Consider the following 72,089-nt stretch of genomic DNA (forward strand, 5'->3'; position numbering starts at 1 on the left):
CTTGGTGAGGGTGAAGAGAAAAGGAATCCCGCGCACGCATAGTGTCTATAAGAGTTTGTCTGTCAGCTGTAAGTTAACCCCCGAATAATAAAGTTCCGTCTTTTGAAATTGTTGGGAATAATAAAATCTTTGTTTTGTGTTCACCGAGTATCTGCAGCCAAACTTTGAGCTGTCACTATGGTAGTCCAAACTCGCTACCTGTATATATATGAGGAGCTCGGGTAATGCAGACAGAAAGAAGGGTAGGAAGACAAGGAAGCCAAGGAAATCACAGGGTAAATATGGTAGGCCATTTATTTTATTCAAACATACATTTTTGAAAGGTAGAAACAAAGAGGGCAAAAACATGCGCGCCGGTGGCATTCGAATTTGCGATGTCCAGAATACGCGTCTGGTGCGATGAATCATCATGAGATGATCATGCTGTTGGAGGGTCCGTTGTCTCCTCCACTTTATTGGGTATTTATATCAAGATAATTATTTCCTGTCCTTGGTGTAGTAACCAGCGCCACTCCGCCTACGCGAGGTGAAGGGGGCTTCTTTTTAATCCACGATCCGTGAGTCGAGCGTCTACGAAATGTCGGGAGCGGTCGTCCAGCGTTGAACCCTCTTAAGCTACCTATGGCACCAAGACTGCCAGAACAAAGACCTTCGCTATGCCTGTAGCGAATGATCATGGGAAATGAGGGGTTCGTTGAACAAAGAGAGACATAAGAATAGCCAGTCAAGAAAGCCAAGGAAATCATAGGGTAAAATGTGTTACGCGATTTATTCTTTTTGAAACGGAGATATTATTTTGAAAGACAGAAAGAAAGTGAAGAAAAAACAGTACCGCCGGCTGGGATCCTAATCCACGACCTCCACGTGTCTGGTGTGATCACCACTCCACTAGGGGCGGGGCATTGCAAGGGAAGAAAAACCTGCCGAGAAAAGCAAAAAGCAAGGAAAAACCACAATGCTTTGGCGGCACTCTATTATCTAAAAAAATATGTCCCGCCGTACCCCACCCGAAAAACAATGAGTGGACAATTCAGAAATGCCGCACAAGTAGCGGTAACCAAAATGTGAAATTTCGACTTCGAACAATATTAAATGAACTGGATCGGCATTCTAACATACATATATAGCCAATATCATTTACATACCTGCGTGAAATCCTCTTATAGACTTGACAGTTTGTTGCACTTTCGCCTGGTTCATTCTTTTCTTTGTGCGTGTGTTTTATTCTTACTTGCTGTTACTTCTTTTTTGTTTTATTTCGATTGCATCTTCTTTATACTTCTCACTCCTACACTACAGTTGTACTTTGACATGTGTTTACGCACTGCATGTATGTAGATATACTGGTATTGCAATTGGTGGAGACAGACCGTGCTATCATGATTGTTATAAGCGCAGAGCACTTCAGGGGCTCGCCTTTTGGTCGTGGCTTGTTCGCTGGACCGAAGTGGAGCCGGGTGGCGTTCTGTCGTCGCGGCGTAACCCAGAGGCTTCGAAAGCCAAGCGCTTTATATAGTCATAAGCGTTGAAACTCGTGAACCACTGCCGCTTGTCACGCATCTCCATGTTGCTTATCCCAAAGAAAGCTGTAGGTACATTTGAGGAAAAATATGCGTAAATAACCGGCCCCGCCTGCGTTCATTTAGGTAAAAATTCTCGTGGGGTTGGTTTTTACGATAGTAAGCCAGTCGAAAAACGCAACAGGAATTTCTGTCGCACAACAGAAATTTCTGTCGCACGACAGAAATTTCTGTTGCACGACAGGGATTTCTGTTGGGACTACAGGATGGTCTGTCGTGCGACAGGAAGTTCTGTAGTACAACTACAGAAAATCTGTCGTACGACAGGCATTTCTGTCGCACGACAGGAATTTCTGTTGGGACTACAGGGTGACCTGAATTGCGACAGAAATTTCTGTAGTACAACTACACAAAATCTGTCGTACGACCGGCATTTCTCTCGCACAACAGGAATTTCTGTTGGGAATGCAGGATGGTCTGTTGTGAGACAGGAATCTCTGCAGAATAATGACAGAATGTCTGTCGTACGACAGACATTTATGTAGTACAACAGACATATCTATCATGCGACCGACATTCTGCAGTCCCCACTACAAAAACCTTTGTAATAGAACTACAAAATTTCTGTCGCACGAGACATTTCTGTTGTACTACAGTTATTGTGCAACACCCTGTAGGCACTACACAAACTTCTGTTGGCCCACAGGCTGTCTTTCAGCCACTACATTCAGCATTCCGTAATTACCATTATTATCTGCCATGCGACAGATCATTTTGTAGTCCCTGCAGATTTTTATAGTGTGAAAGAGAAGTTTAGATCCATTGCGAAAGTGCCACATGACAGACCGTTCAGTATTGCTACAAAATATCTTGCTTACCCTGTCGGAAAACCCCGCGTTTTCCGGCATTAGGAGAGCGATGGAATAGCCCGGAAAGAACGGAATACACAGGAAAACGCCGCGCTGAACGACAGCAACGCGGGGAGGTTGCTTGAGAGCATCGAATAACATGGGGACAGGGGGGGGGGGGGCCTTTGGGGACAGGGCTTCAGCCAATGCGAAGGGGATAGCACGAACGGGATAGTACGGGATGGTATGGTGCCGCTGTTTGGCTGGACACGGGAATGCCGCGCGCCGGTTAAGGGGTGGACTGGTTGTATTCCAGCGCCGCGATCGACGCAGATGCTCCGAAACTCGGTGTTTGCGGCACGTGCGGTGCCGCAAAATCCCACTTTTTTAGCGTGCGCTGCACGGAAACAATGCTGCGTGCGAGTGACGGTCATCTCGTTCAATTGCATTGCAAGCGTCTGTTGTAATGAACGTTTGTTGCATTGCGGCCATTAGCATTCCGGCCGTGTTGGAAAAAACCATCGCTACAAATTTGCAATCAACAAAGCAACTTAGCACAAATCACACTAATGTTGGAGCATCTAAGCGTAGCCCCATAATAAAAAAAATTCCTTGGGTTCTTTGAGTGAATGGCAATTGCATATATTGTACTGTGTACAATGTTTGATAAAAGAATCAGGCAACAAGGGTAGCCCCTCGGCAAAACGGACGCTTAAAAAACAAGCAAGATGCGCTTTTTGAAGACGTGGTGTAATAATTGCAGTACACATTCTGACATGTATTTCTGGGTGTCTTTGAGAGCCCAAGTGTTTCAATCTGCATGCTGTTGTTTTATTTTTTTAGCGAGCAATTTGTTTATTTTAACGCGAAACATGTGTCCAATCAAGCCGAAATAGTTAAAATAAGATTTCAAAAACAGCGAACCAGTTGCCGCTACCTGTGTGAAAAAAAAAAGAAACGGCGCCAGTGAACTCGCTGCATTACCGAGATGTGTTAAAAAAATAAATGTAGAAAGAAAGAAAACGCGCGCCTTCCCTCTATCCCGGCCCTTCGGAAAAAGTTCGGGGAAGCATCGTCACCACTGAAGGCATGTCGCGGCGCGACAGAACTCGCGGGACGGGAAGACCACAATACGAAGAATCGAGAGGGGTGAGAAGGGGTCGCGAAACAACTTCTCGTGATCGGCCGGTTCCCTCCTTACCCTTCCTTTGTTCCCTCCTGCTTTTTGTCTCCCGGTCAAAATTTGCGGTGGCTGCGTAGCCCAGTGGCTCGTTCACATTTCACATCGGCGCTTTGCCTAGTTGAAGTTAGGCTTAAATTTTTTGTAAAAACGTGCATCGTATGTCTCCGCGGAGTGTCAGCAGCAACATTTGAAGCTTCGGAAGCTGTGGTAAAAGCAAGATCAGTGGTCCGGATTTCAAGCATCTCGATGTGAGCACTCCTCCAGCGACGACTAACCGGGGTGCTTGGGATAATTGGCACTTTAATGTGAGTGAATGCGACGAATCTCGCAGGCAGCGTGATTTGGAATACGTGCGATGTGCTTCTACAATCGACTGAACTTGCAACGATCCATGCGTGACTTCGGCAGGTATCGTGCGTGCGTACTCTTCAAGATAGTGCAGCACCACAGAGACGTGCGCTTTTCGCCACAGGATACCCTTCCACGCCTTGCTGTGCGAATGCAACGGAACAAGGTTCACAAAGGCAAGCATTCCAGCTAAAGATTGACTTTCCATTTTAATTTTCTCGCGTTCTCTCACGTTTTGCAGTGTAAAAGAAATATTTGTTCACTTGTGTTTTAGTGGCCCTAACTAATATAAGGAACGAATTTTCGAACGGTTATTGTCGATGCTCGTTTAATATTTTTTTTCTATCGGGGAGAATAAATTTGCTTTTATGAGCAGGTTGAGCGTCATTGACGGAACGCGATGATGGGACGCGATTTGGCCCTGCTTCCGAAGCACGGCCAAATCAGCTGAAAAGTGCCCAAATGAGTCTGGCTAAATTTTGTAGCGCTACTGAGGTTTCCCTGAAGGAATGACTTCTGTATTTCTTGTTAACAGCTGCGCGGGTTTGCAATTACACGGCTATTAAAGAAAAAAAGGCCGAGCGCGAGCACCGGCCAGGCTATTCGCTGGAGACGGCGTGGTCTCGGGCGTGTTCCAGCGTTACGTTCCAGCGGCTGCTAGATCCACGAGTTTCCGCGTCCGGCGTGTACCAGCGTCCAGGTTCCCGTGAATTTGCAGCAGGCGCAGTTTCGCATGACGTGCGGATGAAAGCTGTTTTGTAATAAAAGAAATTATAGTTCTAACCGTTTCCAAGTCAGCACGATCATGGAGCATACAAATAACGCGCCATATTTTGTTTTTATATTTGGCAATGAAATAAAAATTATTTGTTTGGTGTAACAGCAACATAAGAGGGCAGTAAAACCCGCTCCATGACAAAAAGTGAAGCCACGGTGGTGCCCAGGAACAGTGGTGTAAAAAGAGGAAAATAAAATGGATAAGCACCGCAAACTGCTTTTTTTTCGGACTGTGATCAGGCATGTGCAGTCTGCGTAACATCAAACTTTTGTGTTGCATGCATGAATGTACCACTAGTTGCATTGCTTAAATGCCTTTTGGTACAGCTTTCTGAAATCAGTTATTCACTGAAAACAGTTTCAAGCTTGTACCAGAAAGGCAAGAATGACCCCAAATGTTTATGTTTGTTGGCCATATTTTTATTGAAATTGTTACGCATATCCTGCATACTTCAGGTACTTAATAGAAAAAACATCACGGGAAGTAAATTTCTTATGCCAAACAAGTTGAAATTGGAGACATGACAGGATTTACTACAGACTACAGAACAGGATTTACTACAGGCTACCGGGCATAATTTACTACAGACTACAGGACATGATTTACGACAGACTACAGGACAGGATTTACTACAGACTACAGGACAGGGTTTACTACAGACTACAGGATGTCCCATTCCCTCACAGGATCATTCTGTCGTATTTTTCTGTTGTGTTTTTCGACTGGGAAGCAAAAAAATTGGCCGCGTATCTACTTATTTTGTTGCAAATGTCGTCAAAAGACGATAGACTCTGTAGACATTTGCCAAGGAAATGCCCCCATTTGCTTTTCCGCTTACCTCTCATGCTGTTCCTGTACCGTCGCGCTCATTCCAAGGTAAACACACTAAAGGTTTGCGCAAGGCGATTTGAATTTTCCGTGATCCACAGCTACAGGCCGGGTTCCTCGGTGCCAGAGCTGCAGTACGGCGGAGACGCGCGTGCATGGAGATGGCCGACTAGAAGGTTTATAGAGCTGCGTTGCCGTGCTTCACGTGCTTTCCAAGCAGAACGTAGAACTTAGCTAGTGGAACCTTTCGTTGCTGTTGGCGCGTGATTTTTCATCTTCCGCCAGGAGGCGGCGGTTTTCTGCAGTAGCTATAGAATATCATTTGCTATCGAAAAATTAAGCATCCAAGAATTTTTAAATAAAGGAACACAGTAAATATCCCTTGTGTACTAATTTCCTGTCTTATATTTGCGTAATGTCTTGTTCTTGTTCAACAAAGTTGACAAGTATGAACATATAAACCGGGCTTCGACGTTTACATGTGGCTGTGAGTATATAAGACTATTGCGCAATGTCAACTTTACTTTGGCCGGGTGGCTGAATCGAGTCGCAGAGAGACAGACGGACAGACAGACTTACACACAGACAGACATACAGACATACCAAAATTTCTGGGTTCAAGTAGCCCCAGAAAGACTACCGTCTTTTAAAAAGTGGCAGTGCGACGCCGGCACGTGCGGGAGAAAAAGCAAGCACAAATATAAAGGCATTCTACTCAATGTGAATGCTGTGAAAAGTTCAGAGCAGTGATTTGTCATTATGTGGGCGGCGCCATTATCCGCTCACTGCTAAAACCCATCAGGCTCTTCGGCGCCCTGTCACTCTCGTTTATTGATGAATATGCCACTCGAATTTCCCGCATTCGCAGTGCAGAGCGCGTCCTGCCTGAAACGGCCCCAGCGGAAGTTCTGTTCTTTTTGTGCTTGCTTTAATTTCGTATGCTGAAGCTGTTTTGCGTCATTTTGAACGGGTATTTTTTTTTTGCGTGGCTGGAGCCTTTCGGCGGCATTTCGAACGCGCCTTTTTCTTTTCTTGCGCGGCTGAATCCTCTCTGCGACATTTCGAAGACGCCATTTTTTAGCGTGGCTGGGGCCTTTCTGCGTAATTTCGAACGCGCCATTTTTTTCTTGCGGGGCCGCTTTTTTCGCCTAATATGGTAAAAACAACCCAAAAAGCGGTTCTAATTAAATGAACGTGGTGGTTGCCGGTTATATACACAGTTTTTGCCTGAAATGTACCTGCAGTTTTCTTTGCGCTAAACAACGGGGAGATGTATGAGAAGCGCCAGTGGTTCACGAGGTTCGAGCGGTTATGGCTATTGACACCGCGTGGTTGTCAAAACCTCAGCGCGACTCCCTCACGACGGCACACCAGGCTCTACTTTGGTCCGTTATCTCGCTGCGCTGCCAGATTCCGGCAGTTGCTTGACATCGACCGTTAGCGTGCCACGGCGACAAGGCGAGTCGTAAATGCTCTGAACTTAAAAAAACAGAATTTCCCATGGCACAGTATCAGGTAGGGGGCGCGCGAGCACTGTGAAGGCGGGAAATATGAAATGCGTTCAGTGGTAGCCGTGAGCGGATAACGGCGCTACAGCCCATTAGGGTGAACCACTGCTCTGCGCTTCCTACAGCTTTCACATTGAGTGGAACGGCTTTAATTTTTTGGAGCACAGTTCAGTGTCGTTCTTTTGACCATGCTGTTTGCCATTCATTTAGGCACAGGCCCTTTCAACACCTTATTGGCTTTTTGTCTGTGCTACAAACATCGTGCAAATGTTGAATAAATGGAATTGAATTGAATGGAATTGCATTAACCATTTCAGTATAGAAAGAAGGCACGCAAAAGGCACTAACCATCGTTATTTTCTATTCACATGTGGCCAGTTACCAACCGCTACGAGCTTTCGAGCACAGCTACTAAGTGGAGGCTGCAACGTGAAGAGGTATTTGATTTGTCTAGCTATTTTGGCGCCACTTTTTCATCAGGGCTGATGAGGCATTCGAACAGGGAGAACTAGAGCTAGAATGAAACATGACTGCAAATTTTGCGTACGCTACCCCGAAAGCCAGGCTCGGTATGTGAGACCCCAATGACATTTCGGCAGGGAACAATAGATTTCAGGTGCGGAGTACCTTAGGACCGCACAACGTCATTCCGCGTCCGTGCGCATAGCTTTTACAATCGCACAAATCATACAGCCACAGCCAGGATTCTAGCCTGTGCCTTGTAGACCACACAGAGTTCGTGTCTCTTGTCTTACCGATTGGGCTACGACCGTGAGTTAGTACCCGAGAGTCAAACGGCTTACTCCTTCGCCTGTAACGGTGCGGAGTACCTTAGGACCTCCCGATGTCCGCCTTTGTTCATCCGTGCGTACACCACCATCAAGTGAAAATCGAGCAAAATTCGATTTGAGCCGTGAGTTGCAGTTTCATTTAGGAAAGAATCAAGGTGCTACGCACGGCTCAAACCAAATGACGGTCGGGGAGCAAATCGGATGTCACTCTGGGTGCAACTTGGATGTCATTTCGAGTCCCTGTACTCCGCACCCTCGCCATCATCGACGGAGTGGAGATGCTGCTATATTTTTATTATCTTCCCTACGAGCACGGTAAGGCACGTTGTATCAGCTCTGACTTCTCATCCGTGCGCAGCTTGGTGGAGAGGTCCTGGGTTTTCAGAGTAGGCTAGAGTATGCGGTTCTAGATAGATTACCCCACCAAACTGGGCCCCACACATCAGACGATAAGGCTCGTCTTAGTACGGTTTACTCCACCCACTCTTCCCTACCCCATTGCGACGCGAACCTGTCGAAAAATGTTACGCTGACCGAAGCTCTGAGAACAATAAAGGTTTCGCAATTTTCGGCCTCTACTCCAAAGTATGTCTGCAGGAAGATCCCAGGGGAACAGAATTGCCAAAAAATATTTAATAACATATTGGCAAAGTGCGCATACAGAGCGACTACGTTGTTCTCGAGATTGTACGTGGCTAAAGGCTTGAGGCACGTCCGTCTCGGGACATTTTCTTCAGGATATCTTAGAACCAGAAATAAGTCACCCTGAGTTGGCGCTTATTCCACTACCCTGGGCGTCGTGTAGCTCAGTTAATCCAAAAAATGCTGCTGCACAAGGCTCTAATTACTGTTTTTTTTTTCTAGAGATGCTGGAGAGTTACAACCTGCCAATCCCCGATATGTGTCTCAGGCCCTAGCGGTGAGCCCCGCGAAACAAAGAATTCATAGAAGCTTGCACTCACGCACCTCAGTTGAATGGCGAAGCTGTTGTAGATGAGTATTGCGGGGGACAAATTGTTAAGTTTTGGTATGATTGTTTATTTCCATAGTTTCGACGCCGGTAATCGTTGTGATATGCATAGAAACGGTCGTCGTCTACTCCTCGCCGAGTGTTGGATGCAAAATTATCCTCAGCATTGCGGACTTCCACAAGCTCGACTAGCGAAGCTATCACTAACTAGCGCAAGGCTTCAACCATAGCGAACCCTGTAGGATTTCTTTATACGTGAACGCTTAGGTACACATCACCAGACGTTTCTGCAAGTTTTGAATTGTTTATTTCGCATGTTCCGGCGTTCATTTCCACTGTGCCAGTACTAGCCATCGTTATATGATCCTGATGCCAAGTATTACATGTTTGGCAAAAGCACTGAAGATTTTTTCCCCTAAAGCCACTACGCCAGCCGCGCAGCACGCGCTGACGAGCAGTCGGCATTTTTTATCTCCTCGTCGTTTTCGTTAGTTTTCATTTTTTTATTTTGCTAAAGCCACTGCGCGCACCGGGAACGCCTGGCGGTCGCTGCGTGAGGCGCCCTGGCAAGCGCTCCACATTTTCTCAGAATTGTTTTCTGCAACACCGACCATACGGCTTGTACAACAGCTCCGCAGTTAAAACTTGTGTACTTTGAAGTGAACAACGCATAGGCTCCCAGTCTGGCTCCGTTATAACATGCATTGTTTTTAAATAATGCTTAATTTAGTGGAAACTCTTTCCGCGTGATGCCTACAAAGAGCATTCAAGACAAAGGACCGGACGAGCAGACTCGCCGTGACCAGCGTGCACAAACTAGACAGGCAGAACGGCCGCCCGCACTACGCGACCGCTGAGTGCGAGGGTACGTTTTCCCTCGCCCGATGGAACGGTGTATAGGGCCTCCGTAATGTTGTGATTGCTCTGAAGGCGGAAATTAAGTGAGCGTTTGCGAAATTCATGTTGCTTGAAAGAGAAAGTCCCAAATGAGATTGACTGCGCCTTCGCGACAACAGGTGGTCGAACCATTTCTTCGTGAACCAGTATTCATAAATTATTTCTTAGCGCAGTTCTGGTTCCGGCTCACCGGTGTCAAGAAATAAAGATTTGGATTGACTTCCGGCAAGAATACAGGTTCCGTGGCGGTTTTCGGTTCGTTTCGGTTCCGGTTTGACACCATACTTAACAACAGATGGCGCGCCCGCCGTGCGAACGCGGAAGAATTTATGTGAACTCAGAAAGCCCCGTCTCCCTTATCATGGCTGAGCCGGTGCGAAATGGCGACAGCGTTAGAGGGCGGGGGGAGAGAGGACCGGCAGATGTGCGGTATCGGCAGCAGAAGACTTTGGTCTATCGATTGTGTTCACTGGCGAGGCGCGCATGCAGGGAACCGTGTGAGTGCGCCGTCACTGGTTACGTCGGGCTCCGCGGGATGGCGGTACTTGTCCGTTCTAAGCACATGACTGTATTGCACGTTAACAAACTCTACCTCTCCGAAAGCAAAGTACTGCCTCGAGTCCAACGCGAGTGCGTTTAATAACATTCCTGTTGACACCACCGGTGAGAATCTGGTTGAAATGCAGCAGACGATGCAGGCCTTTTTTTTTCTTCGGCGTGCGGGAGCAGTGGCCCATGCCGCGCCATGTCCGTGGCGCATTGGCCAGGTTCGTGTCTATTTCCAGTGTTGCCAAGCAAAGAAATTGGACGCTAAACTTTTCAATGAATACCACCAAAACACGACACTTGCGACAAAATGGGAAGTACAAAGTCAATTCTTTTGCGCACTTACCGTCAACAATACAAAACTTATACATCTTCATTGTCTGTAACAAGGTTGCAACAGCTAGAAAAAGGTCTAAACATGGTCCAGTAAGCCACATTGCTTCAATCAAAGCCCATTCTGTGGCACGCTATCACCTTTCAATGCGTTGTTGAAAAAAAATGCGGTTCTGTTTCTATGAACTGAAATTTTTCACGCGTTCTGTAGATTTTTTTTTATTTAGATTTTAACATTTCAGAGTATTTCTTGGTCGAACTACCGAGGAAAGGTATGTCCAACCGTTTGGCTCTTCCTCGATTCAGCCACTCGGACAAACCCTTTGGAATTTTTGAACGAGACGTTTGTATAGCCAAACAATTCCGAAATACTAAATCTGTTAATACATTTCAAAATTGTCGATATTGTTCAGTAAAAAAGGCATAGTTCAAGAAAAACAAACGCATGACTGGTGGCACTGTTTCATTCGTACAAATAGTAGGCGGTGTATTTTTTGGGACAGCGAACGTACCGTGTGAAAAAAAATATTTTTGTCACAGAATACAAAAATGCTCGCGCTGAAACCTGGGACAAGTAACTCTAGCGACAACCACAACATTAACACAGTTTCCAACTGATGATGCACCAGCAGAGCGAACCGGGAAGATTGAATTGAATAGCAGTCTCCATTGCAATTACATTGGGAGGACCCTAACAGAAAAGGAGCAGTGTGAGAGGTTGACGACGACGAGGACAGTGGTCCACTAGAGTACAAGTTAAACTGCAACGAAACTTGCCTCTGTGCCCCATCACCGCAGCCGGAAGTTACTCCGAAGGGCGCAAGTAGTGCGTTATTGGAACTATCTTGATCATGGCGCGAGCCATTTTCGTGATTTTTTGCGCCTTATGTGCTTGTAAACTACTCCTGCGACGACAGGCAGACTACGCAGAAAAGGCAGACGATGTCACGCATTCGAAGGATCTCCTTTCAAAACGCGCGCGCCCCTTAACATCCGGGTTCGTCGCTTAGGCAGAGTGATACCGTGCGTGAACTATTACCGCTCTTAAGTAGTTCCCGAGCATAGGTGGCAGAAGTCTCGTCTTTCGACGTCCTTTGCAGCAAAACGAGCGGATAATTGTCCGATTTTTTTTTCACAAGGTAGGTTTTTGCAGCCTCCGCGATATTGAAATTGGGGTGAGTGACAGAGAAAACTTCTTTCTACAAATATCGAGACGCTCGAGCGCAGCATCAAGAACGTTTGGTGTGGAATGACCTAAAGCAAGAAATGTGGAGTTTTTGGTCCTCGTGCAAAGGCGAAAACTAAGGGTAAATAAAACCTTCGAACTGCGGTACGCCTGCGGAAAAGTTCATGGGGGCCGTTATAGGTGCTCTAACAGGTCATTTTGTGCTAGATCGCCTAAATGTGAAGCTAGGTTTTATGCTGGGTTGCGCGGTAACGTGTGGCATTCACCGGGTTTCGCACAAAGGCCGAGGTTTTTAGGGTTTGCGCCCACACTTAGCTTCATCTAGGGCCTGCAAAGTGAAACCTGCGGCATCGCCTAGTGCAGGAAAGCTCTGAAAGGAGGCAGCTCTGAAACGAGGACCATCGCGGTGATCGCGGGGCTGCATTGGAAACCAAGCGCCATACCGCGTCCGAGAAGTCAAACTACCGGTCGATAGCACATGGTGCAAACAAAAGAGGGCAGCACCCCTCAGTCGTGGTGAAAACACACGCCTGGCCGGCGACTTTCGCTAGGTTCGTTTTCGGATACCTCGATCCTAGCGGCAAGGTTCTGTGGCATGGATTTCGTTTCAACTACCCTTAGCATTTATCTCTTTCAACAGCGCCCGTGCTTACGCGCCTCCTCATGCATGCCCAAAGCACACCGTTGCCCTTTTAATCAGTTGTATTCATGCCGAGTACCCCACTAGCTACGACCGTGTAACGCCCTGCAGTATCACAATAATGCACATTTCGTGAAAGCTCAGCGTGTAATCGTTAAAATAGCGTAAATGGAAATGATTGGTAGAAAAGAATTTTGGAAAACTAAAAATAAGAAAAATATAGCACATCACTTAAAATGGCAACCTGCATAACTAACTGCATTTTAATCATAATGCAAATTTCGTGGAAATTCTACCTGTAGTCCTTAAAACAGCAGAAATAGAGATGACTGTCTTAACAAAATTTTGAAAACATAAAACAACAGCAGAAATATAAAAAATACGGAAAAAGGCGAACCCTGTAACGCCCTCGATTTCCACAATATTACAGATATCGCGACAGTTACAACGGAAATGGTTATATTAGCATAAATTGAGATGACTGGTGGAACGAAATCTTTAAAAACTAAGAAATATTCATATTACCACAAAATAAAATTTAATATTGTTATAGACTTAGCGCAAGGTAATTGTTTAGAGTAAAAAAAAGGGCTTCAAGGTTAAGTTAGAGAAAAAGCTTTTGGCAGAATCATTGAAAAAACCAGTAACGCGGTTGCGCGTTTCCTAAATCTGCAGCCTTATTTATTGATTGATTGTATGGTTTAACGCGCCGACGCAACGCAGGCGATGAGGCGCGCCGTAGTGGAGGGCTCCGGATTAATTTTGACCACCTGGAGATCTTTAACGTGCGCCGAAATCTCGTACACACGGGCATTTTTGCTTTTAGCCTCCATCAGAAAAGCGACCGCCGCGGCCGGGAATCGAACCCGCGACCTCGTGCTCAGCAGCGCAACGCCTTAGCCACTGAGCCACCGCGGCGGGTAGCCTTATTTATTGCCGTTATATCTGTTTTCATTGCCTTTCTCATTTCCGCCGCATTAAGATAAATATTAATTACTGTTTCCCCATGTTTCTTCAATGAAAAGGCCTCACATGAACCGTCTGATCGCCTATTTTGCCCGATCAGTGCAGTATTTATTTATTTATTTATTTATTTATTTATTTATTTATTTATTGCCCACAGCACCCCGATGGCATTACATTGGGCGGGAGAAACAAAGTAGCAAACAATTGAAATACAGAAGGTTTCCATTTGTAACAACCGTACGCAATCACTCAACTGGAAGCAAGAAAAATACAGCACTGTCACAGTTTACAAGAGTATAGGTACGTATGATTTAATACTTCAGGAGTTTAAATCGGTCCAACAGCGCATTTCTCTGCCTGGGCACTTTTCCAGTCCAAGGCAGCATAAAAAAACTCATTCTGACATGCACGGAAACCACAGAAACACAATGCAAAAAAAAACATACCACCTCACAATCACCCTGTCACACTCAACATTTATTTCATGTTCATAGCGCAGTTTTGGTCAATGCATCGAAAACGAATCTCTTCCTATGCTTAAAACAGCTGCCGACGATCACCAATTCCCCTGCCTGAATGTTTTGAGAAAAAGAACTTGCAATGTCAGCAGTGTTTCATCGGTTATTTTGTACTTGTAGGCGTGCTCCACACGTGCTGACAGGTAATGTGGTGCTTCTATGTAAACTTGCCGTGGCACATCTGTTCGGGAAAAGTACATTTCATGGAATATTTTAAACAAAGTTTTCTTCGGCCGTGTTATGATATATCTCAGTAATGTTTGCTATAAAATTGTTTTCCTGAATTCTCTGCTTCTCACATGTTTCCCTAACACAAACAGAGTCGCAAGGTTCTGAACTCTTTCTACTTTTTGATGGTCAATCACATTACAAGGGTCCCACACCGTACATGCATATCCTAACAAAGAGCGCGCATTTGATTTGTGCAGTGGTGTGCCCGCTTAGGGTGAACACGGGAGCGCGTAACCGTCGGTAGTATCAGAAGAGCCTACCGTGTGATGCGTGAAGCAGCACGCATGCGCTGTGCGTGTCCAGCGAGGCCACGCTTTCAGCGCCCGCATCGCGTCATCGGAGCGTCTGAGCATCGTCTGTAAATTCATCTTGCACGTAGCGGTGGAGCAATCGGCCGCTGTATAAATGTCTGTAAACTGGAATCCGCAAGAAATGTGTTTCTGAGTCCGCGGTTATTCGTTCATTAGCTTGATTTCCACGCAATCGGTTGGTCACATCGCAAGTCGACATCTTGCTTCAAGAATATTCGATAAAAAGATGATTGCCATTATATTAGCACTTTATTTCATAAGTGGTTGCCACTGAAACCGAAGGGGCACATAAGCACAGTGTTTATCAGAAACAAATTGAGAGCAGGAAGTTACCTCGGGCTCTACAACCTCGATTGAATTTATGGCGAAAAGCAGCTTTGTGATTTTTATTAGGCATGTTCATACAATGATCGCGGATTCTCGGTTCAAAGCAAGACACCATTCGGAGATGACGCGCCACATAGCAGAAGATGAGAAGGCGATCCGCTGACGCGATGCGTGGGCTGAAAGGAAAATCTGGCTCGATATGCACAGCGCATGCGTGAGGCGTCGCGCAGCCTGCGGTGGGCTGCTCTGAAAGTACCTTCGGCCACCCGCTTCCCTAAGCGAGCTCACCGCTGTACCACAATTCTTTTTCAGCCAGCGGAAAATAATGGGTATTCCGACGCAGGAATCCTACGGCATCCATAGCCTTAGCTACTGTGTAGTCCACCTGCTGATGCCAACTCAATGACGGTGCGAAGCACACGCGTAAGTACTTGTACTCTCTAACCGGTGAAAAGGTAGCAACGTTGAGTGCCTACGAAAGACGGGTTGCTTCTTTTTTAGTAAACGTCATACACTCAGTTTTGTCAAGGTTCAACTTCATTTCCCACTTTTCGCACCATGCATGAATAGTTTGTAATTCACTCTGAATATGAAAAACATCCTTTTTACAGGTTATTCCTCTACACAATATGCAATCATCTGCAAACATTTTCATACACGACTTAAACCATTCAGTGATACTGTTTACATATAGCGAAAAAAGTAAACGCCACGACACGGACCCATTACGAACACCCGACGACACCTTCACAAAATTCATCTCTTTACCGCTTAAAAGAACATACTGCTTTCTTGGCCTTACATACTGGGAAGCCCATTTGATGATTTCAACATTATTTTTGTAACGTGACAGTTTTTGTACCGATAAACCGTGTAGGTCAAAATCGAAGGCTTTTCTTTTACCCAACCAAATACAATCAATATATCCGCGGTTTCTAATGCCTTCGCAGCATCATGAGGAAACTGTGTTAACTGCGTAACGGTGGATAGTCGTACGCGGAAATTATGTTGGTTTAGATTCAACTCGGAATGGTCTTTTATATGTTCAAATGAGGCTGTGTACTAATTGTGCCCGAGGGTTTTACAACAGACGCTGGTGAAGGAAACTGTCTGATAATTTGAGACGACGCTTCGGGGTTCTGATTTGTGAATTGGGGCTGCAGGTGCTAATTTCGAATCCCCGGGTAGCAAGAATTTGGATAATATATGCGCGCTAGGTTTTCATAAAATCTTCGGAAATGCATCCGGTCCAGCAGCTTTAGCAGTGCGTTGACCCTAAAGTAAGGCTTCTCTGCCATTTCCTTCGAAGATAATGTCGTTCATTTCAAACACGTTGCCCACTAAACACCACTCCCCTGCATCTATTTGTGTTTTTACAGCCGAAAACACCGACGTAAAATAAAAGTTGAAACATTCGGCCTTTCTGTTATCTCTATAAAACGGTAGTTGTTCCTACAAGGGGAGGTATTGACGACGTGTACTTTAGGTTCCTCCTGGAATTTTGGCACATGTCTTTACGATTTTACTTAATTTTACTTTTTAAAAAGCAACGTAGTTCGATTTAGCAAACACTATTGCACTTTTCACACCAGTTGTTACATTTCTTAGGTTGTCACCTCTCGCTGCTGTAGGATTCCGCTACAACGTTCGTGAAACTATATATTTGTTTGTTTTGCGTAATTAAGCGCATTTGTTTAGTATACCATGGTCTCGTCCTACTTATTCTATTGGTTAGCCATCAACGTGGAATGTAACGGTCGCGAAGTTTCAAAATGTTTCTTTAAAAATTGGCCCAGGCTCTTCTAGAGACCAACATTCAGAATGTGCATGGAGAACAACAAAGCACACCTGAAAGGCGCAATTTCTTTAAGAAATATTTGGTTTTTCATAATTGTAGACACGTCGATTTCCATTACTTGTACTTCTAAAGAATGTAGGTTCATTTCATAATTAACCGATCCATGATCGCTAATTCCCAGTATTACTCGAGGGGACTGCATCAGATCTTGTTAAGTTGTCAACATAGGTTAAGTTCATGGTTTCCTCTAGATGGTACAATAACTGTGTGAGCGCAAACAAAATTACCTACATTCATTATTCAAACGTTTATTCCACTGGTTGCTCCATGAAAAAGGGGCTAGTTGCTCCAGCTTATATTGGGTAGGTTAAAATCACCAGCTATAGCAGTGCAGTTTGTTTTAATGGCTTCAATCTTGTGGGCTGCTTCTTGAAATACATCGGCAGGGTCTGAAGGGGGTCGGTAAAAAGAACACACAGGTAAGGATTTGGAGTTGGCACCACACCGCCTCCAAGTAATTGTTCTGGGTATCCATTTCGCGTGATGTAGTATTTTCGTCCACTAAGATGGGCACGCCCGTTCTCGTTTGCTCCTATCTTTTTGCTGGCCTGAAAAGTGTTCTGGAAACACTTTCGTGCTTGCAATATTTTCGTATAGCCAGCACTGCGTACCCATAGCAACTGATGGCTGCGTCGCATCTGCAAAGCCGTTAGATTTGCAATTTCATTATTGATACGCCTATAATTTATAATAAAGACGGCTACGACAGCAGGTGGCTTGCAGTATGTGACGTGATTTACACTACTCAGGTTAAGCTGTTATCATAGGTATATGCGACATTGTGTAAGCAACGAGTGTCACACCTTGAGTTCCCCTTAGTGTCATAATTTTTTCAGGTGTTGTAGTTGCTTAGTTTTGGGCAGCAGGAATCACAGTGTCGTGCAAACCGTGTCCTACCCAAAGTAACAAGCTCTTATGTTATGCATCGCAGTGAACTTCTCTACCTCGAAATAAATGTATCATCTTGTAAACCAGCAGACACGAAAGTCGGACAAGGCGTCCAACTCAATCGAAAAATCTTAATCCGAGACACACATGATTTAGTGGCCTCTTTGTTTTCGCTTTTGTGGCGTTTGCGCGTCTAAGCTATGCTTGGATGTGAGGCGTGCCGTGCGGAGGGATCCCGAATACGCCGTAACACGTTTCACCGCCTGGGATTCTTTAACGTGCGCCCAAATCTTGACACGGGTGCACCTTTGCTTTTCGCCTCCATCTACAAAACAGCCGCCGTGGCCGGTATAGAACCCGCCCCCGGGGGCTCTGCAGCCGAGAGCCTTTGCCATTAGGCCCGCGAGGTGGTTAAAGTTAGTCTAATATTCTGATACCAGATTTAGTGGCCAGAAGACGCACTCTGCCTATATGCGTCACGGCTGCGTCGCGTGTCAGTGGTTCACCGGTTCTCGGGCACGACTCAAGACGACCGTCTTGATGACTGCGATAAGATTCGCGGCCTGGCGGCTGCGGTTTTTCAAGAACCCTTGAGAAACGGAAGCCGCCACCTGAGACCACCCAAACGCTCACATTATCAACTCGTCTGAGCTCTGCAGTCCTACATCATCACGTGGTTTGAGTCACAGCGAGATTGTGGCAGAGGCCGCACTGTTTCGGAGGGGTATTTCCTGCGTCGTCGGTCGTAGGTTAGCTCACATATCCTTCTTCAACGGCTCCTAGGAGCCGGGGGTGGTGAAGCTCTTGCAGCAGGCAACGGGGCTACCCGTACACACGACAGCCATGAAGCTCACGGTAAGCTATATGCCAGGGTTTTACACCCAAAATGTATAGCCTGAATTTTTGACTTGAGGAAAAAATGGACTCACCTCATTAGCCTTCGGCTTGTTTCACTGCGTTTGAAATTTGTACGTGCAAAATTGAGGGGCTTGAAAACATTTTCGATCTAACTACTTCTTGAAGCAATTACTTCCACAATAGTATTGTGGCAAGGCACGTCATCGACAGAGAGGCGAAAACCCACACTGACGAACGACGCCCGGGATTGTTTATTTCAAATTGGATTAATTTGCTTGGTTTGCTGTTTCCACCTTTGTCGTTGGAAATGCAATTTTCAGGATCCAAAATGGAGTACAAAATGTTCTCACATTATAGCGTTTGCTGTAACTGCTGCACGCGTGTAGCGGCGTGTTCGCGTCATGTAGCTTTCTTGATTTTCTTAATTGAGAACTATAAAACGCCACATCGCTCGAACCGAATGGCAACACCTGTGAAAAAAAAGGGAATGTACGTTCGCGACATATGAAGAGTGCTGTTGGTTATTCGAGTACTTTTCGCATGTGTCAGTGTTGGCTCTTTTAGTAGTAGAAGGTGATGCAAATATATATAAAAAAATGTTTTTCTTCAGTACATTAACGCTTGCTTGTCAGTACCACAACTATAGTCCCCCATTTTGAGCCGCCACTCACTTAAGTGATGTATACACCAAGCATTCAAAGCGAAGCTTTTTGCGTCTCCCTGGTGTCAGCTGTAGCCCACAGAAAACGTATTGCAGTAAAGCCAACTTTCTCTGTCGTTTAGGGTGACCGTGAGTTTAGCGAAGAATAATTAGACCGCTTGTCATGATCGGAACCGAACCTGGGTGCCTCGCGCTATGAAGCCGAATTCTTTCCGATTGCGCTATTTCTGCATGTTCGAACAAGTTTGGATTTATATCCGGATGCATGGACGTGCAAAATTAGACATAAAATTCACCTCTTTGTCTGACAACGATAATTGAAGGCTAGAGAAAGCCATGGAATGCCCATATCAGTAAAGCAATGTACGGCGCAAGCGCAGGGCAGTAAACAGTCCCAATCAGAAACAGGTATTAGCACAACAGCGCCAACTGTGTGACGTCATACTTTTTTGCTGTTGGACTTGATTTCGTAAAGCTTCGCGTTCACACATAGTTGTCATTTCTACCGAGCGGTAGTTCACTTTACATTCTAATCCAAAAAAAGGTGTGGTACAGCTCGGTTGAGAGTGGAGGGAGGGCCTTACGCGAAACTTCTTTAGTTTCCTACGCCATCATGCAAATACATAAATGAATTGTATTTAGTTTTTGTAGCGAGGAGACTGGTTACCGAGTTCCCAACTTCTATTCGGTTTTTTGAGGGTATTGGAAGCATGTGAAAGGGCTATTCAGTCGCCAATTTATTAAGGGAATGTATGAAATTAGAGCCGAAATAAGGTACAACCCACCGACCCACCAACTCATGGAAATGTTTAATGGCGCTACCATTACCGCGAATTTTCTTGTGTACACAAAATATTTTGTTTTCTGAATATTTTGCAATATCAGGGGCATTGTTTACGCATCTGAAGAGATTCGCGGAGAAAAGTGTGCCTTTGTAATACGTTCTGCACCCTGGTGAATGCCTTTTACCCGCATCAAAAAGTATTCGGTGTGTTAAGTAGTCTAAAAAAGGTACATTTTCTTGAGTCACACGACTTTTTCTTTAACCAGGGACGTTCCTTACGCTGCCACGCCGTAGCTCCAGACTCACCTTATGGTGCAAAAATCGCACATAATGATTTCCGGCATGTACAGAACCATCTCAGAAATTGACATAAACAAATTGGCGTGCTTTATGCGTTCGCAAAGGATTTGATGTACTAAACTAAGCTCCGTCGGTGAGCTATAGTTTCCGCAATTGTATTGTAACCACTTTATGTTCCATTTCGTTTCGCTGCAGTTTTAAATTACCAAGAGGATACCTTTTTACAACTACGGTTACCAGCTATTTAGTCATGACCGCTCAGCAGACAAAGCCCCCGTTTTCTTCTGTTTAATTGTTTTTAGTTGCTTTGGTGGGAGAGGTGAAGGGTCGACTTAAAGTGATCGTAAACTTTATAAATACAGCACGGGAAAATTCCAATTAATCACCATGCGGTGGCACTCATGTAGAGATTAAAATTTTAGTCCCTCTATACGTGCTTTCTTCCTTCGAGCCATGCAGTTTGAAATTGTTGCTTAGGTTATAATTTCTTACCAGGACTTTCAATAGGGCTTGACGATCACTAGCAATTACCCCCACTTTGGAGAATTAAGGCTGACGTCGATGCAGCAAAATGTCAGGGAATAGGCGGCGAACGACGCCGGGCGGTGGCCGCTCCGCCGCCGGCGTCATGAAGACGGCCGTTCACCGGCCATATACGCGGGCTAGATATCAGACGCGCGGCGGTGAACACGACCGGAAGCGTCGAAGTGTATTTTGAAGCTGCAGCCAACCATATCTTTCTACTTCCTGTCTGCGCAGAGCGCCTGCCCACTCAGAAGCCAAAAACTCCTTTCGCGACTTTTTTTTCGTGTACGGCTCTTTGCTCATGGACACGGCGTCCAGGAAACTGTCAGAAAAGTGTCACAGCAGCGCGGTGGGTAAAAGTGTAGCCGAAATGGAACAATTCCTGGTCATTGCAGTGAAATTCAGCCCACAAAACTTGATTGTAGTGTTTAACGCGCCAACGCAACGCAGGCGATGAGGCGCGCCGTAGTGGAGGGCTCCGGATTGATTTTGACCAACTGGAGATCTTTAACGTGTGCCAAATCTCGTACACTAAGGCGTTTTTGCTTTTCGCCTCCAAGCCCACAAAACTTAAAGGTAGGTGGAAAGATACCAAGCTAACGCAAAACACGAACATTTTAACTCATCGTTGCCATTTGGTAATGTCTTTGTGCTAACTATGACGCCAATTTAAAAAAACACCGCCCTCACAATTAACAAATAAATAAATATTAGTTACGTCATATATCAAGTTTTATTAGTTAATAGTTACTTTTTATTGAAGACAACTTGAAATCAGGGATATGGTCCCGCGCAACTTGTTTTGACTTGACATCTCGCAACCTTGATGCAAGAAGCACGCTCTGCCGGTGGCGTTCGCTGCTTCATTGGCTTTACGTTGCATGGAGGTTTTGTCGATGGAAATTGCGTGGTGCGTGGCGGCCCCTGCGAGAACATCGACGTCGAATTTCGCTGCATGGAGGTTAGCTTTTAGACTGTCTGAAACTATCTATTTCTCCACGTATATGTTATCAAACCATACGCATTAGCAATAAATCCACTGCTAATAGTCTTATTACGCTAATATGAGCCAATGCATCACATGTTTCTCTTAGAGGCCTGTGTCGTATCCCAACGGTGTGGGTTTAAAATACTGCGGCTCAAAAAACTATGACCTATTTTTAGAAATCAGGATTTGAAACGCCGCAAATTCGTGGCTCGGAATAAACAGGAGATGAGGATAAAGCATGCTGGTGGGATTAAAAGTATCGGCTGACCGATTTGTCGATCAAAGTCATGAAGCCCGTGAAGTTCGACAAGACACGTTGCTTGACCTGGTTCTCGTGGCGGCCTAAGTTGAAGCGAAGGGACAAGACAGATTGCCAATGTACGCATTACCGGAATAGAAGGTTCTAAATGTGCCTCTGTTGCAGAACGAGATATACCCAGAAGCATAATATAAAAGTTCGCGTCCCATTCTTATCGAATAATAAAGGCCAGAGAGCGGGTGGGTACGGTTGGAGGGAAATTTGTGGGTTGGAACTCTTACGGCTGTTCGGTGTAATTAAGAAACAAAGGATTATTGGCGATCTTGTATTAGGTTCCATGAGATTTATACAAGCGAGAAACCAGGAAATAGAACAAGGAATCGAGCAAAACGGAAAGAAAGGGAGGAGGGTGTTAACTCCAATACCGGCCCACGTTTGGACAAGTCAGCGGGAAACGACAGAGCTCCACAACGAAAGCTTGTTCCTTGGGGCTAATGAGCGGATAATCGATCTATCTTGTGAGTAAGCTAGTCTGGAAGCTCGAGTAGGCGCAGTGTTGTAATCTACGAATGAATGGCGAACAAGAAAACCAGAAATATAGCATAATGAAGCTGACGTTGTGGTTCGCACATACCAAATAACTGCCCTGTACGGATACTCGAAGGTTGTGTATTAAAGGGCCCCTGAAAGAGTTTTTGCGGATGCCTAGGTGTTCACGTTTCCCGGTAAACATATTTCCTAGAATCACCTCCTTCAGGAATTTTTCAAGCCGGCTAGTATTAGTGGAGTTATTGCAAATCAAAACATCGCATTTTAGCCCGCCCTGCGATTCCGCCTCGTTTCTTCCACCTCCTCGCATCAAGCGAGTGTGACTGTCCATGATGCCCCACTTCTCGGTGACGTCTGGAAGAACATCCGGTTACAGATGTCGTCTGCTAGATATTCTGCACTGCAGCAGCGCTCTGAAACGGGGCCGTATGACTCTGTGCTTTCAGTTTCGGCCCTTTCTTTTAGTTTTTGTCAGGCGCGTGCTCAGGCACTTGTAGAATTCCATTACGTTATTCCTACCGGTTCCAAACATTCACACTCGTAACAAAAATGCAGGCGAACGGTTACACGGCACGGCCCAAGGACATTTTTTAGAGAGCGTCGTGCATTACTTCCCCCCGACCGCATTTTTTACGGAAAACTTCTACACCCCTGTGTTTATCAATTACAAGACAAGTACCCCGAAACGGATACAGTGAAACCTCGATATATCGAACAGCGCGGTGCCCGCGAAATAGTTCGATATAACCAGAATTCGATATATATAATCACTTAGAAAACGCGTCATAAACTGGTAGAAATCAATAAATGAACGAATTGTGCAGTAAATACTCACTTGGTGCTTCAAAGTATTTATTCTTTTGGCTTAAAGTACTGCAGCAGGGTAGCCTGGCGTGTTATACACGACTTCCTCAACGTAGTCCAAACGTTCCACAAGCGACATGCCGGTGCCTCTTATACAGCTGCAGTAGCGGCGCGGTTGGGCCACAACCGCTGAAGCCTGGGTCGAAGTCGGGAGCGGGGCACTATCAGCGCTTGCGGGTACAACCTCAGCAGCGCCTTCGTTTGTGCGCTCAGTAGTAACCTCCGCTAGGATCTCCACACCCGTCAACTCCGCCGTCGTACCGGTGCTGTCGTCACCGCCAACTAAGTCATCAATGCACATGCTTCGTGGCTCAGCCCCAACAAAGCGCTCCAGCTGGCTCAGGTTTCTTCAAGCTCGCTTTCTTCTTTTGCACCGTCTAATTCAGCTTCGGTGCAACCGATGAGCAGCAGTCGGGAACGCCCATCGCGCCACTGCTATCATCGAGGGTACTGCGGGATAGCCCGCCGCCTGTCAACAGAGCGCGAGCGGCCTGGGCAGTCTGGGGTGGCGGAGTTCGATATACCCATTTCATGTCCGTCCCAGTTCGAAATAAAAAATTAAAAATGCATGTGATTTCCCGCGTGATATAGAAAGTGTTCGATATAGGCAATAATTCGATATAGCCGTGTTCGATATATCGAGGTTTGACTGTATTACGAACGGTAGCGGAGGAGTGGTGTAAGTTTTGTGGCCGTCCGCGCCCGTCTGTGTGTTCGATAGTTATGATTCCAAAAAACAATTATTCTACCCTCGCTTTTCCTCTGATGGTCTGGAACCCGTTTTCTCTCTATAAAGGCTGTTCGTTCATTTTAACGTGCTCGGTGCTGCCAATTGCACTATGTGAAGGGTTTCATTGCCGGCCTCCGCCCTATATTTCCCCCTCCCGCCCATGCCTACCTCGTGTCTCGTTTCAGTGGTTGGGAGGAAACTACGTTTACTCTATATAAAAATACACCACTTTTTCAAAATACCCACATCAGTATTCCGTCTTCTGAAAGTACAATTTCCCTTTCATATATACAAAGCACGAGTGACAACTGAACAGATCGTGCATATGACTTAACCGACGCATTGACGTTCGGTATGGCAGTTACGGAGTTCAACCAAAATATTTAGTTCTGAATTCGCGAATACGGTTCGTAAACCATGCCATTTAAAAGACACCCTGCCGCGATTTGAACCCGCGACGTAGGTTGTGCGGGTTCATGGCTTCAGTCCACTGCGCAACGTATAGACCGGAGGTTTCGTGGAAATAATGTTTAGGCTACATTGAGACCCATCATTTTAGATGCGAAGCATCTTATGCTTGGGGCTGTGTCCTTCCCTTCGTTGTTGTTGTCCGCCGCCCGCACTCTACTGCCCATGCGCGTCTCTTCAGCCCCGTCAGCGTTTGGCCTGATGTCAGCGCAGTCCACTATAAATAAAAGAAATACTTACGCGGCGCACGGTTTCGAACCCACGACACTCTGGCCGCAACGAGAGGTACCTGGCGCTCTTCCCACTTCGCTACAAACCAAGACGGGAGCATGTGCTACGAACGAGCCTTATGTCCTTCACTCATTCAAACTGCGTCAAGAAACTACGGATACAACGAAGGAACGCGAAGCTGAACGTGAACCGAAACGACGAAATGCAAACTTTAGAGGAGGACGGTGAATTCCCGGGGGAAAGCGGAGGGGTGGGGGGAGGGAAAGCGCTACGCGCCTCGCAACTCAACCAGAGAAGAGGACGAAGAGGGCGGGCAGCGGGGTAGGAGCGCGACCACGCAATAAATAAAGACGAGAACCACGAGGTGTTCGTTCAGGTAACGCGGGTGTCGGTTTCTTTGCTGCCTCTACATTTCTTTGCATTTTTCTGTCTCTACATTGGGGTTCACACTACGTTCCCATTCGTGTTCTGATAACTGAAATAACATAACGGCAACACAATGGAACCTACACGGAACCAACATGATGCTTCGCATCCTCCTCATGGTGCCCAACGGGAAGATGGTGTAATTTTTTTATCGCATCACTGTTTCCTGCCTGATTTTAAGGATTCATGACTTGTTACCTGAATATTTCTTGAACAACAAATGCGCAGTAAGGTTTTAAAAGCCCCCACAATAGTTGATTTCCAGCTGCAGCCCTTTTTACGCTGCGACTGCGATGTCGCCAGGCGATAACAGAGCACACCGTACTTGTTTTGCCATTCACGCTAAAAATTTGGTAGATATTGATAATTATTAACTAATAAACATTCCGTAACTCCTCTTCTGCCATTAACTGCGCTTCTATTTTCTACAAGCGTTGCTGGTTGCACACCAGTGTGCCGTTTGGAACTCCGGGAAACGAGTTGTCACTAAAGCGAGCGGCCCAAACGTCGGAAAAGCCGAAATACAGATCGCATTAGCGCTAGTGTTCAGTTGTATGAACCTCGTGGGCCTTACTATATGTTTCTTACACTCTAAAAACTAACAGAACAGAGCGGCATTTCTTACGTAACGAATGCTGTCGGTGCGCAGTTTTCGCTTCTCGATCGATTATTGGCGACCGTTAGGCCGAATATTATTGTCGGCATTTTCGATCGGCGAGCGAGTAACAACAAGCGGGCTTTCTTTCTCCGACGTGTTCGTGTTGCCGTCATCGTCGTGGGACAAGGCGTTCTTTTAACTCGGAAGTCGGTATCGCCATCGTGTCGTCCTCGTGTCGGCATAGCCAACGCGCCTTAACGAGGAGCGTGGTAATACAGTTAGAAAAATCAACATGGACGAAAACGATAGCGTTAAGCCGGCTGCAGGAAGCGCTAATTAACCAAAAGTGCCGCCGCAAGATGTCGACGCTGAGCACAAGGCGCATCTCTTCGCCGGAAGTGAGAGAAAAAAGCCGTCCAATTGCAAGATTTTTGCTTCGTGACGCACATGTAGGTATAGATGACGTGTACGCGGGAAGATGGCGGAGCCCAGAAAGACGCAGGAAAGGGTGGAAATGCGGCAGCAAACTTTGCAACGAAAGTGCGTGCGTTCCGCTAAACGTAAAAATGCCATACTTCGCAAATATCCCATCTATCGGTGAACCTAACAATTGTGCTAGTTAATTTAGTGTACTCAAAACGCCTTCTAGGGAATTTTTAGGCGCATTTCCTTTTGGATAGAAAAATGTCGATGAGGGTAGTTTACGTAGAAAGAAGGCCTGGGATTTTTTTATTTTTTTTATTTTTTGTGTGTCATTGGTGAACGGTTTTTACGCACACGCAAAGGCCCGCGTGTGTTTAAGCATCGCAAGTGGAAATGTAACTTGATAAAGGTATATATTTTTGGGGGGGACAAAGTGAGACACGGAAAAGGCGAGAGATATTTCGATGCCGGCGATCCAGAACACGCGATCCAAACCACGACATTGTGCTTGATTGATTGTAGGGTTTTAACGCGCCGACGCAACACAGGCGATGAAGCGCGCCGTAGTGGATGCCTCCGGATTAATTTTGACCACCTGGGGATCTTTAACGCGCTCCGAAATCTCGAACACACGGGCGTTTTTGCTTTTCGCCTTCATCAGAAAAGCGGCCGCCGCGGCCGGGAATCGAACCCGCGACCTCGTGCTCAGCAGCGCAACCCCTTAGCCAATGAGCCACCGCGGCGGAAAAAAAATTTTAAATCTACTTAGCCGCTCCGCATCGTAGGCCGTACAATACAAGCCGACGGTAAAATGACTCCCTGCCTCCGCACCTAAAAAAGACCACGGACCAAGTCATGCACATGTTTCGCCGGGTTTCAAATAGGCACAGTGGGAGGAAAGAACGCGATACGGTGAAGGTGGTGCAAGAATTTGTCCTGTGACGTATTACTTACGCATCCCAATATGTGTCTAAATAACACAGGACGTGACCAAATAGACGTATCAATCCGTAAGGCCCTCAAGCAAGCGTTGAGGTTGCCGATGAGCACCTCAACCGAAAAAACTCAAGATGATACTGCACAATATCGCTGACGAGCTCGTGGAAGTACACCGGTCGAACCAACGAGTGACATTAGAGCTGACCCATGGCAGCCCAAAGCTCCCCCAGAAGCTTCAATAGACTTTACAGAACAAAAACCCACCTGAGGAGCCCATTAAAGAAGTGCTGGAGCTGATACGGATACGCCCTGTACCACGAAACATGCATCGGGAGCACCATAACGACAGACGGGCGGTGAGAACAAAAGCGCTCAACAAATTGTACGGCGGCAAACCCGCAGTCGTGCAAACCGATGCAGCCAACCATAGCCCCAAGAGAGCCTTGGTGGCGGTTGTGAGTGGCGAAAGCAAGCACGTAGTTAACGTTACAGCCCCACGCACCACAACGCGAGAGGCTGAGGAGCTAGCTGGCTATAGCTCTAGCGCTGACTCAGACAGATGCCTCCAATGTGGTTGCTGACTTTCAAGGGGTTTGCTGAAGTGTCACGTCCGGTATAGTCGCCCCAGCAGCAGTTCGTATCCTGCAAAGCAAACCCCGAAGCGTAAGGTCGAGAGTTTCTGGACCCTGGCCCACTCCTTCATGAAAGCCAAGGAGTTTGCCCTTCTTATGGTCCCAGCCCAAGCCCACCGTTCCACAGAGAAAGAACCGGAGCAGAGCCACCCAACAACCTACCGTTAAATCAGAGGAGACTACTGGCTATGCAGGGTAAACTCTGCGAGCCCCACACATACAGCTGACAAAAACGGGGAACCACCCTTAGGCGGCTTCTAACAAATACTTTCCCACAACCCATTAGAATGAATCTACCACTTCCCACCCAGTACGGTCCACTAAACAAATTCTTCGGGCAACCAGGCACAGTCCCTGACATCGTCTCCAAGTGCAAGGACACGCCAGATCTACTCCCCTCCGTGCTCTTCTTCCGAGCCGTGGGAGATCATGCTGTCTAGCTCAGCACCTGCGTGGCCAGACTTTTCTGGTAGAGAGAGCTGCGCTGACGAAGACGGCGCTTGGTCTCCTGAACCGAGGAGCCACTCCTGCCTTGAACACGTTCAAAAAAAGTTTTTTCCTCCTGCTTCTCCTCCTCGCCCTCTAGTGTAGAAAACATGTTTGTTTAAAAAGCTGACGAAAGCAAATACACATAATAGAACCCGCATTTTCAAAATATCAGAGACGTGTATGTCTGGCTATCTCCTCCACAAATACATTTAAAATTTCTTCACACCACGCTAATTTGAATGTATTCACTGTTGGCATTCTCACTCCGAAGGAGTAATGCTCGGCCTACAATTTTTACCGTACAATTTGTCCCGCCTGCACTGCAACGGTAAAAAGCCGAACGGATTGTGAGCACAATTTTCGCAAAAAAGGTAAATTACGAAACGAATAAATATATGTAATATCATTCGTGTCTAAGGTGTGAAAGCAAGCCACTAGTAACTTTGCATCGGCAATAACCTGAACACCACATGTTTTTCAATGATTTCCAAATGACAAACCGGGATGCCATTGCGATACACCTATGTCTCGAAATTTCATATCTTCCATCGCAGGCTCAGTGCGCTCATCATTTCTCAGAAATCAATAGGCTTCTCCTGTTGCAGTACCGCGGCTGTGTCCTCGGTTTACAAGCACTTAGTACAGCTCAGCAGGCCGCCTTCCTCTTTTTTTATTAGACTAGCGTAAAGAAAAGTAACCATACATACGGAAAGAAGAAAATGAGTCCTTTATGCGCTTTTCAAATATTTTATGTTCACTTATCTGTACGTTGTTCGTATCGCGAAGCGCAAATACCTGTTTTTTTCTCTCTTTTTCTCAAAAAAGAATATAACAATGAGCATTGCAATATTGTGAAAGGTTTTCAGTTTCAGGCATTGCTAAAACAAAAGTTAACTTTCCTTTTCAAGGTACTTTATCAGCCTAAATAAAAAAAATGTTTGTTAACATATGCCTAAATATTCACGAAGAGTGAAAAGGCAGCTGTTGGTAACTTGATTAAAGCCCGAATTCCGCAACATGTATCATCACTTTAGCTTCGCAATTGCTTGAGAAAGTTGAAATACCATAAGAGAATCATTCAAGCGTCTTTGGTGGTCGTGAAAAAAGTTATAATGAATTTTGTTGTATTTAAAACAAATCTAACAAAATATAGCTCCACTTTTTTATCGTTCACTCTTGAGGCGCCTGGTCTTAAAACCACTTTATTGCAGCATCTCCACAGCACTTCGGATAGTGTGCGAGAAAAGCGTTCGCGTTTGCGTGGCAAGTAATATTCTGGCTTGCGCTCGAACGTCGAAATTTTGATATTGTTTCGCCTCAACTATGTTTCGCCAATTTAAACCCAGTCCCTCAAAACTTCGGCTGCTTCGCTTACTTGCCCTTTATAGGTTGTGCTCGATGCGTACAACAACGTTGCAGGTATATAAATTAGTTTGTGGTTGCTGCATATGCGTATCAAAGTGCATTACTAGTTCGGCTTCTACCCCTTTTTACATTGCCGCACTACCTCATTATATGGCAAGAATTTCCACGAAGAGACGGGCTTCTCGAGCGCATGATTCGTCGTCTTTGTCGTGGAGTGTGTTTCTGTGTGGCTTGGCGAAGGACTTATTATTTTCGTGACTAGAAGACTCCCCTTATCAAGATATCGTGTTGGTTTCCGTACCAGCGAATTGCCTCAAGGGTGCTGACTGCAAGGGTTCACGAAGGCTAGGCTTTTTTATCAGTATGTTTAGGTTGGAGAGTTCCCGAGGGAAAATGCCTGCGGTAACACTTCTGAGCAATTTGCGTAAGGAAAGGGCGCAGTCTTTGGTCATAATGATGAGTTAGCTGCAGAAATACAGCCCCAGATGCGGCTTTGCGGTACCCCGCAGTTCTTTAACGAGGTATTATTCTGATGGTATCGGGCGCCGTGCCAAGTTTTTTCGTATAGCTTAAAAAAGGCGAAAGCATGCATTTTGCGGAGCATCGTGTTCAGCACTTTGCTCTACCGTGTTCCAGGGATAGGGCAACGATTATCTTTAAATTCATGCGGAGAAACTATGTACGGAAAAATAAACAAAACCTGTCAGGATTTCTGCGATGCCTCCTCACAGTTTTCATATCGAAGTCAAATCATTGCATGCGCTTTCTGAAATATTACTTTTCTGCTTTATTCTTCCCACGGTCTTACATGTCATCGTCTTTATTAGGAAGTATGGGAATTCCAGTGTACAATCTCATATTCGCAAGGATCGGCAATTAACCGTGGGTGTAATATTTCTCTGCTACATGCACAGCCCGTCCAATACCATGTCTTATCCCTTGCATCCAGCCTCTTCCAGTCAGCGCGTAGTCGCTTACTCTTTCCATTGGAAATATTTGGCCTGGTCATTTTCCGAAGCCGAATTCTTCAGCACGATCAAACGTTAGATATCTGCGAACGTTGCAAATGCTACATATATTTCGTCGGTCTTGTCAATTTTGCAATTTATTAGATACTGCTTAGAATCAACAAATAATAAAAAAGCACGACAGACAACCTGCAACGACGTTGCATGAGTTTGGAGAAAGACGTCGAGGAAAGATTTCCCACACGTGTGACTGCCGATAAGCTCCAGTTGCAGAGGACAGGGTCGAGTGATAAGAACCCTTGAAGGCTGTAGCAGCCAAGCCGGCGAAAAATAAACAACAAAAACTGGACTTCCTCAGCAGCTCTTTAACATACGACCACCTCTCCATGGCAGGCTGCACACGCAAAAGACGGAAAAGCAACTGGAGGTTATATCACAAAACAATTTTCTCTCATTTTCTTCCCTCGGGTAACTGGCGGAGGGGAGACGGAAAGTAGTGGCAAAAACCATCGAACATTAGTCATTTTGCCACCGCGTACGTCGCAATTGATTCGGTGCTCAGTCAGTGAAGTTGCATGATTTCTTATGAATTTATATTCCACGGCTGTTGCAGAATCTTTTGAGGCGAAATATCTGCGTTATTCTTTCATCAAAATCATGCGCCCCTTCATTTCCTTATTTTCCATTCGGAAACTATTAAGCCACCGAAAAATGTTTTTTGGCTCACTTTTCTACAGCGCCGACATCATTCGAGTAGAAAATTAGGTATTAACGCGCACGTTGCGTCAAATGAGTAAACCATGCTGATGAAAAACTGACGACGCAAAAAGGGGCTAAACGATTCACCATAGTGAATCTTAACGTGGAGCATGCGCATTTCACGTTGTGGCTGCAGGTTGGCAACTAAAGGTGCCGATGAGGACGTCCGGATACACTACAGGGTCCTAACTCCTAATTACTGGCTAATTTCTACTACAGAGTTTTTAAAAGGACGATACACGTTCAGTAACTTTTCTTCGGTCCTCCGTGGGTGCAGCGCCAAGGACGGCGACGCAGTTAAAATGAGATTGAGAGGCCTCTTCTGAGATCGCCCATTTCTTTTTCTAGAACCAAGTAGGGTGGGGTCTTTGTTTAGGCTGTGGCCGGCGAGTGGCTACTCGAAACATTTAAAATCCCGTATATGTTCGGAATATCATGATGTAAAGAGTGCGAAAAACAAGAGACAAGTCGAAGCCTACGAGATGGACGTTAACAACCACCTTGGGTTTATTTGATGACACCACCGAGTGCACGACGTCTACTTTTGTTTGTACTTGAGCACAATTCTAACAACGCAGCTTGAGAATCAATCTGTCAATTTATGTAAATTTTGCTAACCCCTGAACTCCGCGCTAAATTCCAGACGTTCGCTTTTGAAATAAACATAGTACGCGCCATTTTTCTGTTGCGGCGATGAAACGGAAGTTCGTTGCTTCTTCTGTTATTACAAGCGAATAGAATTGCTAAATGTGTAAAATTTTCGGTCTGCAGGTGATTTCTACCGAATGCTGTAAACAACATCCTCATAAAATATAGAAATTACACCTGGCATTTACAAAACGCTGAAGGGAGAGGCACATGTAATATCATTCAGCTGATCCCTCTTCGCCCTTAGAAGACGGGCGATTTCCCTGTAATATACTTGAGTTGTGCTTCACAGATATTTGCTGCGGCAACGATTGAAGTCTGTGCGCCTATAAAACCAGCGACATGCAGTAAATGACATCACCTCTGGGCTGAAGCCAAACTCGAGAATTCGAATGGAGCCTAACGTAGAACTAATCGACAAAAGTGAGGCTTATCAGCTATGAATACCTGAAGTCTAGTAAGTTGGAGTGATGCTTGATACTGCAGCAGGGAGGACACTGCAAGAAATGAGCTCGTTGTACGCTTCCCACTTCGCACTCCTGTGGTTCAATGACTAGGTGCCGGGTATAGGGTTTGCAAAGTTCCTGTAGTGTGATCTCGATGCTCAGGGGCGGACTTGTTTTCTTATGAGTACATAAGTTTGGCCACGGTGATGTAGTTTTTCATCATGGATCTTATTGAAGCGTATTATATGAGCCCTTACAGTTGCCGCCGCGCTTCGTACGGTGCCTCTTCTGCTACCGTTGGCTTGGGTGCCGGGCTGCACAAAAAGAGGCCTTTTGTTCTGCTGTTACCGTTTCTTTATTATTCCTCCTAAAACGCTGCAGTTTTATAGGACATAGAACAAATCTGGAGTTATTGATTTAGCAGGAGTTGACTACGCGCCGTAGGCGGCCAACTGCATGGCAGCCTAGTTGTTCAGTAGATGGTGGCAGAATCGGCACCCTTTTGTTAGTAACTCAAATAGTATCCGAGACCCGTTTTCCTATCTGACAAGACACTACCATAATTACTGTATTCTCGAGTTCAATATATATTTAATGAAAATTACACGCAAACGAAAAAAATAGATATTTTGAAACAATTGCCAGAACCTTAAATAAGACCAACCAAAGGCATTGCATCATATTATCAAGACCCTACTAAAATGTTTTAGGTGAGCACTCACGAAAACGAACAGTCCTGAATTCGACTGGACTTCCGAAATCAAAATACTGTTTTCCTCCGTAAAAGTTGTCATAACGATTGAAAGGAATAGTCCTCAGTTTTTGTTATAACAACGTAAATAAATATCGCTCTTCTTCGCTAGAGTATCGTCAATGACGGATTTTGTAAAAACAAGCAGTCGATAATCTACATTTACATCTACGGAGCAGTTAAAGAAACGGGCTATTAACAACAAAATTTTCCGTTCTTTGCGCTTTACAGACTTTTCGCGGAAACGACTTCACTGAATAAAAATATTTTTTTATACCATGTATACTCGTTTATGTGTGTTTCTCATTTCCGGACGAAAACTATAAAAGTGATATTCCAGATCGCATTCCGAAACTGTAGGCCTAGATGCTCTTATTATGCACGAGATGCTTTTAGCAATACCCACTTTTTCTAGGAGTCTTCGCGCTTGCATGTGTGCACAAAATTTACAGGACTTTCAAAACGAAGGCGCACTGGCGGTATTTATCGGAGTACCATCGATTGCCAAGAATAAATCATACCTGCTCAGTCACCACCCGCTTGCTGTTAGGAGAAGATAAACTTGATTCCCCAAAGATAACTTTGTTGACGGTATTAACTTCAGTGGTGTGTAGCTGTAAAATTTTAATATACTTTCTAGCTCAGTATGTGAAAAAAAACCACGTGCTTGGATTTGTGTGATCCAGAATATTCGTCGTAGCTCGTGGTTAGCCCAAAACTACTCTAGCAGTATACATGCTTAGGACGAAAAATGGTACAGCTTTGGATCAGTTATATGCAGTGCAAAATTACGAATATAAGGACCTAACATCAAAGCGCTGGTGCGGTCGATCTCCTAAGAAGAAAGCCTTCGGAGCACAATTCTGCGAAAAGTAGTTCTTGTCATTGTTTTTGTTGTATTTGTTGCGCGGGCAACGCACTATCCCCAGCTTTAAAGAGTATATAAAAACGTTGTGTGGTCCCATTGGTTTCAACCTCAGGGTTACGCAACAGCCCAAAGTGCTCTCGCAGGGCTACCAAATCACGTTTTGAGCGGGTAACCAAAATTGTTTATGCCGTTTTTTTTTCTACGTACTACATACCCGCAAGACATATTGTCTAAGAATAAAAAGCTTCGAAGGGCTAATGTGCCCGATTAATAAAATTCACTTAACTGTAAATTCACTGCGCAAAATTTGAAGAATAATGCGCTTCGTGTGAAACCTGAATGTGATGGCACGTGTGTAGAGCAGGTGTAAACCAACCGAGCAGATCTCTGATTTTGCGGACGCTGCTCCGTGTGCCCCTTTTCTTGTTGACGTTGTTCGTTACGTAAAACAAAGAAACAATGACGAAGATGATGATGACGAACAGCCTTAATTCTTTCCACAACTCTGAAAGGCAGGAGAAGGAGTAGGGGGTCCCAGAAACGTCTCCCCTCTTCAGACGGCTGCCCGTAGACCTTGAGGACAGGCTACGGGCCAGGCTAGCTGGACGAGAGCTTTGTTTATGTCGACATATGAACCTAGCAGCCATGTCTCCTACTGCTAAAGTGAAGGTGAAGGAAGAGACGGTAACATGCTTTAGCCGAAAAGAGGCCCTCTGAAGTATCCCGCCGAGGTCGCGTGTTCGATTCCCGGCCGCGGCGGCCGCTTTTCTGATGGAGGCGAAAAGCAAAAACGCCCGTGTGTACGAGATTTCGGCGCACGATAAAGATCCCCAGGTGGTCAAAATTAATCCGGAGCCCTCCACTACGGCGCGCCTCATCGCCTGCATTGCGTCGGCGCGTTAAACCCCACAATCATCATCATCATCATCTAAAGTATCCCGCGCCAAACAAATGAAATGCAAAATCGAATAAAGAGATGCAAATACATCACAGCGCTCGAGAAGGTAAACATCACCAGTATCTTCTGATCAATTCTAAGAGGCTTAGTCATCGTTGCAGGTCTTTAAGTTCCAATCAATTCAAAGGACTTTTGAACGATCATATTGGAGACTTCACCGAGCTTATCTAACGTAATATGTCAGTTTTGCCCCAAAGAAGTAGAATCATGGCTTCTTTTCATCGTTTTAATAGCAGAGAGGTACGTGACACTGAAAAAGGGTGATTATTTTATAGTCTTTGTAGGGCAGTCTTCGCTGGGTGACCAGTTTTGCCCTTGATGGCTATGGGTAAAAGCACACACCCTTTCGCAAGCGTCCGGCACGAAGCTCCAGCTCGATAACGGGTGGCAGGGGAGCGATAGCTCCAGTTAGGCGGCAGGGGAGAGATAGTCAAGGAGGCAAAGGAGACGTGCGCGGGACGCGTGCGCGGGCCGTGGCAGAGGAAGGCCAGGAGGCCGCCGCCGCAGAGATAATCACGCGCCACGAAGGAATGTCACGGGGCCACATGCGGCGCAGAATCGTGTGCGATAGTCCATCGTTCAGCGGCGAGTCTTATAAGACTCGCCGCTGAACGAATGGCGCCGTGAAGCGGAAAAGAGGGAAAACGCTACTTTTGCGTACAGCTTCGCTACCTCCATGTCTTACGCATTAGTGTGAGCTTAATTGATTTTTGAACACTCTGTACCACGTATATGCCTTACATGTAGTGTCCCGAATCGTGATTGGCACTAAGGGCAGAGAAAAAGTACGACATATCACTGTCAACGTTCATGCCCAATGCATAGCTGTGATAACAGCACTGTCGATTTGTTGCGCGCGAGCTAATTGAACGTTGTAGCCCCTTATTATTTTCGGAGTGCGTGGTAAATAGTTTGTCGGGAACCGCGGGGTAGCAGTGCAGCGCAAGAGAGAGAGTACCAGCGTGGCAGGCTTTTGGAATTGTTGTTGTTGTTGTTGTTCCTTTCTAATTGTGGCGCGTACCCATTTGGGGGATTGGCCAGGATCGGGAGATATATTGGGGCCAATGTGCCCGATTTAGGAGACCAAATTTTGGAGAAAAAAAATTGTTGATCAGAATAATTGCACAACAAATACAGGAATTTGTAGAATGAAAGGGTGCACTATGCAGGGATTTGCAATAGAACTGCCAGTGCGTGCTCATGCACCAAGTACGCGCAGCTAGTCTCTTTATTGTCGTCGTCTTTAATAGCCAGCACCTTGGCGCCGGATAAGAGCGCTGACAAAAGGGCGCTACAGGGCCCCCCGCCCAGACGGAATGTCGAACCTCACGTGACGGCGAGGCAGATGAGCGTTGTATTTGGGGGCGAGGAGTTGAGTGTCTATGCCTGTGATGTCTGAGCGGAGTTCGTTGGGTGGCGTCTAGAGGTAAGCCGGTTTGAGGCGGTCCAACGAGACGACTTCTCGGCCATTCAACAGTATGGTGACGGACTTCTGGGTCTTGTTAAGGACACGGTACGGCCCGTCATAGGAGGGAGTAAGAGGCGCCTTTACAGCGTCTCGCCTGAGGAAAACGTGTGTCGAAGACGCCAAGTCGGGATGCACAAAGATGCGGTGGTCAGAAGACCGAGGCGGGACTGGTCGCAGGTGCTGCATGCAGTCCTGTAGGCGTTGGAGGTACTCAAGCGGCTGGGGCGAGGAGGCCGAAGGGACGAACAAGTCCCCAGAAAGCCGCAGGGGTGCGCCGTAGACAAGTTCAGCAGTTGAAAAGCCGAGGTCGCGACGAAGGACGGCACGCAGGCCAAGAAGCACTACGGGAAGGTGATCGACCCAGTGTTGTCGATCCAGACGCGCAGTGAGGGCACTTTTTAGCTGGCGATGGAGCCGCTCAACGATGCCGTTGGCACATGGATGGTACGCCGTGGTATGGCAGTGTTTTGTGCCAAGCAAGCGGCTGAGGGAAGTAAAGAGAGTACATTCAAACTGCCTGCCTCGATCCGTGGTAACAATGCCGGGGCATTCGAAACGGCAAACCCATGCCGAAACGAAGGCTTTTGCGACCGTTTCTGCCGTAATGTCCGGAATCGGTACGGCTTCGGTCCAACGGGTGAAGCGGTCAATCATTGTCAGAATGTAGCGGCAATCACGAGAGAGAGGAAATGGCCCGACCAAATCCAGATGCACGGGGTCAAAGCGACAGCTAGGTGGCAAAAAAGGCTGCGCGGGAGTCTTCGTGTGGCGGGTCACCTTGGCTGTCTGACAAGCGAGGCACGAACGGGCCCACTGGCGGACATCCGCATTGATGCTCAGCCAGACGTACCGCTGTGTAACGAGGCGCTGAGTGGCTCGGATGCGGGGTGGCAGATGTCGTGGAGCGAGTGAAAAACAGCACGACGAAAGGCAGCCGGAACGAAGGGTCTAGGCGCCGCCGCTGACATGTCACACCACAGTGAGCCAGGAACGAACGGATGAGGCATAAGTTGTAGACGGAAGGAACCCGGGTGGTCCCGGAGTGCTTTCAGCTCAGGGTCTTCAATTTGAGCCTGAGCTAGACGTTCCCAGTCCACAGCAGATGCAGCACTGCCGATGGAGGTAATGCGTGAAAGTGCGTCAGCAGCCTCGTTGTCGGTACCTTTGATGTGCCGAATGTCCGTCGTGAATTCCGAAATATAGGCGAGCTGACGGAGCTCCCGTGCGACGTATTTGGGGGAGTTCGTACGGAAAACGTACGCCAGAGGCTTATGGTCCGTGAGAACGTGAAAGGGCTGGCCCTCCAAAAGGTGCCGGAAGTGCTGGATGGTGGCGTAAATGGCGAGCAGCACACGACCAAAAACGCTGTAGCGCGTCTCGGCAGGTTGGAGCTTCCAAGAGAAGAAACCCAGCGGGTGCCACTCGGAGTCGATTCTCTGCTGGAGAACAGCGCCAATTGCAATGCTGGAAGCATCCACCATGATGCGAGAGGGGACAACGATTCTAGGGTGGATGAGAAGCACCGAATCGGCGACGGCTTGTTTAGCAGCGTTGAAAGCCGACTGAGCTTCGGGAGACCAGGAAATCGCGGATGAGGAGCTCTTAGTTGTGCGCAGAAGCTCAGTCAGTGGATGCAGAAGTTCGGCACAGTGGTGTATAAAGCATCGCGAGAAATTCACCAGGCCCAGGAACTCACGAAGCTGGCGGAGGCTGGTAGGTTCGGGGAAGTCCTTCACGGCTTGAACGTGAGATGGTAAAGGGCGAAGTCCTTGCTCCGAGATGTGATGGCCCAGGAAATCGAGCTCGGAAGCCCCGAAGATGCATTTCTGGGCGATGACAACCAGACCAAATTGTTGGAGGCGTTCAAAGAGTTCTCGGAGGTGACGCTCGGGGTCTTGGGGAGTGCGACTCGCGACGAGGATGTCGTCAATGTACGCAAATACAGCCGGAAGGCCGCGCGTCACCTTGGCAATGAACCTTTGAAATGTTTGAGCTGCGTTGCGTAACCCAAAGGGCATGCGCACATACTCAAACAAGCCGAAAGGTGTAGTGATGGCCGTCTTCGGGATATCGGCAGGCTCGACGGGGATTTGGTGATACGCCTTGACAAGGTCCACTTTGCTAAAGATTGTGCACCCTTCCAAGTGGCTGGTTTAATCCTGGATGTGGGGTAAGGGGTAGCTGTCGTGGACAGTCTGAGCGTTGAGCGCCCGGTAATCGCCGCACGGGCGCCAGTCTCCACTTTTCTTTGGAACCATATGCAGTGGAGACGCGTGGTTGCTGGACGATGGGCGGATAATACCGAGTTCCAGCATGTGCTCGAATTCACGTTTAGCAGTCGCCAGACACTCACCGAACAGGCGGCGCGGCCGAGCTGCGACTGGTGGACCACGCGTGACGATGTGGTGTGTAACGCTGTGCTTGGGCGGCTGCTTTAAGTTGCAAGGTCTCGTAACGTCAGGGAAGTCTTCAAGGATTCCTGCGTACGGGCATGAGGGAAGCAGCGTGCGGATGCCAGTTGGAGCGACAGTAGACAGTACGCCCAGGATGGAAAGGCGTGTCTTGCTGTCAATCAGGCGATGGTGACGCATGCTGACGTCGAGGTCAAAATGGGTGAGGAAATCGGAGCCGAGGATGGGCTGATTGACGTCGGCTACTACGAAGACCAACCGGAAGGCGCGCCGCAACCCGAGGTCGAGGGTGAGGGACCGCAGACCATACGTGGCGATAGAGGTAGAGTTCGCTGCACGAAGCGTACGTCCAGGTGACTTAGAAGTACGATCATCCTTGGTGGCTGGTAATACACTGACCTCAGCAGCCGTGTCCATAAGGAAGCGCCAACCAGAAATGCGATCCGTGACCAGAAAAAGGCGGCCAGGTTGTACGGCGAGGTCACATGCCGTCATCAGTGATCTCGCGTCGCGTTTCCCGACCACCTGCATGGGGAAGTGCAGTGACGGGCGCGGTGCTACAAAGTGCGATGGTACCAGCAGATAGACGACCTTCGAGGGCGGCGCGAGAAAGAACCGCCTGGGGAAGACGAAGGACGGCTAGGACGTGGGGAGGAGCCGCATCGGCGATCAGGGGATGTCCGAAGCGCTTCAATGAAAGCGGCAAGTTGATCGATCCGAGACTCTAAGCGGGACACGGCCGATAACCCTGCTGTCGAAGCGAGGCTGGCGACGGAGGGAGAAGTCGCGTCGTGAACTCTATCAGCAAGCTCGGCGGCGCGGTCGAGGCTCAAGTCCCCTGCAGCAGCTAAACCGATGCGAGTGGACTGTGGCAAGCGCTGCAGAAAGAGCTCCTTTAAAAGCACACCGTTCGAGTCCACGTTGCCCGCGCCCACGAGCTCTCGCATGGTGTTGAGTAGTTGGGAAGGGCGGCGATCTCCAAGCTCTTCGTGGGTGAGCAGGAGCCGGAGGCGCGCGCTCTCGGACCCCGTAGTTCGGTCCAGAATACTCTGCTTGAGCCGCTGGTACGGAGCCTCGTTCAAAAGTGCACCGATGACGTCTGCCACTTCATCAGCCACCTCAGGAGGCAGGTTGCAAAGCAAGTGGCGAAACCTAGTAGTCTCCGAGGTGACGCGGTGCAGATCGAAGACGGCTTCGACCTGGGCGAACCAAACGTGCGGGTTCTTGCGCACGAAAGTGGGTAGACGGAGCTGTAAGACTGCGACGTCCGGCGGCCGCGAGAAAGCGTTCGGCCAACGAGGGCCCGATGGCGCGAGGTTACTGGGGTCGGTCATGTCTTAGTCCGGGTCACCACTGTCGGGAACCGCGGGGTAGCAGTGCAGCGCAAGAGCGTGGTACCAGCGTGGCAGGCTTTTGGAATCGAACTGTCAGTGCGTGCTCATGCACCAAGCACGCGCAGCTCGTCTCTTTCTTGTCGTCGTCTTTAACAGCCAGCACCTTGGCGCCGGATAAGAGCGCTGACAAAAGGGCGCTACAAGTTTATATTGTGAGTATCTTAGGACGTTAAGCTTTACCAATGAACAAAGTTTAAATGGACTCCATACAAGGCAGTCGACCCTAACGTGCCGCCGTTGAAAATATGCCCTCACACCGTCTTATCTTTTATTGCAGTTATGGCTCTGCTTCACCTTTTTCTTGGGCGCAGCATCCGGATACAGCATCTTCCACAGGCGCTCAAGATTTTGGACGAGATTCATCCCAGATGGGGTAATGCCATCTTATCCTTACGATGACCGAAGCAATGGAAATTTCCCTTACGACTCAAGCTCTGAAGAGCAGCCAGGGGAGTTTGCTGCAGCTGGCGACCGGACACTGGGCTTTCCCCGACGTGACTTCTTTCTTGGTCGTGCTGCATTCGGTGACCCCTTTCGTCGGTATCCCCACGGCTTTGGTGACATACCAAGGGGCTATGGAGGCGGTGGTGGATTCGGGGGTGGCTATGGTGGTGGATACGGAGGCAGCTACGGTGGTTACGGTGGTGGGGGTGGTGGCGGCGGTGGTATAACCGGCGCTGAAGGAGGTGGTGGCGGTTACGGAGGCAGTGATGGTGACCGGTACGGAAGCGGAAGCGTATTGGACTACCGTGGCCGAAGTCGCAGCAGTAGATACAATTCTCGCCGCGGATATGGCCGCAAGGACGGATCTGCGCGGCTCCCCTCTTCATGCCTGGGAAGCCAAGACTGCCCTAGTGAGACAGATCAGATGATAACGGAGCGCCCTGCTGTACGACCATCACACCTGCAGCCAGAATCCGACAAGGACGGCGGTCAGAAATCTCTCGATCGATCTCACCTGCCGGCTACTACTAACAGCAGCGACGCTCGGCACGTCACTGAAAGCGATGAGCTCTTTCCGGATGAGTGATCCTGCCAGTCAGCTGTGCTCATGTGAAATCCGGCAAGTGGCCGTGATATAAGAGTGAACAAGAGCAATACATAAATTTGTGGCAAGATGAACGCCGCATTGTATATTTTAATGTCGTTTAATAAAGAGCTGATGTCATGATTTCATTCAACCTGTGTGGTTTGGCTGAGTTTTATGTAAGGTATGTATGCATGCGGGAATCGACGTAAAGCAAAGCTTTCATTTCTGTTTACATTGTTATTGGTGTCATTGTTCTGAACTGAACCATGAAGTTTAAATGCCACTATTTGAAGTGCTGCACGGGCATCGTGGTGTAACAAGGCAGAAACGAAGCTATGCATGCCATTTTTGTTCTGAATGCCAATTGTGGGACTCTGGGCCGCTCCTGGGTACGACGCTGATGTGTTCAATTGCCGCCACTGGCTGTTGCGTGCACTGACGCGTTCCAGCCAGCATACCCAGCATAAATTCACCGTCAGTTCTGCGTTTCGCTGATAGCGGATATCTTTCATTTCAGTGTAAACCTTTTGACACCAGAATTGTTGAAGCTTGAGCTTGTCCGGTGGTGAGCGCAAAAAATTGCCAACACAAAATTGCTAGCGCACGCGAATGTTGCCGTTGTGGGGAGAGCTCGACATCGTCCAAGGTTGCGCAGGGGCTTGCGCCACGTGAGCAACTCGCGAAAAAGTGCCAAGAAAAAATACCGAGCGCACGTGAGCGTGCGCCTCGTGAGTAGCGCCTGGCGTCATTCAGCTCGACCTTCGAGAACACTGCTAACGTTAGAGGCGTTAAACCTCGCGTGTTCTTCTTCTTGCCAGTGCACGTGCTTTAGCGCCTGAAGTAGGGAGCACACACAGATACGCTGCAGACACGGAGTTCGGAGAGAGAGAGAGAGAGAAAACTTTATTATTTGCAGTAGGTTTAAGGGGTCGGGGTGGCCGCAGGCTCCAGCCTGGCGGCGACTAGCGTAGCCCTGTCCACGAGGGAGAGTTGTGTCCCTAGGTCAGAGCTACCCAGCGCCCCCTCCCACTGCTCGTCGGAGGAAATTAGAGGGAAAGGGTCTTTAGGGCAGCCCCACATGGAGTGGGGTACAGTGGAGCGTGTGCCACAGGCAGGACAATTGGGGGAAGGGTAAAGGGAGGGGTGGATGTGGTGAAGTACCGCTCGGCAAGGGAGAGTGTAAGTCTGGAGGAGTCGCCATGTGCGTTCCTGCGCGTGGGTGAGCTGGGAATGGGCAGGGGGGCATTTGCGGCGGGCGAGGCGGTAATGACTGACAATGTCGTGGTAAGTAGTCAGTCTGTCCCTGGCAGATCTGGCCCCATGGTAGGGAACGAGGCTGGGGCCCGCTCGGATTGTAAGTCCTCGAGCGACGACGTGGGCTGCCTCATTTCCTCCGAGGCCGGCATGAGCCGGGGTCCAAATTAGTTCTACCGGGGAGGTTGGGGAATTTTGAGCCAGAATTTTGAGGGCGAGTGGCGAAATAAGGCCACGAGCGAAATTTCGAACGGCCGTTTGAGAATCTGAGATTATAATTGCGGGGGTCGGCCTGTGTGACAGCGCTAGCGCTATTGCCGCCTCCTCCGCCTCTCCGGGATGAGGGGTGTTCACCGTGAGGGAGTTAATGGGAGGGGTGTCGGGCCTGTTGATCACGGCTATCGCATATGCGTCATGATGGCGATATTCAGCAGCGTCCACGTAGTGGATATCTTGGCGGATTGGAAGACGCCTCTCGAGTGCTCGTGCCCTCTGTGTTCTTCGGCCCACGTTATATGTTGGATGCATATTGCGGGGTAGTGGCCGAACTATGAGTTGAGCGTGGGTGGTATGCGGAATGGAGACTTTCCGGTCTAAGCCTGCCGGGATATTAAGGCCAACTCTTTCAAGAATGTGCAATCCTGTAGGGGTAGTCGCTAGACGGGCTATTTGAGCAGAAAGGTGCGCTTCTACTAGCTCTTCTGCCGTGTTGTGCACCCCTAGATGTTCGAATCTGGCAGTGGATGTGTGCAGGGGCAGTTGAAGTGCCGCTTTGTAAGCTTTTCGAATGAGGCAGTTGATTTTTTCCAGTTCAGTAGCGCTGACGTGGAGGTACGGCAGAGAGTACGTGATCCTGCTCACGACGAAGGCTTGGATCAAGCGTATCCTCTCATTTTCTCGTAAGCCCTGACGCCGAGTCGCTATACGTCTTATCAGTCCGATAGTCTGTGTGACGTGCTTGCTAAGCTGCGTGAGGAATTGTGTGTTTGCCCTATTTTGTTGTATGAGTAGTCCGAGTATCTTTAGAGTGTGTACCTCTGGGATCGGGTGATTATCAATGGAGATTCTAATATTGGGTGGCGTTTTAGTGCCACGTTTTGGTGACATGAGTAGTAGTTCTGATTTGGTAGGTGAACAGGTCAGTCCAGCAACCTTGGCTTCGTCCGCGACTGTCTGGGCTCCAAGTTGGAGGGTTTCTTCAATGAGAGCGTCACTACCTCCTGCGACCCAGAGGGTAATATCGTCTGCGTATAGACTGAATTTCAGGTGGGGGATCTGTTCGAGCTTTCTCGGAATGTTTATTATGGCAAGATTGAAAAGCAATGGTGATAGCACCGCACCTTGTGGTGTTCCTATGGATGAAAGAGGGATTACATTTGATGTAACATCACCAATCTGAATGAAAGCCTTGCGATCTGTCAAAAAATCACGGATGTAGTTGTACATGCGTTCGCCTGGATTGATAGATGCTAACCCCTGAAGTATTGCTGTGTGCGAGACCCTGTCGAACGCCTTGGTTAAGTCAAGGGCCAGAATTGCTGCTGTGTCTAATGCATGAGGAGGAGTTATAATTTCCCGGGATAATTGAAGGAGGATGTCTTGGGTCGATAGTCCAGGTCGGAAGCCTATCATGGAATGCGGTAGTGCGCATGATGAATTTAGATGAGACGTGAGGCGAGACAGTAGGATGTGTTCCAAGACTTTCCCCATGCATGAAGTTAAGGAAATGGGTCTGAGGTGCTCGATGGACATTGGTTTTCCGGGCTTGGGAATCAGGGTAATTTTGGCGTACTTCCAGGACGAGGGCAATGAGCCGCGCTGCCAGAAGTAGTTAAAATACGCTGTGAGAGTCGAAATAGAATTGTCATCAAGATTTCGGAGCATTTTGTTTGTTACTCCATCTGGCCCAGGCGCTGACCCAGGGCGAAGTCTGAGGAGGGCTCCTCTTACTTCCGCCTCTGTGATGTCAGCGTCGAGGTCTACGTTCTTGGGACCTTTGTACGGTGGGAGAGGAAAGTTGGCTCCCGTGGGGATGTAAAAGAAGCTGAGTTTGTCTTCGGAAAGCGGGATGCCGCTGGATCTAGCGCGTGCTAAAGCGGTCCACATCGGAGAGCTGTGAAAGACTGAGGAAATACTGTGCGAGCCTGCCAGTCATGGAGTACTTTAAGCGGGAATTGCGATAATCCATGTGAGGTGTGCAGCAACAGGGTCTCTGGCGAAGGAAGAGGCGCCGCTAGCTCTGCTCTTTCTCCAGCCTTGCACCACGAGCACAGCTGTGCCTTTTCTGTCCTCCATGTTGTGTACGCTACAGAAATGGTTTCTAGCACTTTTTCAGGAGTGTATTCACTTGCCCTTTTGCATATGCTTCCAGCACGCTCTTTCGTCGCCGGGCACGGCAACGCAGAAACTCGCAAAAGCTCCGCGGTTCCGCGGCTTCCGTAAACTGCCGCGTCGGTGGCGACGACCGATGATCGCGGAGCCACCCGCCAGGTGGTGATTTTGTGAGAAATCCAGGATGCTCTCCCCCGCCTCCAGAGGGGATGGCGCAGAACAGCCCCCTGGTATCCAGCGGGACATACCGCCAAAGAACAGCAGCAGCCCCTCAAAAATTCACGCCAGTGGCAAATAAAGCCTCAATTTGAATCACAAAACCAGCGAGACCATCTCGTGGCGCCTCTTGAACGCCCACCCATACCTGCATAGCGCGCAGGGGAAGCCGTCAGTTTACCTCTCCCAACCTACTATTTCCCAACCCGCCTCGCGCCAACCATTCAATAAGCTATCCATATATTACGGCTCCTTTTCGTTCACCCCCTGCTCCTTCTCCAACTACAACAACAACAACAACAACAACAACTACGACTACTACTACTACTACTACTACTACTACTACTACTACTACTACTACTACTACTACTACAACTACTTTTACTACCGTTGCTAAGTGTACATAAGTGTACCCGGAAATGCTTACAGACGGTAGCCTTCACTGGGCTACACAAACGCGAGATTTCTAGTATGTCTCTTTGTCTTATATCACTAGTTCATCCACCCGTCGAAAAGTTGACATAAACATTTCACGAGAAGTATACACAGGAAAAACGCGCGAGAACTATCACGCGCTTCCGCATAAGGGCCACATCTCACCCTCATGCAGCCCCAAAGATTCCTCAGGCATGGTTAATGCAAGACAACTTATCTGAAAGACAACGTTCTATTAATCGACACTACGACTTTGATTTGTTTCTGTGGTATTAAAGGGGGAGGGGAAAGAACGCATTAACAATGTTGGCAATTTTTGTGCTTTCCCAGAAATATTGAAATATCGGCACGAGCGCGGGAAAATTGAATATTCTTGAGAAAATTGGTATCGCATTCAAGGAAGAGGAGTAGAGTGGAAGAGTCTGGAGGTTTAGAGGGGTAGAGAGGAGAGCATGGAAAGTTGCAGAAGCGGCGGAAGGCTACGCTTTTTGGATAGCATTTTCACTGGAACAAGCACGCACGCGGAAATTTTTCACAAATAATTCTTGCCTCTAATACCAACAAAAGCAAGCTATGCGCCATTTATTACAAGCTTTGTTCAAGTCAAAAGAAGTGAAATCTACTGTGCCAATTTAGTATAAAAAAAGGAGCAGGAAACGTCATCATGAATTTTAATATTTGGGTTTCGCTTCCTGAATGCATGTTTGACCCGTGCAAGAAACACGACGACTCAGGGAATCTTGTTGCTTGTGAAGGTGTCATACGCGCTATCATAGCCATATACTTCTTGTTCAACTGGAACCATTTTACCATATCGGCCTGTCCTCGAGTAGAAAACCAGTCCTCAGAAACTGTTCCCTACGGGAAAACCGGCTTACACGCACTTCATATCCCAACATTCGGTAAAATCTACTAACAGGAAGTATTTGCACAAAAGCCTTATACACAACTGACAAAAAGTAGTTAAGCAACTACTCATAGAATTTTCTTAAAAGCACACAAAAAAAAGTGCGTCACGATGTCGATAGCCTCCCATGAGAAGGGCACCTCAATATAGGCAGTGCCGCTAATGTGGTATACGAAGGGAATAGATAAAAAATGCAGTGATCCGTGCATAAACGAGAACCGCTAGTGCGGTATAATGTAGGGCGGTCAAGGATTCCCACCGACCACTAAAACTTACGCTTGTTCACGTACAGACTGTAGCCGCTTTATAAGAACACTGTGCTAGTACAATCAGTGCAAGCGTTGGAACATAGGGTGTGGGATGAGTTCTGACATTACAAATTTAAAGTGTGCCAAAAAAGCTCACTGCGTGTGTACATTAGCTGGTTGGGCCGTAACTACAAACATAAGGGTGCTTGTAATTGGTTCACGGACTGAAGTACATTACACAAGACATTAAGCTTCGAAACATCCTCACATAGTATGGTTCATAGTATGGAGCAGGCGTGAAGCACAGAGCCCACTATTCATGTAAAGCAAAAAAAAACAAAATAAGTATCTAAACCGCATGATGTATGATAAGGCGCCGGTAAACAAGTTGAATCCCCCCCCCCCCCTGTGTTCGGTAAAGATTAGTTTTGTAGGTGCTCTCTAAAGGGGACGGGGTTGAAATCATTTGAGGGCTAGCGAATTCGTCAGGCTAGGCAGGACCAAGCTGTTCTCGTCCAATACACCGAGCCCATGCGCCAGAACCCAGCATTTGCCACCAGAGAAGCGGAGTGCAAGCGACAAGCCCTTCTAGGCAACGAGGGACATTATAATCCTCCCCCACGAGCACGTGTAGTGGTTTACAACAGCTTCGCTGGACATCAACTTTTGCATGGCGGGTTCCGAGGTTCTTAGGCCGAAATCGTTTAACTTACATTCTGGGCCCATGGATTGGTGGAATTTGTAAGCCCTGCTCTCAATATGAGGGCGGGCTGTATTAACGCCCGTGTGTTCGAGATATCGGCGCACGTTTAATATCCTCAAGCGATCGAAACTAACATAGAGCCCTCCATTGCATGGTGACTCATAACCGAGATGTAGCTTCGCTGCGTTTAACCCCCCCCCCCCCCCCTCTATTTTCACATTTCTCAGGAAAAGCAAATATATTACTTAAACGAGTGAAGATACTCGAGGAGAGATCCATAGAAAACCGCAATTTACTTTTGAATACAGATTTGTCCAATAGTTAGGCTATCGAGGAATCTTGAAACATCATTTTAAACGCTTCAGCTATTACATATACCACTCAAAATCAGTTCGATATTGCAACGCGCGCGCGATAGAATTACGGTATAAAGAAACATGATTCCCCTTTTTCCGCTCCATTATGAGTGTCATCATCATCATCACCACCGGCCTATTTACGCCCACTGCAGGGTAAAGGCCTTTCCCATTATTCTCCAATTATCCCGGTGCTGTGTTATCTGGGACCAATTTATCCCCGCAAACTTCTTGATCTCATCTGCCCATCTAACCTTCTGCCACCCCTTGCCACGCTTGCCTTCTCTAGGGATCCACTCCTTTACCCTTAATGACCAACGGTTGTCTTGCCTTCACATTACATGCGCTGCCAACACCCACTTATCCTTCTTAATTTCTGCTAATATGTCTTTAAAATGCGTTTAATCCCTGACCCACTGGGCTCTCTTCGTGTCCCTTAATGTTGCACCTATAACCTTCCATTCTATTGCTGCTGAGTTATGAGTGTAATTTTCAACAAACCTGCTTTATAATCAGCCCCTACACCGTGATGTACCTTCGAAAATTCAAGTCTGTTGTTCCCGGACTTTATTCTCGGCATTGATGAAGCAGTTGGTATGTCGGTCTGGCACTTTTCTTTTAAAGATATAGATTTGAATTGCCGGTGTGCTCACATCAGCACAGTGCATACGATTTCGGTAAAAATCAAAGTAATTAGCACGCAATTTCGAAAGCGTCGGGTAATCTCCGCATACCGAAACGGCAACCCTTCTATCAGAAGCCGGTGAACTTCCGAAGTGTTGCCTACGGATGGGGAAGAGTGGACGGGATATGCCGTGGGGCTATATCTGCTGAATCTCACGATGTAAGTGCATAATATACCTGTGGATATGATAGCGACTACTGAAACATAACTGACACGAATATTGTTTAGGCTACGTCGTTTAAACAAGTCACATAAGAGGACCTTTAAGCTTCCGGCTACGAAGATTCCACCACCTCCTGCAACTGACGCAGCGTCGGCTCTAGGCTCAACCACCGCCAACGTCTCTTGCCAGGGTGAACCAATTAAAAGTCGGTGCCCACCTGCAAGCTCCAAGCGGTGTTTCTTAAGTTATGGCAGAAAAACTGCGCTCGGGCATACATCACGGATAACATTATATCGCAAAAAACATAATGATATCCTGAAACTCACTCACTCAAGTGTCAGCTCAATCAACATACCTGGAACAACGCAGCCTTGGATGTGAATTGTTCAGTTGAGGAGCTTCGTTTACGTTAAGCTCATGCTGATTGTAACTCATTTTTGTGACCTTGAGTTGGAATTATCGGCAGTAGACTGCAGCAATAGAATAGCCTGCGGCTCATAGAACAGAAAAGTTCAACCGGATCCTGGAATGGAGACTTCCCCCCACAAAATCCCTTTACGCCAAGTCATCCTGGTTTGGGGAGTGCGACTTCAGCTCAGAAAATCCACCCCTCCTCCATCCCCCCACCCCCTCTTTTAGAGAGCAATGGGAGATTTTGGTGTCCAGCTCCTCACTGGCGACCCAGCTAGCGCTGGTCGACCGGGCGCAGACGGCCATGACATCATATGGGCTCCAGTGAATAAGGAACCACTCCCAATTTAGACGCTAAATAAATGTATTCTCTCTCTCTCTCTCTCTCTCTCTCCCTTTACGCCAATAAAGTTAGCTCTCCCTCTCTTCGCGGGAGCTGCACCTGTACCCAGCACTCCCCTTTCATTCATTCCTCAGTTTGTTTTTCTGCCCTTTTTCTTTGTGCTTGGGGGACATGTATCACACAAAGCACGAACGTAGCACTGCACAGTGCGCAGTCCTTCTCTTAAACGCACCGCCATATAGTCGAAGTTCGATATCTACGCAACGCCGTTTAGCTGGTGTTAGTGAAAGGGGTTTCGCAGTGAGAAATTATTCGGCGCACAACCAAGAATTTGAACCAGTTTTCGCATATGCATCTTTGTAACAATACAGTCTTCCGAACAACACAGTAACCAGGAGGCCGCCTTTTTATTTTTCCAAACACATCGGCGCCTTCCCTTGACTTATTTATCTGGCCTTCTCCACACAAGGAGACGGACCTGCTGATATAGCCAGCAATTTTTGCCCGAATAATCGCTTCCACACGCTGTTGTGCGCCTCTCTCTCGCTTTCGTGCGATCCAGACTCCCCCTATAGGTCTTACGGTAAATATGCTGCCGTCTAGCGGCTACAAATACCCCTACTGCATGTTCAAGGTTTGAACCGGTAAGCGGAGTAGCTAACCGCAGCGAATGTTGGGCGATCTGATGTGGGCTGTCGTCCAGGGTGGCCACGTTGTGTGCCATGCTGCACACAAAGTGGGAAAAAGAAATATTAAGGGACTAAGGGAAGAACTCTCGAAGTGAACGTATTATTCATTGTGTTATAGCAGGAACGCCATGAAAGTGGGCGGGGCTACCTTATATTGTATGCATATCGCGGGCGCTTGTCTTGTTACACAACTTTTGTTGCGTAACAGTGACAAAAAATTGTGCCCGTGTAACATGAAAAGATGTTAGCAGGAACCGCCTGCTTGCCTCAAATGTTCCAGTTACTTAGAGCTAACGCAGCGGCGACTGCGGGGTACAGTCGCGTACGATTTGAAGGTAATCGCGCGAGCTTCGACCGATAAAGACGATGACGCCCCCGCGCGGCATTTTTCGGTGCGCCTGGGACATAGTTTGTGCATTCTCCTCTCCCTCGGTCGCTGTTCCTTCCAGTAGTCGTCACTCCCGCGGCTAGTTAACCACCTTTTCCGCTTTGTGGTGATTTTGTGTGGTTGTAATCACGTGTGCGCTTTCGTCTTGGTTATCGTGAGCAGTGATGGCACCCACAGTTACAAATGCCCGGTGTTTCCTGACATAGTGTTTGTGCGCACCTTTTCCAGAACTGCTGTAAGATACGACAAGTGGGACGTCGTCCCTGCGTGCGCGATAAAAAAATAAGGGGTTATTGGTTTTGCCGAGGGAGTGGTGGCTGCTTGAATAAACAGCGAGTGAGAGAGAGAAGAATGCGTAAACTAGGAACCAGGCGCCGTGAAACAAGCCGCGCGGGGGAGTTCTCGTCGCGGTCGGTCAATGTTCGCCCGATTACCTTCAAATCGCACGCGACTGTACTACTGCGGTGACCGGCGCAAACGAGACGGAGGCTCTAAAACAATTTAAAGCGAATAATAAATGGAACGTCTATGTGCGGTGCTTGAAACTGTTATGTTGGCGTTCCTTTTTGATCGTTCGGTGCTTGGAAATATTTCATCCTTGGTAAGGCAAATATGTCAACTGACGTTTCAACGGAGCGACTCCTACATCTGCGTTGACAAACGAGGTGATAATGATGACTGTTTGGTGTTTCTGACGAACGGCCAGCTAGGGCAAAGAGCGCCAAACACCATGCGTTGACAACCATGCTTAGTAAGCTCGATCATAGCATACTTAGTTGCTACTATTAGGGTACATTAAGTTCTTTATGTATTGTTTTGAAGAATCAGTTTTTTACCTGCCAAACACGAAGAGAATTTCTCGTAGAAAGTGTATCCAGGGTTGTAAGCGGTCTCTGCTCGCGCCAGATGGCATGCATAATGCCCTTGGCAGTCCCGTGAATGAACTCGGAGCCGAACTCTAACTATTGCTTGATCTGTGATTGTTCTGGCGTTGAATTGCCATTCAGTTGCACCATTACACAAAAAAGCGCACAAACCACACCGAGCGCAAAAAAAAAATCACGCCATATCCACGGAATGAATGATGATAAGTGGGGTGAAGCTCGAGAGGGGGAGATCATCGGTAACCGTAACTCTCCCGTGAAAGTTCGCCCATTACATCATTAAGAAAGACGTAAGACTGTGTGCGTACATTGTACAAATCATCTTTTATTTTGTTCTTTTGTTTTGTTCTTGTTCGTTTCTTGTTGTTGTTGTAGGGTTCGTGAGGCTGCAAGCAAGCGCTCGTACCAGCAGGCAAACCCCGATGCAGTGAGAGCTCGCGAGGCGGCTGCAACGCATCAAGCGAGCTCAGCCCGAAGCTGCCGACGCGCGGTTTAAGCGCGACTTTCTAGACGAGATGCTTCGGCCTTACTTTCGCGCACGGCGGGATCCTGTCGGCGAGCGCGCGCTCTGCCTGCGCGCCCTCCGCTCCGCAGCCTTGTCAACAAGTTCAACCACCTCCTCCATCCGGTGACTCGTTGCGAAAGAGGAAGCGCGTCAATCAGTCACGTGCGAGTGACGTCATCATGACGTCACTCACACCAGCGCCACCTGCGAATGAGTAATCGAACTAGGCGGTCATGTAGCGCCACCTGCGAGTGAGTCATCGAACTAGGCGGTCACGTAGCGCCACCTGCGAGTGAGTCATCGAACTAGGCGGTCACGTACCACGAGGCACAAGGGATGGACAGACCCACGGCTTTAGGAGCTTCGCCCCTATAACAAAAAGAAAAGAAAACACGCCGAGCAAACGTGCCCTACAGGAAAAATAGGGACATGAATAAAGGTGCAGTTTGGGTAAATTTACACGCGAGTAAGTTTGGATGCCTACATTTGGCCACTGGCGCACATCATTCTTGAACAACGCTTATAGCTCTGTGCTGAGGAGGTAGCAAAAAAAAGTGGCCGCGTATCTGCTTCTTTCATTGCAAATGCCGACAAAAGACAACAGTCTGTCGATATTTGCCAAGTAAATGCCTCCCTTTGCTTTCCCGGTCACCTCTCATGTTTTTCTTCTTGCGTCGCGCTCCTCCCAAGGGAAACACGCTAAAGGTTTACTTACTCAAATTAAAATTTACCCCGTTCCACTGCTACAGGCCGGGTGCCTTCATTCCATCACTGCCGTACGGCGGCGACCCGCGTGAATCGAGATACCCTACTTCAATGTTTATAGAACCGCGTTGCCCTATTCAACGTGCGTTTAAAGCAGAACGTGGAACCTATCTAGTGGAACCTTTCATAGCTGTTGCCGCTGGATTTTTTTTTTTAATGTCGCCAGGAGCTATGGTGGCGCGGGCGACAGCAGGCGATGGTGTGATTTTTTTTCGCAGTGGATGTAGTATGTCATTTCGCAAAAATTAAGCATGTATGAATTTTTTCATTGAGAAACACTGTAAATATCGCTAATACATTATATTGTGCCTTATATTTATGTAATGTCTTGTTCTTTTTCAACAATGCTGAATCGCGTGAAGATGTAAAGCGGATTTAGACGTTTAGATTTCGCTGTGAATATATAAGACAATTGCGCAGGCTTCGTTTCACTTTAGCAGGTTGGCTTAATCGAGTCATAGACACAGAGGCAGATCGACGAAAATTTGTGGGTATAAGTAGCCCAACAAAGACTACCGTCTTTAAAAGAAGCAGGCGAAGATGGCGTGGCGGTTTCTTTGACTATGTTCAACAGCGTGGTAACTCCTGTAATACCCCATTATTTTATGAAGAATTCCTCAACACATGCTTCATTGAACGCCCTATCATACTGTATTTCCGATTACAAGCTATCACAAATTTATAGTAAGGAAAACAGGTAAAAGAGACTAGTTTTTGCCCTCTTATAACAATCATCCCGTGATGTCATTTTTCTAGGTGTCATTCCACTGCATTCCTAATGAACAAGTACATATGGAATGGTGGATTTCTATGAATACAGATATCCCATTTACACCAGCACAGCCTGAGTTTGGTCACAGAACTTCACCTTTGATTTGGTGGCAACCTTGTAACTTCGCTCTTAGTGCCGCTGCGATTGCTTTTTGGATGCATATACGTCTTCACAAAGCAGTACAGGAACCGGATCAACATTCCCGTGGATCCGGGAAATGGATCACAAACCATTTCTCAGTAATTTTGTACGATCAAACAGCACGAGACAAACAGAAAATTAGCGCGACACAAAAAAAAAACGACTTTGCCCCGCGCACGGCCGTGCCTCGAGCATCAGCGACCGTCGCTACCCTTTACCAAGGCGTTGGAAGTGGGGTTCGCTTCGCCTCCGACAGGGGGAAGCAGTTTTGCATGAGGTCTCTACAGTGAGGCGTGACACAACCAATTCATGTCCGCCGGCCTGCTTTTACCGTTTAGAGACGCAAGAGATGCCAATCCCACCGCCTGGATGCAACGTCGCACTGCACATAGCGGCAGGTAAGCATTTATGACGTCTTGTGCGAAACCTGTCTTCAGCGAAGTGCGTTCTGTTGCACCTCAAGGCTTACCTTCCTTTCGACACAACCAGCTATAGGGAGGGATCTATTAGCAGCAGCCTTTGGTGCGTTCCTCTGTCTTCACTCATCCTGTCTAGCGGAGATATCGCAGCTGCTACTCTTCCCATAATCAAATCTTACTGCACGCTGTCAATACACAACGCACTTGTCACTGCGTTGCGCCGTCTTCCCGCTGATTCGGGGTTTGGGTAGAACGCGGACGCGCCCATCGACCAAGAATGCCATGAGGTTTAGTTTTGACTGTGAGCTCGTCCTCGCCAAACAAACTCCTATTCCACTTTACTTCCACTCTTCTTGCGCCCCAAAGCACTAACCGACTTTTATTTCATTGTTCTTTGCCACACTGGCATTCCCTTACCCAAAAAACTATGGTTGATTCCTCTGTCATAGGATTCGGTAAAATACGAAAGGGAAATGTGCAGTGAAATCTGCTGCGGTAATGCGCATGATTTGCGAGTCGGGGGCAGTCTTGTGGGTGTGCTTGGCGAGAACCGTCCGGGAATCGGGTAACTTCGGCAAAGTTGTGCTGGCGTCATTTCGGTGACGGATATGACGCCAGGGAAATCTTGGTGTATCCCGGCATAAAACACTGTTGTGGTGAAGTATGAAACCCAATACGAACGGCCTAAGTTCAACGCACGCTTTAGTAATAAAGGTTGCTTTTCTGCAAGAAGACCCTGTGGGCAGGGGTTCACCCTTTCGAGCCCGCTTGCTTCGTTGTACTGGCGTCATTTCCGTGACGGATATGACGCCAGTCAAATCTTTGTGTATACAGGCATAAAACACTTTCGTGTTAAAATCTGCGCTCATCCACCGTTACGGCTTCCACAACCGTAATCTGGTTCCGGTTCTTGTATTCGAAGCAACCTTCGCTTACGTTTCCCAGTCTTGTTTCCTTAGGGGTCTCCGAAACGGGTGACACTTGGGCGGGTGAGTTTCAACTACCCCTCAGGCACATGCCTTGTGGCCCATTTAACCCAACGTCGTACGTCAAAGGTCACCGATGTGCAAAAATGTCAAGCGGAAATCTCGGCCATGATTGCCTGGATACGTACAGCTGAAGGAGAATTAGGGGACGGATGAAGTACGCCACTTGACTCTTCACCTCAGCGTGTGGCTGCTTAGATGCCATTCAATCGCGCATTTTATCTTCATTGGGTTTTACCCATCTCGCGCCCCCACCAAGCTGGCCTGCTTGTTCAAGCATCTCCTCAAACCCTTTACCCTGATGCTCATTTATTGCAAACATATCTGTATACCATTGGGAAACCTTTGGTGGCGCTCGTTAAAGGATGCCCCCAGAATGAGTAGCTCATAGAGCGAATTGTTGTCCTGTTCTCTCTGCGGAAACTCGGTCTAGTGATCGTAGTATCCGCTTGTCATCAGCGCCCGACCCGAATCCTATCCACGGTGCACTGAAAACTTTAAAGAAATGCCTCCTAGATGTCGACATCATTTTCAGCGTCTTATGGGAGGAGCCTTTCCATTGCAGCCTTTAGCTTTGCCACTTCGGCACTGGCTCAATTCGATAGCACACCGTTAAGAAGGCAATTATCTATGGAAAATAATAATTTTGGCCCCCGAAAGTAACCATCGAGGTTGCCTCTCGAGAAGGTTGATGGGATTCAGGCAGGGGCCGCTGACATATCCCACGCCTGAATTAATTGTTCATGGCGCTTTGCATAGAATGCGCTGAATCTATTTGTTACGTACCCATTATCGCTATGGTTGTCCTGCTTGTTCCGGTTAAAGTTCATTCGCATTCTTCACGCGTCTCTTCAAGTGGCAATTCTCTCTGTGTTTCGGCTTCTTCTTGCGCACGCTCTATTTCTTTCTCAGCCTTCTCCGCCGATCTTTTGCCCTCCTGAAGCAAAACTGTCGCTGTTTGTCTGTGTGTTCACGGGCACTCTATTTACTTGGCCTCCTTCTCAGTCGCAGACCCTCGACGTTTCCCGCTCGATCTGTTTCTTCTAGGGCTTCATACAAAAAATACCTGCATGATATGTACAAACTCGACCGTAGCGGAATACGATCGTTCACCCAAGCCCACCGCAGATAAAATAAGGAAGTCGCGCAGTAAAAACAAAATGGCGCAGCATGCACTATGGTTGTAGGGCTGGAGAAACAGCAGAGATGCCGGACGCAATCCCTTCATCAGAGACCCGGCTGTTGCCCCTCAAAGTGATTTCCGAGATTATCGGTGAAATTTCTCCATGACTGGCAGGCCCGGATCGTTTCATCCGCAGGCTCTCACATCCCACACGATGTGGAGCGCACTCTACGCGCTAGAAGCCACGGCCAATTCCAAAGCCAACGCCCGCGCTGCGATACCAAAGGAAATTCTCTGCGCCGAGAATGCGACTCAATGGCCGCCGAGGCAGTAATTCTGCGAGAACGTCAGGATCGTAGAAGTATGGAAGGCCCAGCCGTGTGTACCAGACTGGCATTTGGAGGTGGAAAAATTATTGAACAGCAGCGTTTTTAATTAGGCTACGCTACCAACCGCGGCGTTAGCTGTTTTATCCTTGTTGTTGATGTCGAAATCCCGCACTAAAGAAAGAAAGATGATAGGTCAATCGGATAGACGCTGGTTTCATAACGCGCGTGACCGAGGTTCGATGTCGACCACAGGAGGCGTATTTTTCTGTAGCGAAAGCTACACTACGCTACCTCGTGCAGTATTCGCGGGGTGACCAGTTTGGTCTTAAGAGCTAGAGGTCAAACCCCGCACCCTTGCGCAAGCGCTGGTCACGGAGCAGCGGCCCGATGGCGGGGAGACATTGGCGACGAGGGAACAGAGACGTGCGCGGGACGCGTGTCTCCGCCTGGCCGAGGAAGGCACGGAGGCCGCCTCCGCCGCCCCCGCGATAAGCGCGTGCTACGAAGGAAGGCGAGCAGGGCACGCGCGGAGCAAAGCCCTGCGCGATGGACGCAGACGAACATCCAGCAGTGGCCGCTCGTACAGCGGCGAGGTCTAAACAACGCCGTGAGGCTAAAAAGAGGAAACACGCTACTGAAACTCCAGGCGAGCGCGAGGAAAGGCCGTCCCTTTATCTCTTCTGCGGAACAGCTGTTAGCTAGAAGTAGCCGTGTTTAGAAGTAGCCGGAAATGTTAGCTAGAAGTAGCCGTGTTTCTTTCGTCCTCTTTCGTCCTCTTTCGTCCTTCGTCTAACTTTTCGGCTGTAAACATCTGCGACGAATATCGGAGATGCCTCACTGCAGTGTATTTTATTTATTAGCCTGCAACTATCTACATCATTTCCCCATATACTAGGTACACGGCCTATTGTACCATTTTACTTTGTTCTGAGAATGATTATTTTGAGGTTCTGGGAATAGGGCGTATTCTTCCCAGCAAGATAAAAAGTATTGAATTTCGGATCTTCAGAGATAACGTCAGTTACTGCCTTGTTTCTAAAGTAGACTTGTGAGGCTGGTATAGCGGTTTTTGGCAACAATGGGAAAGCATACTGTAGGGGTAGGGATCGGCGGCTGCATAACATTTATTGTTGTGCTCACTGTGTTTTCACATTGGTAAAATGTTTTAAACCAGTAAATATAATACTTGGACCTGCCAACATTGTTGAGCTAAAAAGCAATAGTCAAATTTGATGAAAAGCATGAATATATATGTAGCCATTGGAATGTTGGTTTGATTAAAAATACATAGGTGATACATGCAACTTGATATTCCCGATAACAATAAAAACCACGAGAGGAAACCACATTTGGCCCCAAAATAGAAGAGCTTACGCCCAAGCCTGAACTTCGTGGTGGCATTCAAGTACAACGTTAACGAAAGGTTCCAACGGATGGCATGCGAGCAGTGGAACGTGGTAAAAGTGAAATAACCTGAGTGAACCTCCACTCTGTTTATCATGGGAGGAGTAATACGGGAGATTACGAGTGTGAGAGGTGGAAGGGGTAGAGAATAGAGACGTTTATGTGGCAGGGTGAGGAAAGGATTATAGTTTTTCGACGAAATTTGAGTGAAGTGAACAGTAACCCAGTATTTTTTTTGATGAAGATGACACCCAATGATTTTGTCATATTAGACAAAACACGATTTGAATAGGAACTGCTCTTGCACAAATAATTCCAAATTTGCCCCAGCATTGCCACAGCAGGCCGACGCACCTCGTACAACAAGGAAACCGCCACAACTACCGAGGAACTACGAGCAGATGTAGCCTACATACACCCACGACAGGATAGTTATTCACGCTTCTGGACGACCTGCAATAAATAAAATATTCTGGCTTTTTGATTACACATCAAACTGCATGTTATAAACCAAGAAAGGTCTGCTTACCTTCACTACGTCATTTATTCAACAACCACTCAGACTATTCCAACGTTTTTCAGCGGACGTCTGTATCGTGTTTCCTTAGCCACAATGTCTACCTAAGTGTTCCTTCACTGCAGCGTCACCGAGGGTGAACAAAACTATCTGGTACTTGTGGTATATTGCGCGTACCACCGAACTCTCAAAACATGCGATACTGTGTGACAGGTTTTATATAAATGCTTGAAGAATGGCAGCACTAAATGTTAGAAGTGAGCATTTGTTGATATACCAAGAACATTATGTGATGGTGAGTATATTAATTGGCTTTACTCCAATTTGATTAAGCCTAATCCATGCCATCAGAACGAAATTATGTTTCTTCATTCTGGTAGGAGCCCTTTAATACCGAGACCGCAGTTGATGCGTTGTAATCGCTTGCCACAAAGATATTCTACTCTGCCCGCGAAAACCAACTTCGAGACGAGTTGAAAGTTCGTCATGTTTTCGACAAAAACATGTTATGCTTCCGAGCCTCAGCTGTAATTCTTGTTCAAATCAAAATTCTCTGAACCGAACTAAGTCCCGCGTGGTGGCAATGATAAATTGCAATCATTCTCATAAATCTCATTAATTGCAATAAATCTCATTATTGCAATATTTGATTAGGCGATCTTGTCGCACCGAAAGTGCATTTCATCGCAATGTAGAGACAACGTCGCTCTTTCACAATTCTAGTAAGTGGGATGCGTCTGCCATTTTATCGAGTAAGACCGGTTTCTGTTGTTCTAACGAAAGTTCTTTAGAGTAAATAGATGACGTGAATATATAAAAATTTCATTAGTGTCATTACGGCTGCGGTACGTGTGTCTATTGGAATTCCTAAAATGACACCTGTATCGTTCTATTACTTATCATCTAATACACTCATAGGTCGTTTCAAAGAATCTGAACTTATTTGAAAGAATTTGCAAGAATTAAGCTTCCGTTTTTTAATAAATACGAGCGTTCGATTTGGTTAGCGAGCCTCGAAGAGTTATCGTGGGAATGCTATGCTCAATAAACTGCTCTATCTTAACTAAACCAATATTTAGGAATCACGCAAAAACTGGTTAATTAAGACCATTTTTGTTGAAGTAAAATAGGGCACAGAAATACTACAACACGGGTATGTATCTCTCTGAGCCGTGTTTCAGGTGATTCGAAGCATGTCACTCTTTTATCGCGGAAAGGCTCCGTGAACGATCTTCAGCCTCGTGTGATAAGGACTGCTTACGTGGTTGAACTATATAACTACTCGACTATTACCAGCATGCCTTTGCGTAAAAGCTCGCTTGACCAAGCGTGCCAGAGCACCCAAGCAGCCAAAACCAATTGAAGGACACCACAACAGGAGGTGTACTATGAAACCACCGCTCAGGGTGAAATCAACGCTAGCCAAACTGGCGTTCGCCTCATGAGTAATGCGCGCCAGCCGCGCCCTTTTGGCTTTATTTTGGCAGAGTTAAATGCCAACCCCATGTAATCCTAAAACACAATCCTTATTTACTTCTTACAAAATCGCCGATTGTTACTCGCGTCCTTCCAGTCGAAGGTGTATTTTATTGTGACAGGAATAAATTGCCTATATTGGGCGAAAAAGCCGTCATATGGAGCAGGGTTACTTTTCGGAGATTTTGAGAACAAAGTGCAGGTAGCGGGAAGAGAAAGAAACGATTGACAAAAAGAGTGCTTCAATTCATGCTGGGAAGGTAGTTGTAAAGCAATGCTGTAAACGACACCCACAAAACCTGCCCCTACGACGAAGCTTGAATTCACACACGTACCTCTATAAAGAGTGAAACCAGAGATTCTACCAGCAGCTACTTGGGGTTCGCGCCAAAAGGCGTCCTCCTTCTGCCACGCAATCAAAACCAGCGTTTGGCTCCCCGTGTCCACGTGTTGGTGTAGCGTAGTCGCTAAGACGACGGGCTGGCGATCCGCTTCTCTTCAGGCGCAGGTTCTACCTGGGGTTCGCGGGGGCGACATCGCGAACGCAGCAGCGCCGGCCACGGCCGGACTAAAGCGGCGGAAGCCGCCGGTCTTGCCCGGCTTTGCGTCGCAGACAAGAAATATTAGAGCATCTTTCGAAGGGTGAAAAGGAGGGTGGCACGCGTGGCTACTGTGTCATGCCTCTGCATGCCTCCCCTCACTGTTGTTTCATGTGTCGCCTTCAAACAGCGCACTCCCACTCCTCAGCCGCTTAATCACAACCAGCGTCTGTCTCCCCCATCTCCACGTGTGAGCGTAGCTGACTCGCTCAGAGTATGGGCTCTCACTCCGCTTCGATTCTGACCCACGTTCGTTCCCTGGCAGTGCCAGTTGTTTCATTCAGACTGGTTCGGAGTTTCTTGTTGCACACACGACAAAAGTGTTGCCTGGTAGAGGTAGAAAGCTATGCTTTATGAAAAATGAGGCGTGTTGCTGGGTGGATGGTGAATTGGAGAGGGGAAGTATAAGAGAAAGGGGAACAGGAGCGATGCTCGATGAGCAAGAAGAGAGGCAGGGAAGGACGTTAGTGTGTCGAAGGGTAGACATGGGAGAGATGTGGCTTTGGGGGAAAGATAGGAGCGACAGAGGGTGTGGAAGGAGAGAGACCTGCGTCAGCAGGAAGAGCTAAAGAAGTGGAGCATGACAAAGACAATGAAGAAGAGTGGGAGTTCAGGGAGAAGGAGGATCAAAAGTGAAGGGAGCGAAATATTAAGAGAAACGTAGGAAAAACGGCGGTAGTACGAAGATAGAAGAGGGAGAGAGATGACGGCGTGAAGGAGCTGGCGCGACAAAAAGAAAGGCTTTTCTAGATCTGATTTGGAGGGAAGCAGGTGGATACGCGGCAATCTTTTTCTTAACATGAGAAGATGGGATCCACGCGCTCCAACCATAGCAAAACAGCGTGGGCGATAAACACGTGCGACCTCCCATTCTGCTGGTTATCTTCGTTTTACTTCCATGTGGTAAAAAATGTGAAACGGACGCATGCAGGTTAACAAAAATAGATATGCCGATGTTAACAGAACGATTGTTTTATCTTGTGCTCACAACTGGGAAAGCTAAAAGTGGTTTCTCACTTTCGCGAAAAGTGCACGTCAACCTTCTGGGCCATTTCTTCATTCTCAAGCAGTGTTGGAGAATGTTTGTACAAAGAACAAATTTGGAAGATAGGAATGTGGAAATTATCCGCTGTTTCATCGCAGGCGCACTATTGTTTGCCGTTGAATGATGCAAACGCATATGTCTAAATTGCATTAGATTGCCATCATTTCTCGCTTCGCAATTGAGCCCATGAGCAATGACATCTCCCGTGAATGGCCAAGCACGTACCAGTAAACCCACACCAGGGATCGTCTCGGTTAGAACTAATAGCGGGAGATAAAAAACAAGGAAAATGTGTTAACATTAACGATGTCGTTAACCTATAGTTTGACTATAATTGGCCATAGGACAGTCCCTTGAGGCACACCACAGTTAAACCGTAAAAATGATGAGCGCTAGTCGGAAGTACAATTAAACTGATGTCTTTCCGCTTTATAGGATGATGGCGCAAAAAGAAGAAAGAAGACTAGCGCCGTGTAGAACCTTTTAGGGCGGCTAAGACTCACAGAAAAAGAACAATAGAATAAAAGTTTAAGTAAATGGAGGTAGAATCGAGGTAGAGAGAAGAGGGAAACAGGAATAGGATGACGAAGGGGAGTAGGCAAATGTACTACATTAAGGTTGGAAGTGGAAAAGGAAGACAGATACACAGTGGTGAAGAGAACTGGAGGAAGGGGTGGGATATGAGGGAGAGTATATCCAAAATAAAAAGGAGAAAGCCAGAGGGAAACCAAACTACTGAAGAAGAAAAGAAATAGAAAGATAGATTTGGAATAGGAGAGAGAGTAATATTCGCAGAGAACTGAGATAGAGGGCCAAGAAAAGGAAATTTATGAGAGAGAGGAAAGGAAGGTGGGGAAATTTTTAAAGAGGAGGGGAGGAAACTTCGAACAGGTAAAGGTAGGAGTAAAAGACGGCTGGCAATAGTGAACCTCTAACACAGGAGGGGAATGCGAAGAGGAGGAGGAATAGAGGGATCGCTTTTAAGTTCAGAAGAAACCAGGTAAACGTGGAAACAAAGAACTAAGTGTTAGCAAAAAGTGAAGGGAACACAGCCGGACTAGCAACTGAACGTTTATTACAAAGGTCAAACATATATACGGGATGTCAATGCTTATCACATATGAAAATATAAACAACTTGCTGCGTTTCTTGGCACATGTACTGCTTTTCCGTTTCGGTCAGCAGTACCGACGGGCTGCTCACGCACACGCTGCCTTTTGCTGCCTTTTGCGTCTACCATAACGGCTTCCATTATTTCTCTCAACAGCTTGTTTTTGTTTTTTTCTGTGATAGCAATATCAAACAGCTTTTCGATGCATCCGCAGTGTCGGCAACGCATACTCAGATTTCCTGACTTGGTCGTCGTATTCAAAATTGCTGCGTGTTCTCTGGCCCCATCGTTCGCGCACCGGCCTGTTTCTCCCACATATTCTGTTCTACAGGGTCTTAGCGGTATGCTTTAAACAACGCCTTCAACGCACTCACAATATCTTGTCTGGTGATTCGTCTTGCATATTCGCTCCTCTGAGGCGTTGTTTACTTGGCGGCACATGGTGTATGCTTTAATGGGGGCTGAGCACTCCACCTTCACACCCTGTCTTGCCGCTATTTTCTTTATATTGTGGGACAGGCCGTGCACATATATAATCACGGCGACATTGTTTCTTTCCTCAGTGGTGTTCGTCGAGTCTTCTGCCCTGCTCTCGTGCTTTAGTCTTTGCAGAATGGAATCGTACACTGCTGTGATCACTTCTTCGGGATATCCTGCCTGCCTTAATCGGGCCAATCGCTTGCCGAAGCTGGCGCGCATCTGGTGGTGACAGGACCTTTGAACGGCTGACTTGAGGGCCGTGAAAACTAGTCCCCTCTTCATGTTCTTAGAATGGTCTGAATCACACGGAAAAAACCATTTACTTGAGCGGGTTTCGTATTGCCAACAGACATGCTCAGGCCTATTGGCAATACGCAGCACGTTGTTTATATTTTCATATGTGATAAGCATTCAGATCCCCCTTATGTGTTGGACCTTTGTAATAAACGTTCAGTTGATAGTCCAGCAGTGTTCTTGTCACTTTTTGTTAACCCTGAGTCCTTTGATTCCATGTTCAAGGGGTTTATTCTAAGCCTAATATGCACCAACTAGCCCAGCAACAAGCTCTCCTGGACCGCCTTCAGCTTCCGTAGTCTCCCTTAGTTTCCTGTCCCCTGTGCCACATTACCCCTTATTCAGTGGCACCCTCCTTAACCCAACCACTCAACCTTCACCCCTTCGATGTCACTCCACCCGTATTAAAAGCACTAATTTTTTCAAATAAATTAATTTGTCGCGCTTTCGCCTTTCTCGCGCCATCTGTTTATACGGCGATGTTTTATTTCGGCCGTTGTCGGTGTGGTACGGGGTTAAAGAACAGGTTAAAACCCGATCTTTCTTGTGTTTTTATTCCAGACTCCTATCTAAAATGTATTCTTTAGAAGGTGATATTATCGGTCGTGCTCAAATGTATTTTGCCTCAGAACTTCCTTAGGTTGTCTTTGTACATAAAATTGTGTTCATATCTGAGACTTGACAACAGTTCGTTTGAAATGAAGCGCGTAAATACAGGGCACTTTCCTGGTCTTGGAAGAAGTAGCTGAACTAAATGCGAAACAGGCGGACAGACCGATCAAAAGTTCCGCAAGTTGTAGCCCAAGAAAGACTATCGCTGAAAACACGCTCACGTACGCAGGCGCCGCATCTGAGAGACCGGGTCTACTAATCCTTCTATTTCTTGTGTCGCCGAAATGGTCCTCCCTTGTAGTATCGGGGTTGCCAACGTGTCGTTTGGCCCGCAACCATCGAATTTTCTTTTTTTAACTACACCTCCGCAAATAGCAAGGTGCCTCTAGGCACTCCGCAGTAACTTGTCTTTTGCGATTTTGCCCAAAGGGGGAGACGCAACGTTGGAACGCCGCCCCTATGCTGCACGTGCCGTGAGTCTCTTGGGAAAATTAAGACGTCCCTTTGTAGAGTGCCAATAAAATTAATACGATGGAACGGTGGTCTTCTTTTTAACAGTTTGCGGATGCTTTGCAAGCGGGAAATATTGCACCGCACTTTGTGTCAATAATCCAGCACGTAGCCTGCCATATCATCAGCCAACCGAAATCAGCATCCTGTGTTTCGACGGGTTTTGAGTACATAAAAGCTCGCAGAATATTTCTTTCGCAACTGTTACTCGCCGTGTCGCAGACTATGTGGACGAGAATAACCAAGGTTAAGGTTTTAATCTGCAGTTTATCCTTCGAAATGAATTCTGAATGTTTGTCGCGACCACGTTTTTCGCGAGAATGCGTGTTTCTCTATCCAAACGAAATAGTTGCAAAAGAAAAAAACTGTTACTTGCTACAAAGCACGCCGTCGTTCGCAATTTAGCAGGCAAAAGATTACGCAAGCGCGTGCGGTTGCTGCAAAGCACTGAAAATGACGATACGCGCGTATATTTCGAACTAATCCCTTTTATGGTCGGTGGAACGACGTCGTGATTATTTGCGAAACGTGGGTGCGCTGAAAACCCACCTGAAAAGTCCCCGATCATAATTCAACAAAACGAATGAACCCACCGGCGGAAGCAGTGAATATTCAGCTGAGGAATTCGCTCGCCCACTTTCTCAGCGGCCAATACAGAAATTTTAGCTTTAACACAGAGCACGCTCTAATTCATCGACGGCATTTTAATCTGCCGGACGGGACGGAATAAACCTGGTGCTTCAGTGCAGGTGTATCGGCCTTCCAGGTAGTGATTAAAAGTTGTGTAAATCAAGCCGAAATTATTCGATTGCACCAAATTGCAGGTAGCAATTATTGCTTCTCTGAAAGCACGTTATTGGACATTTTGCGATGTTTGTATGTATAGCAATAGCGTGGAACTTGAGAAATGGGATGTGTAGTTGTAAAAGAATTGTATAATTGGACGTGTAAAGGGCACAAGCTGAAACCACATTTCACATGGGTTTGTTAGCAAAAAAGGCGCAGAAACAGCGCCGCCGAAAAAGATGACGGCATGTGGCGCTGTTTTTTTAACCCGGAGAAGTTTAGGGCTATCTTCTAAAATAAGAAGGTGTGCACCCACGACGTGTTCTGCACTTGCAGAACGTATTATGCGCCATACCATAAAAGAGCGATGCTGAGAGTTGTGCAAAGCAATACTACAAACTTTGTGATTAACGGCCAAACGGAAATGCGTGTTTTTATTCAAAAGTGTGCAGTGACGTTCATGATACTCTGGACCAATTGGACGCCACATTTTCACTGCCTAAAACAAATGCCCCTTCTTACTTAATCGTCGGCAGGGACGCTTTTGATACGTTTCCAGATTTCAACACCCCCGTTTCGCATGCTTGTTTGATATCCACCGCGTAATATACGTGTCTTGTACCGTGTGCACATTAATTCTTTTTCCAACAGAGCTTGAGAAAGTAGTTTATTGGGAAATTTTGTAGTCTTGTGAGGTATTTACTGAAATAACGTTAGTGTGGATTGTCAAAAAAGCGAAGTTTAATTTCTTTTCAACGAGCTACATGCAGCTATCCCATAAAAGCATTGGTACCTCAATAAATGTTCCTTTTTTTCTACTGCCCGACATGTCTTACTCTTTAAAATTTCACCGTATGATTTCCATTTTAGGAAATATTGTAGTGATTTCTGTAGTTCCGGCGTGTGCCGCCGATGAATGAACGACTAGACAACTTGAGTGCCCATCGGAACAAAAGACCCTTTATTCCAAGTTGCGCATGCTTATATACCTAAACAACACTGTCGCCACCTGCGGCAGTGAATCACGGAACCGAAACCATAGAGACAAATATACAACACATTCCCTTCCTTAAAAACAGCTATATGGATTAGTAATGTAGTAGGTTAGTAGGTTAGTACATATGCAAAAATACTATACAAAAATACAAACTACAATGAACATAGCTAAATACCAATACAAGATCACATTTACTAAAGAAATCCACCACAATGAATATGTCAGTTCCTTTCGCTTTCCCACAACTTCGCGCACTAGTTGTAGCCATAACGCTGTGGTGGTAGTCTCTTTCTTGGTGGTTGCACCCTTCGTTGCTGGGTGACTGCTCCGGGAGACTCGGCCGACTGCGTAACAGCAGGCGACCTGGACGCCTGCGCAGCCGAAGGAGACCTGGACGCCAGCGCAGCCGAAGGAGACCTGGACGCCAGCGCAGCCGAAGGAGACCTGGACGCCAGCGCAGCCGAAGGAGACATGGGCACCTGCGCAGCCGAAGGAGACATGGGCACCTGCGCAGCCGAAGGAGACATGGGCACCTGCGCAGCCGAAGGAGACATGGGCACCTGCGCAGCCGAAGGAGACATGGGCACCTGCGCAGCCGAAGGAGACATGGGCACCTGCGCAGCCGAAGGACACATGGGCACCTGCGCAGCCGAAGGACACATGGGCACCTGCGCAGCCGAAGGACACATGGGCACCTGCGCAGCCGAAGGACACATGGGCACCTGCGCAGCTGAAGGACACATGGGCACCTGCGCAGCCGAAGAAGTCCTCGTCGTTAATTCTGGGGTAGGGCCCTCACATGTAGGCGGAGACCCTCTTTCACTAGCTGTACTGCTTCTTCTCCACGTATAAAGAGCAGGAGAGGCTCGCGGAACCTTTGAGAACTTCGACGCATTCCAGGTTTTACCGTCATCCAGGCGGAAAGAGGCTGGTCCCTTTCTGCTGATCACCTCTCTTGGGCGGCTGAATTCCAGGTCGCCTTTAAATCTAATTGTGGGTTTCTTCACTCTGACGAAGTCACCAACGTCAACTCTGGTTTCTCTTGCAGCCCTCCGAACATCCGTGTATCGTTTGCTGTCCTGTTGTTTTTGCTTCACCCGCTCCCGTAAACGCCGGAGTTCCAACCCAGGATCGTCAAAGAAGGTGCCCGACGGATGCCCGACGACATCCAACCGAGTTCTTGGCAGCCGTCCGTGTAGCAGAAGCGCTGGAGCTTTTGCCGTTGTAGCATGCGGTGTGCATCGGTAGACACCCAGGTACTCTGTTACCGCCTGGCGCAAGGGTCGCTGCTCAAGAACCGCCACTTGAATGAAGCTTTTTAGTACTCTATTAAATCTCTCCACTTGGCCGTTTGCTTGTGGGTGGTACACGGACGAATGCCTCAAGCGAATGCCGCGATCTTGCAGAAACGCCTGGAATTCCCGGGATACAAACTGTGGGCCGTTATCGCAAATAATCTCATCTGGGTAGCCTTCGCGCGCGAACACAGACACCAAAAACCGCGTTACTGCGCTGGTTGTTGTGTCACCACAGAAGTGTACTTCGGGCCACTTGGAATGATAGTCGACCAGCGTGATTGCATATCTGCAATCGTAAGGCGCCCGCTCAAATGGACCGACAATGTCCATGCCCAGCTTCTGCCACGGCTGATCTGGAAATGGGACCGGTTGCAATGGTGCAGCTCTGACTTTTGTACTTTTGTCTGCTTCCTGGCATATGCTGCACCTCTGAATAGCTAGCTCGACTTGGCGGTCCATGCCCGGCCACCAATTGGATTGGATTGATTAAACTTTATTTAGGCCGGCAGAACGAAACTTTTCTCGCAGCCGCGCTTTTCTTCGCACCACTCCGGGATGCGACTCATGTGCTGATTACCTGCTGCGTGAGTGACGTGGGAACCACAAGCCGTTCGCCACGCAAGATCAGATTGTCTACCACAGAAAGTTCGTCACGCACTTGGAAGAAAGGCTGAAGCTCGGCCGATAAGGATTTGTGTGCCGGCCACGACGATTGCACATAGATTTTGCTTTGTTGCAGTGTGCTATCTTGCAACTGGGACTGCTCAAACTGTTCTCTGGTAATGCAGGAAGGAATTTCGAGAACTGATACAACCTCGTCAAACAGCGTTTCTTCTTCCTGGAAAGACGACGCGGGCAAGCGTGAGAGTGCGTCCGCCACTTGGTTTTGCGACCCCTTGCGGTACTCGACGGTATAGTTGTACCGTAGTAGGCGTTCTGTCCATCGCGCTACCCGCAAGGGGCGCCTTCCTGTTCCTTGTGTTGAAAGCAATGCCACCAAGGCTTGATGATCAGTGAGCAACGTGAAGGGGCGTCCCCACAAGTACACGTGCCACCGCTCGCACGCCCAAACACAGGCCAGCGCTTCCCGTTCTCCTACCGAATATTAAGTGCGAATGCACTTTATAAGCGACCCCAAACCATCCACCGCCGGCGGCGGCGGCTTCGGCGTCCGCAGTGCTCCTCTATATTTAAAAAAGAAACAGCATCCGGCGCCAGGTTTCGATCCGAGGACTTTGCGGCCGCAGCGCGACGCTCTACCGACCAAGCCACAGACGCGACGGTGATATCAGTGTTAGTGACGCGCCTTATATCTTTAACGCATTCAAACTACGTCGTCAGCGGCGTGCGTTGGCGACTCAGCGGCGTTATAGCGGCTTGATAACTGCGTGGTGTACACGTGAAACTACAAACCCGATGGAAGAGATGGAAGAGAAGGCGGCGAGGCGGTGGGCTGCGGGGGCCGAGCGCAAGCGCCGCAAGCGGGCCGACAACCGTGCATTCGCACTTTCACATTCTCCCCCTCGGGGAAATGCGAGGGAATTTTTTCCTCTCAGCTGGCGAAAGAACTCGAGACGCGAAAGCGACAGTGTGCAGTTTATGTCCGTCCACCTGCTGTAGGACCGCTCCAAGTCCGCACTCTGATGCGTCCGTCGACGCTAAGACTGGAAGAGATTCATCGAACATTCTCAGTATAGTGCTAGATGCCAGCGCGTCTTTGGTCTTTCTGAAACTAGCGTCTATCTCGTCAGACCAAACGAATCGCTGCCCCTTTCTTAGCAGGACACGCATTGGTTCAACCATGTCAGCGAAGTTGGCAATAAACCTAGAATAATATTCGACCAATCCCAGAAATGATCGAAGGCTGGCCGGATCAGTGGGCGCTGGAGTGTCTCGGATGGAAGCAACCTTTTCCTTCAACGGCACAGTACCGTTTGCAGTGATCCTGTGGCCCAAGAACGCCAGCTCCGGCGTATCGATGACGCATTTTGTGTTCAGTTTGAGTCCTGCCTCTTTTATGCGCCTCAGAACTGCGGTAAGATTCGCCATGTGCTCCTCTCTCCCCTTCCCAAACACAATGATGTCATCGATATAGAACAGGACACCGCTGCAACCCTGCAGAATTTTCGACATCATACTTTGAAAAGCAGATGGTGCTGAAGCGAGCCCAAAACACACGCGCTTAAAACGGAAGAGGCCGTTGTGTGTTATAAAAGCCGTTAAATCGCGGCTCTCGGGGTGAAGCATGACCTGATGGTACGCTGATGCAAGGTCAAGCTTGGAAAAGTGGGTTGCCCCCCCTAGACTATGCAATAGCTCTTCTGTATGAGGGAGGGGAAAGCTATCTGCTACGACGGCTTTGTTTACCTGTCGAAGATCTACACAAATGCGGATACCTCCATCTTTCTTTTCCACCACGACAATGGGGGACACCCACTCGGATGCCTCTATTCGCTCTATCACGTCCATTTTTTCCAAGCGGCGGAGTTCTTCCGAGACTCGTGGCCGGAGTGAGAGCGGAAGACGCCTGAGTTTTGAAGCAACTGGCTGAACTGTGGACCGTGTCTTGACGCGGTGAACAAAACCCTTCGCGATGCCAGGTCCTGGATCGAAAATAGCACCAAACTCTTCAACTAATTCTGATGGAAGGTGAATGGACTCCTCCGTCCCTGCCTTGACTGCGGTGTGCTCCGTTCGAGCGCTAGTACGCACCGCTGTCGTTTCAAGGCACTGTAGTGACGAGCCATCAATCTGCAGACCGAGCGCCCTGATGGCATCAATACCCAAAAGCGAGGTGCCTTGTTCAACGACATAAAAAAGAACTGTTGTGCAGTTATTGTACGTGACATCAGCAAAGAAGCAACCACGCACTGGAATTGGTTTCTTCGAATAATTCAGTAGTCTAGTTCGAGCAGCTGAAAGCGTCTGTCCTTCAAAATGCTGCCTAAATAGGTCATGCGACAAAATCGAAACTGACGACCCTGAATCCACGAGGAAAGTTAACTTCGTTTCACCAACTGCTACTGATATGCAGATTGCGGGACGAGTGGATGTCGTCACAGCCAGAATGCTTAATACTTCTTCAGTTATCGAATTTTCGCCGTCAAGTTCACGAACCGGAGCGGCGTTTCTGTTGCAGACCGAGCGAAAATGACCCATAATACCGCAACCATGACACCGCTTGTTTTTGGCGGGGCAGCGGAATGAAGCTGCGTTGTGCCGAGGGGAACCGCAGCGGTAACAATGTGCCTGCTGGTTGCGAAAACGCTTCGAGGGACCGGCGGAAGTAGGTGCGGAAGGCGGAGTGTTTGCACGAGCATTTATGCGCTGCACATCTGCAGTGAAAAATTCTTGGAGGTCATTGGTGGCCTGTTCTAACGGCGTCGCCATAAGTACAGCTCGAGCGAACGAGAGGGAAGACCCTTCAAGAAGCAACCGCTCGCGCAAATTGCGAGATGATACACCCGCAACGAACTGGTCACGCAAGGAATCTTCTTGAGAAGGAAAAGAGCACGTAGCTGAAAGCTCACGTAACGCGGTAACGTACTCATTGATTGCTTCACCGACTTGCTGCACGCGCCTTCCGAAACGGTGCCGTTCGACCACAACATTGATTGTTGTCGTGAAGTGCGCAGGCAGCGCTGCGACAGCGATATCGTATGACGACGCTTCATGCTTTGTCTGAGTAGTGTCCTTGATAACTCCTGATTCTGTATCAGTAGTTGATTGCTCACCGGGCTTAGCGTTGGCCAAGGATGGAAGCGGCAGAGTGTGAAATATGCGCTGGCCTTCGACACCGAGGCTGTGCAGTAGAAGAGCCTTGCGACGGTCCGGCGCGCACTCCGAAGCACCCGATGCGAGCAGAAAATTCTCGAAGATGCGGATCCATTGCGGCCAGGGTACAGCAGGACGGCCAGGCGTGGGCAGGAACGGGGGCGGTGGTGCCAGTCCGGAAACACTCATGGCGGAGAAAACAGTTGGCGAAAATCACGAAAATCACGCCCCCTCCTAAACGAGCATCCTCGTCGCCAATGTAGTGGCGGCGTGTGCCGCCGATGAATGAACGACTAGACAACTTGAGTGCCCATCGGAACAAAAGACCCTTTATTACAAGTTGCGCATGCTTATATACCTAAACAACACTGGCGCCACCTGCGGCAGTGAATCACGGAACCGAAACCAAAGAGACAAATATACAACAATTTCGCCAACATTTGGTTTTCTTATAGCTTATCTTATTTTTTGTTTGGTGTTTACTAATATTAAGAGTATACGGCGTCGACATACCTATCAACGCGCTCTTTGCGGATACCAGGTGATTGATTGATTGTGGGGTTTAACCCGCCGACGCAACGCAGGCGATAAGGCGCGCCGTAGTGGAGGGCTCCGGATTAATTTTGACCACCTGGGTATCTTTAACGTGCACCCTAATCTCGTACACACGGGCGTTTTTTGCTTTTCGCCTCAATCAGAAAAGCGGCTGGCACGGCCGGGAATCGAACCCCCGACCTCGTGCTCAGCAGCACAACGCCTTATCCTCTGAGCCACCGCGGCGGGTGGGTACAAAATCCATACATAGTACAGAAACAATGTGTGAAACACTTGAGATGCTCTCCCAAGAATGGGTCGTGGGTGGGAATTT

General features: G+C 47.6%; 1 protein-coding gene across 1 annotated transcript; it reads left to right on the top strand.

The window, feature by feature from the left end:
* The first annotated feature begins 18,169 nt into the window (after positions 1-18,169).
* On the top strand, positions 18,170-41,416 carry LOC144179633 (uncharacterized). Its single transcript, XM_077708050.1, has 2 exons — positions 18,170-18,330; positions 40,513-41,416. The coding sequence occupies exons 1-2, from the start codon at positions 18,319-18,321 to the stop codon at positions 41,263-41,265; spliced, it is 765 nt and encodes a 254-aa protein (XP_077564176.1). The 5' UTR covers positions 18,170-18,318; the 3' UTR covers positions 41,266-41,416.
* The last annotated feature ends 30,673 nt before the right edge of the window (positions 41,417-72,089 follow it).

The sequence above is a fragment of the Haemaphysalis longicornis genome, unplaced genomic scaffold, assembly GCF_048455015.1.
Source record: "Haemaphysalis longicornis isolate Haplotype H1 unplaced genomic scaffold, Haemaphysalis longicornis Haplotype H1 scaffold_4, whole genome shotgun sequence".
Classification (NCBI taxonomy): domain Eukaryota; kingdom Metazoa; phylum Arthropoda; class Arachnida; order Ixodida; family Ixodidae; genus Haemaphysalis; species Haemaphysalis longicornis.